General features: G+C 41.6%; 1 protein-coding gene and 1 long non-coding RNA gene across 3 annotated transcripts in view; one reads left to right on the top strand and one right to left on the bottom strand.

Annotated features, from left to right (window-relative positions):
- Nucleotides 1-7,304: 7,304 nt before the first annotated feature.
- On the top strand, nt 7,305-44,085 carry Gspt1 (G1 to S phase transition 1). 2 transcript variants are annotated; one of them, XM_052197325.1, is made up of 15 exons: nt 7,305-8,043; nt 22,444-22,479; nt 22,577-22,618; nt 24,059-24,283; nt 25,544-25,577; nt 27,525-27,602; nt 29,872-30,052; nt 31,487-31,641; nt 31,804-31,944; nt 34,979-35,072; nt 36,312-36,392; nt 39,954-40,127; nt 41,047-41,136; nt 41,607-41,775; nt 43,606-44,085. In XM_052197325.1, the coding sequence occupies exons 1-15, from the start codon at nt 7,701-7,703 to the stop codon at nt 43,656-43,658; spliced, it is 1,896 nt and encodes a 631-aa protein (XP_052053285.1). In that variant the 5' UTR covers nt 7,305-7,700; the 3' UTR covers nt 43,659-44,085. The 2 variants fall into 2 exon arrangements, with proteins under 2 accessions (XP_052053285.1, XP_052053284.1); XM_052197324.1 differs by having other exon boundaries at nt 7,308-8,043; nt 24,056-24,283.
- Nucleotides 44,086-56,805: 12,720 nt separating this feature from the next.
- The window catches only part of LOC127695281 (uncharacterized), an 11,606-nt gene continuing 7,463 nt past the window's right edge, over nt 56,806-60,948 (bottom strand). The window contains exon 2 of the long non-coding RNA XR_007979932.1: nt 56,806-59,353. This is a non-coding gene — a long non-coding RNA (uncharacterized LOC127695281). The remainder of the gene's footprint in view (nt 59,354-60,948) is intronic.

Raw genomic sequence — 60,948 nt, 5'->3', positions numbered from 1 at the left:
TACTATGCTGGCCTTTCCGGTTCCGGCAGGCGCGGAGCTTGCTACCATTCCTATTACCGTCTGCTCTCGTGGATGACTTAAGTGTTTTGTGATCGTTTTTCCTATGGATCGGGCAGGGACGAGACAGGTCACATTCTATAACTCCAACAGTTGCGGAACCTACTATGTAGGCCAAACTTAACACATACCTAAAGCAATCACCGGCTTTTTTGTTTGTTTGTTTTTGAGCCAGGGTTTCTCTGTGTAGCCCTGGCTGTCCTGGAATTTACTCTGTAGACCAGGCTGGCCTCCAACTCAGAAATCTGCCTGCCTCTGCCTCCCAAGTGCTAAGGATTAAAGGCGTGCGCCACCACTGCCCAGCCCAAATGTAGTCTTAAACTCACTATTTTGATTCTTCTGTACCCCTCAAATGCTAGAACTGCAGGCATATGGCTCCATGATGATTGTTTTTTTTTTTTTCAGCCAGACTAAACTGGACATGGTAGAACATGCCTGTGTAACCTGGAAGATCTGCTGCTGAAGACCATGTTCTTCTCTGTAGCAAGTTTGAAGCAAGCTTGGCTCACATGAGACCCTGTCACAGACACACAAAAGTACTGGGTAGATATGGAGAAACTGGAAAATGTGTGCTTTGACAATGGGCATATATAGACAATTACTGTAAAAACAGGTAGTACTCTCTCTCTCTCTCTCTCTCTCTCTGTGTGTGTGTGTGTGTGTGTGTGTGTGTGTAGTAATAAACATTAATTGGGGGTTTCTACCGCACTTTAGACCATTTAATACCCAAATAAAAGACACAAAACCTTTATAATAAGCCCTAAAAGCACTAGAGCTGGGCAGATATGTACCCTCTAAGTTATTCTGCCCACTTTTCTGTCAAATCAAGTCACAGTATAACTTGTCAAATGCTAGCTGGGTCGCCCATGCTTCAAATGGCGACCTTCTAGCTGTGCTTTCCCTGTCTGCTTCCTAGTCCTTCTCCCTCTCCTCATGGTATCTCCTTAGACCCCAAGACCAGGAGCCAACACCCCATCTACCCGTCTTCTGCCCAGATATAGGCATTTTTATTAACCAATAGTGCCCCACCTGTCTGTCTTCTGCCCATATATAGGCATCTTTATTAACCAATAGTTTTAAATTAAGGAGTAAGGTTTGCACAACAAAAGCTGGTAAATGTGCATTATAATAGATAACAACAGATCAAACATCAACATGTATATGTTTTTGGTTTTTTTTTTTTGGATTTGGTTTTTTTGAGACAGGGTTTCTCTGTATAGCCCTGGCTGTCCTGGAGCTCACTCTGTGTAGACCAGGCTGGCCTCGAACTCAGAAATCCTCCTGCCTCTGCCTCCCAGAATGCTGGGAATACAGGCGTGTGCCACCACCGCCCGGCTCATCAATTCTATTTCTACATAGATACTTCAAGAATTGAAAGCAGAGCTGAAGGGATAGTTCATTAAGTTAAGGGTACTTACTGCCCTTTCAGAGAACCAGAGCTCAATTCTCAGTCTCCATGCTGTGTGGTTTATACCACTGTCAGCTCCAGCTCCGAGGGATCCAATGTCTCTAGCCTTTGCAGGCCTTGTACAGACCTGTAGGAGTGGCTCTGATGCTAAGGTCCTGCTCCCCTATTGGTTTGTTCTATCAGTAAAGAAGCCATGGGCCAATTGCTGGGCAGAAGGAATAACCAGGCCTTCTGGGTCCCCACAGGCCAGGCAGGAGATGAAGGGTGAGTTCACCATGCCTTGGAGAGAGAAAAGCCAAGCAGCCATGTGAGATGTCGAGTGGAGTGCCCACAGTCAAGCAGTGGTGAATGTGGGGCTGAGACTAAATGCGCCACCATGTCCACCATGTGGACCAATGAGTTTGATCCCTAAAATCCACTTAAAGACAGGAGAGAACTGACTGCAAAAGGTTGCCTTCTGATATGCACACATACATTTCAGGTATATATGCACTCATGTGTATGCACACAAACACACTAATAATAAAATTAATTTATGTATAAAAAAGATAATACTTTTTAGTAAAGACAAATCTCAAGATGGAGAAATGGCTCATCAGTTAAGAGCACTGACTGGTTTTCTAGAGGACCCAGGTTTGATTCCCAGCACCCACATGATGATTCACAACCACTTGTAATTCCAGTTCCAGGAGATTACATGTATAAAGCCCTGGGTATGAGCCCCACTTTCACATAAAACAAAAACTGAAAAGAGCAATTCAGATAGATGTGTATGTGTACATATGCATAGCAGTATTATTAAAAGTCAAAAGGTACAGCCAGTCAAACGACTGGATAAATAACGTGGTATAAAGACAATGGAATTATCTTTCAAAGGAAAATTCTGACACATCTGACATGTAGATGACCTGAAGGACATCATGATCAGGGAAAGTGAGCCAGTCATAAAGCACAGGTACTCTCTGACTTTACTTTCATGGGATTCCTAGAATAGTCATTTGTATAGGCAGCAAGCTGAAAGGCACTTGCTAGTGCGCTGAGAGAAGGACTATGAGGTATTAGTATCATAAGACACCTTTCAGCAAAGACAGATACAAAGTCCTGCAGAGGGATGGGAGAGAAGGCTGCAGAACTGTGCGAACAGTTGTCAGGGTGTGTGCAGCTTGGTGACAGGCCTGTCCAGCATTGCTTCACTGGGGGGTGGTACACACCTGTAATCCCAACTGCAGGGCACGAGGATTGATGGTCATCTTCCTCTACACTGAGTGTGAACTTAGGTTGGGATCAAAAAGGCAATATAGAAGTGGACTGGAGAGATGGCTCAGCGGTTAAGACCACCAACTGCTCTTCTGAAGGGTCCTGAGTTCAAATCCCAGCACCCACATGATAGCTCAAAACCATCTGTAACAAGATTTGATGCCCTCTTCTGGAGTGTTTGAAGGCAGCTACAGTGTACTTACATATAAATAAATAAATCTTTAAAAAAAAAAATATTAAAAAAATGGCAACCCTGAAATTCCAGGCAAAGTCCGAGCACTTGTGGTTCCCTGTGCTGCTGTTTACTTCTAACTATCTCAAGTGGGGGAGGAAACCTCCCCTTCCTTTCCCTTCGCCAATTCTACTCCTGCCCCAAACAGTTTTCCTTAAGAGAACCAATAAGACCCTTTGGTAAAGACTTGGGAAACCAAGATGAGGTCTACTTTTACAAAACATGTTCTTTTGCTAATATGAAAGTTTTTAACCTTTTCACTTTGTATTTTGAAATACTCATCAGCCATTCTACAGGTGAAACTACTTTAGAACTCCAGTGGACTTACTACCTAGAATCTTGAGAGCTAATATCTGACAAACCAGAGACTTCCAGAACTGGCTCTGGAGGAATGTAGTTAACTAGATCACATTAAACCTTGACTTAGTTTTAAAATTTTCTTTTTTGGTTTTTTGGTTTTTTATTTTTATTTTTTTGTTTTGTTTTGGTTTTGTTTGGTTTTTCAAGATAGGGTTTCCTCTGTGTAGCCCTGGCTGTCCTGGAACTCACTCTGTAGACCAGGCTGGCCTCAACCTCAAAAATCCACCTGCCTTTGCCTCCCAACTGCTGGGATTAAAGGCGTGAGCCACCACTGCCCCATGAAATTTGTATCTTATGGAGAATAAAAAAGACAAAAAGGACTATCGGCATGTAGCTCATTGGTAGAGTGTGTGCCTAGTATGTGCAAGATCCTAGGCTCAATTTTCTAGTATCAAATTGGGAGGGAAAGAATGAAAGAGATTGCTAGCAATGACAGCTGGTAAAATTTGCAGTGGAAAATAGGAATTATTTGTTGTAGTGTGGTTCAAGCCTAAAAGAAGCACAGCTTTGCTAGGGAAAGGAGCTGTCAAACTAACCCATTATACAAACAGCAATACAGCAGTAAGTCTTTGTAAAAACTGGCTCTTAAGCCACCAAGATGGCAGTGGATAAAATACTTGCCATACACGTCTAATGACCTGAGTTTGATCCCCAAACCAGATATTTTAGTCATTGTTCTATTGCTGTGCAGGGACATATACATGATCATGACAACTCTTATAAAGAAAAGCATCTAATTGGGGCTTGCTTACAGTTTCAGAGGTCTAGTCCAGTACCACCCTGCCAGGCACGGCAGCATGCAGGCAGACATGGTGTTGGAGAACACCTGAGAGTTCTACATCTGGACCCACAGGCACCAGGCAGAGTATGACACGGTGCCTGGCTTGAGCTTTTTAAACCTTGAAGCCCATGACCAGTGACGCGCTTTCTCCAACAAAGCCACACCCAGTCATTGTCCAATGCCACTCCCTTAATGCCCAAGCATTCAAACGTGAACTCATGGGGGCCATTCCTAGTCAAACCAACACACCATATGAAAAAAGCTGGATATGGAACTGGAGAGATGACTCAGTGGTTAAAAGCAATGGCTGTTCTTCTAGACAACTGGGGTTCAATTCCCAGTACCTACTTGGTGGCTCACAACATCTGTAGGTCCAATTGCAAAGGACTCAATGCCCTCTTTTGGCCTCTGTGGTGTACACAGACATATAAGCACTCAGAAACACATTAAAAACAGTAACAACAGCTGGGTGGTGGTGGTGCACGCCTGTAATCCCAGCACTCTGGGAGGCAGAGGCAGGTGGATTTCTGAGTTGGAGGCCAGCCTGGTCTACAGAGTGAGTTCCAGGACAGCCAGGGCTATACAAAGAAATCCTGTCTTCAAAAAACCAAATCCAAAAACAAAAACAAAAACCAAAAACCAAAAACCAGTAACAACAACAACAATAAACAAAGCTGGATATGGTGATGTGACTCTATAATCCCAGCATTCCTACATCGAGACATCACAGGAGAACGGCACAGAAGCTTTCCAGGCAGCTAGTCTGGGGGACAGGGCACTGCAAAAACAAGACCTTGCCTTAACAACATGAAAGGTGAGAATAACTCTCAAGTCCTGTGACCTCTATGTGTGTGTTTTCTCTCTCTCTCTCTCTCTCTCTCTCTCTCTCTCTCTCTCTCTCTCTCTGTCACACACACACAGACAGAGATAGAGAGAGAGAGAGAGAGAGAGAGAGAAAATAAATACAATGGGTTATTGCTCTATACCTCAGAAGTCTTGAGTGCTCTGAGTGCTTATAAAGGACTGCAGCATCACTTCCCACTTACTACCTGCATTTACTTGCCTAGCTTCATACTAGGTGGCAGGAACCTACAGTCTTCAAGCTGCTTGCTTTTAGCACAGCAGGGGTGGGTGTAAACAGACTTTCTCATTTTCATGTCGAAGCTTGCTCTGATAGGCCAATGCCTTTGAAAACCAAAGTCAGCATTGAGGTATATCTCTATAATTCCACCGCTGGGGGTTTCAGACATTGATCCCAGGTTAAATAGCAGTTAACCTTGAATTTATAGGGATGCTCCTTGTTTACAGGATTGAACCAATCAACAGCTTTTAGCAATTTTTGACACTGTCTCTAGAAAAAGCACCATGAACAAATAAACTGTTGATTAACTAGCTGTGAAGAGCTAGCACTCTCAGAATGTGAACAAGTGGAGCCTAGAGGTCGGCTGTGGGGTCGGCTATCGATTGGCTGTGGTAGCTACATCAGTCAGCTACATGCAGATGCTGAGTGTCTCTGGAGTGGGCCGGGGCTTGCCGATCCCAGTGAGATATGGACTTACTGGAGACAGACTTAGATGAGAGCCATGGTGCTACTCAGGTTCCAGCACCTTTGATGATCTCGTCCAAGTCACTGTGGTCCACACAAAGGGGATGTCTCAAACACATGCAAGGAAAAAGTCATTTACAAAACACCAGTTTGCCAGGGGCTGTGGTGGTGCACGCTTGTAATCCCAGCACTCTGGGAGGCAGAGGCAATTGGATTTCTGAGTTCGAGGCTAGCCTGGTCTAGAGAGTGAGTTCCAGGACAGCCAGGACTATACAGAGAAACCCTGTCTCGTTAAAAAAAAAAAAAAAAAAAAAAGTCAGAACACCAGTTTAATCTGAGCATGGTGCTGCACATGCAGAGTTCCAGCACTTGGCAAGTGAGGTAAAAAAAAACTGGAGTTCAGGGCCAGCCTGGCCTTCATTTGTCTCTGCTTAATCAATCAACCAACCAACAAAAACCTAACTAACCAGCCATAAAAAGATGAAAAAAAAAAAAAAAAGGCTAGTTTGAAGCCTTGCTTTAAAAAGTAATTGACAACTTCGTGGTTTACCTCTCTTAGGCCAAATTCTCACTTAATGTTTTCATAATACAGATGTTTAAAGTCAGCATTCCAATTTAGGTATCTTAGATCTAGATATTTTAAAAAGAATAACCTTGTTGTTTGAACACTTTTTAACGTGTTATTCTGTAATTTCCAAGTAGGTTAGTTGCATTCTGTCTAGGCTCCTTTCAGAGGAAGTAAATTAACAGTATATTTCCTTTGTCTTCGTCTCCATGGGTGAATTACAGAAGAATTTAACAGGTATTTAGAACAGGTCTTCCTACTTCGTGCAGTAAGAAGGTGAACTTTATTTCTACTTGCTTGTCACTTTCCCCACAGTTTCCTAAAATGCAACTTGCAAGTGTGAGATGCACTCATTATTAAAGAACTGTAAGAATAGCTGACAGATGCGACCTTTCAAAAGAAAACCACTTTACCTAAAGGGCAGCTAAGGAAGTGGAAGCATCAAAATAGCCCCTATTAGGCACCGCTGGGTAAACTGAAAAATATGGCAATCCTGACTAATTTGTAAATCTCCATGCAGGGCGGATGAAAAAAGTTTAGGTGAGGGCTTTTAATGGCTAGTCAAACAGCATGAGTCACTGAAAGTTTCCACTTAAGGATTCCTTTGCCGGACATCCCTGGCCCAGTCAGGCCTTTATGAGCCAAACTCAGTTTCAGCTGTAATATCTTATGGCTTTACTGCCTCTTCCACAAATGAATACATAAAAGGAAAGACGCTTCTCTCACTCGCCTGCTTTGAAATGTAGGGCAAACTCTGGCTGGGGGTGGAGAGAAAAAGAACAAGGTATATAGACTGGGAGACAGAGAAGGCAGAAAAGGCGCTGAAAAGGGAGAAAAATATTTTCCCCTAGGTTAGGCCTGCGGACCGCGTATTCTCACAGGCTGGAGTGGACCTGTCGCCGCGTGCGGAAGGGCTCGGCCCACAGCCCAGCCCTAGCGGAGTAGAGCCTGCCCCTGCCCCCACCCTGCGACAGATGGGCCACCAGACTCCGGCCTCCTCGCGCTGCTTGTCGGGAGCTCCAGCCGCTTCCTGTGACGCTTGATCGCTGAACTCCGACTCCCGTCAGCCCCCGAGAAAACCGCACCGGGTCTACGCGGGTGCTGTCGGAACTTGTAGTTTAGTTATCCGCCGCACTTCGTAGGCGGAAACACGGGCGGACATAGACGAGAACTACGGAGGCGAAGGTACGGGTGGCAGCGAGAGGTCAATTCTCGCCAAACGTGGGGTTGGCGTTGAGGCCGGCGGCGGTAGTTGGCGTTGGGTGGGAGGAGATCCTTTAGCACACACGAGGAAGGTTGAGCCGCTGTCTCCCTGGTCGCGAGTGTACAGTCTGGACTGTAGCTGCTGCCCAGGACGCCGGAGAGTGAGTCGTTGGCTGCCAGCTCCGCAGTCTTGTCGTCCTCCCTGGGTCAGCGCGGCCTGCTCCTCCCCGGTCGGCCGCCCCCGCCTCCATTTCCCGCCCTCTCTTCACCACACACACGGCCCCCCCGATCATGGATCCCAGCAGCGGCGGTGGTGGCGGCGGCGGCGGTGGCGGGAGCAGCAGCAGCAGCGACTCTGCGCCCGACTGCTGGGACCAGACGGATATGGAGGCCCCCGGGCCGGGGCCTTGCGGCGGCGGCGGCTCCATGGCCGCGGTGGCCGAGGCCCAGCGTGAGAACCTCAGCGCGGCTTTCAGCCGGCAACTCAACGTCAACGCCAAGCCCTTCGTCCCCAACGTCCACGCCGCGGAATTCGTGCCGTCTTTCCTGCGGGGTCCGGCCCAGCCGCCGCTATCCTCAGCTGGCGCGGCCGGCGGCGACCACGGAGCAGGCAGCAGCGCGGGAGGCCCTTCGGGTAAATTGCCGGGCTGGATATCCCCAAGGCACGGGCGGCGGGCTGGGGCATGGCTTCCGCGGTAGGGTGGGTGGAGAGGACGCGCGGCCGGGCCGGGCCGGGCCGCACGTGGGGCGCTGACAGCGGCGCCGGCTGGTCTGGGTGGGGCGCCTCCAGTCTGGGAGCTGCCTGGCTTGGGGCGCCTGGGCCGGGAGGCGCAGAGGCCGGGAGACCCGGGCACGATCGCCCCGCCGCGGAAGGCCGCGGTTCATCCCTGGGCATAGGAACCGTATGGGACTCGGCCAGCTCTGGGTCATTCAGTGCCACGAGGCCCAGACGCGGGGACCTATAGGGCTTGAAGTCCGGCAGGAGGACGGTGTGAGAGCCTAGGAGTTGGGGGACAAGACTTGTCTGTAGCGCCTGGCCCAGAGAGCTGCTCCTGCTGCAGTTTCTACTATTGGAACTGTAATTGCGTTTTAAATATCTGTGGCACTAAACCGACCTTAAGGAATCCCAAGATGCATTGCAGCCTTGTGATCCGCCAGAAACTGCTGGCTGTCAATACAAAGACCTTTTTTCACCCTTAACATTTTGAATACTTAAAAAAGTTTTTTGTTTTTTGTTTTTTTAGTATCATAAAGACTCCTCAATAACATATGGTAGTAAACCTCATTGATTTATGTGTGGTTTTAAGCGGGATTTAAGTCTTCTGAGTGGCACTTTTAGGCTTTTAATTGGACCTTATACGAGTTGCTTAGAAAAGCTTAGTAAACGAGTTGCTTAGAAAAGCTTAGTAAACGAGTTAGCTTTGCGTTCATGTATTAGTAGTCCAGTCTGTTACTTGAATACTGATCACTTAATAGTTGTCACATGAAGTAGCTACTATATACACTTTCTGTCGTTTCAAGCTTCAGTCTTTAAACACATTTTTACAAACTGGCTTTATGTTTGGTGGGCTGCTTTCAGGTACAGATTTTGTAGCAATGTTGTTGAGTGAACTTAAGTATTGCCTTCATACTGATGCTTATTTGAGTAAATATGATATTGTTCTAAAAGAAAGAAAGGGAAAAGACTGAGTCTCTGATTATTTAGAGGGGACATTGGTGAACCAGATAATTTAAGCTTATTTCAAGTGAGAGTATATTGTTAATTTTTAGGTTTTAAATTCTGGACTTAGGCCTGGTGTGGTTGCACACTGACTAGTTAATGCCTATAGTCCCAGAACTCTGGAGGCTGAGGCAGGGGAATGCTTGGAGAAAGCAGAGAAAACAAATGCACCACCTGCATCTCCCAGATGAGGTGGCGCATTGCCTGCACCCTGGAACTCAGGAAGTAAGGGCGGCCAGATCTTTAGGTGAAGTCTACTGGGACTGTCTGGCAAAATCCTGTCCCACAAATGAAACAAAACAAGCAAACAAATAAATAAATAAATTCTTGGCATTTATTTTCTTGGGAAACTTGCTTCGCTTTGCTTTTTAGAGTGAGGGTGTTAGAGTGTTTAGGGAAATGATTTTGTGAGGAACATTTGTAAACACAGTTTGTATTAGTGTGTTGGGGGAGCAGTGAATTTGGGGCTTTTACTGTGCAGGAGGGATTTGACATACTGACCTGCCCTCCTCCAGACCTGGGGATTTTACTGTTTGATTAACTGGCATTTCTTTTATTTCTGTGTGGTTGATATTTTTCTTTTCAAACAAGGAAATTCAGCTTTTAATTCTTTTAGACATTCAGCTATTTGTTAGCTTCCTTACAAATTGCTAAAGTACTTGTTTCCACCTTATCTTAGAGCTTCCACAGCAGCTTCTCCTGCTTTTCTTCCTTGGATCTCCTTCCGTCCTCTGGAACTACCAGCTTTGAGCAGACTGGAGGTCGCATGTATAGGCACGAACTAGATTTTAAAGGCCATGGTTTGCAGTGGTCACTTGGAGTGACTAGGCATGGAGTTTTTCTTTATCTGTTACTTGCTAATTTGTGGTTTTACTAAGTGTAGGGATATGTTTGTCAGAAAGCTCCTAAATTATAGTATGTAATAAAATCAAAAATGTTTCTACATTTTTCTACAATCAATTGTTTCTACAAAAATGTTTATATATATTTATTTATTTATGTAATTTTTTTTTATTAATTTTTTTCCCCAGTCAGGGTCTCATGATGTAGCTCTGGCTGTTCTGGAACTCACACTCACAAGAGATCCACTGGACTGTGTCTCCACAATTCTGGGATTAAGGGTGTGTGCCACTACCACTCAGCTTAAATTTTGTGTGATTAAAACAGTTGAGCAACTGAGGTCAGCATGGGCTAGAGTAAGAACCCATATCCACTGAGAAGAATGCTGTACTGTAGGCATTCTGTATGTCATATCTGGATGGTGCCTGAGTAGAAGTCCAGAGCTGTGTGGGACACGCTTGGGAGCTTTGGGTCCATACATGCTGCCATCATTCCTACTAGGGGAAAGCAGAAAACGAGAATGGCAGGAGCACCTAGCCTGTAACTCACTAAGGGGAATCCAGATGTTTTGATGGTGAGGAAATGGTCCATAAGATAGATGACTATCCATCCAGTCTGGTGGAGAGCTCTAGCAGTCTGTGGTAAGTGGGGCTCTGGACTAACCTTTAAGAGAGTGTGGCTAGACACTTGCAGTGACTTGCTTTTTGTTTTGTGTTGTTTCTCTTTGAAATACAGTACTGCTTAGAGCACCCCGCAAAGGAGGGGGCTTTGGTGTGCGTCTTCACAGATATGCTATGTCCCGCCATCTCAAGTCAGAACTGGGGAACTGGTGCTGACCTTGTTCCCTTTGAAAATGTAAAAACACTATATTCCAAACTGAGTAAACCGAGCTCTTTTTAGTGTAACTAAGCATAATTCATTTAATTTCAACTTTCTATAGAGCCAAGTAAATTGCGCTAGTGGTTATCAGTGAAAATAGAAGTCTTAAAAATGACTGGAAATGTTTCACTTAAGTTTTAGTAAATTCTCAAAGGTTAAGCAACCATTATCACTTGATTGACTTATTTTCTATTTTTTTTGAAGACAAGATCACATTGCCTGGGCTGGTCTCCCCATTGCTACAAGACTTTTTATTTTTTTTTACAAGACAAGACTTTTCTGAGTCTCTTCCCTGCCTCTACCTCCCAAGTACTGAAATTACAGGCTGCCTCACCATAGACAGTTTACATGCTGTGTATGACGCTGGGACTGGAAGCCAAGTATTTGTGCATGCTAGGCATACAATCTTACCAACTGAGCCATATCTGGAGTCTTGTGTTTTGGACCTTTGTTTGGATTTAGTTTTTTCGAGACAGGGTTTCTCTGTATAGCCCTGACTTTCCTGGAACTCACTCTGTAGACCAGGCTGGCCTCGAATTCAGAAATCCGCCTGCCTCAGCCTCCCAGAATGCTATGAACAGTCGTTGATGCTTGCCTATGCCTGACTAGTTTTCTGGTCACTGAATAGTTTTGGAAGTTACTTCTTTAGGGCTAGAAAGAAGATTGGAGGCTATCCAAAATCAAAGTTAAAGTTATTTGTGTAGGAATTTTTATACTTTATTTATGTTAACCAGTTCCTGTTGAAGAATAAATAGATGGTCTTTTATTTTTAATGGTTCTGATAGTGAAACCCTGAACCTCTTAAACATGCTAGGTAAGGATTCTACCATCTAACTACATTCATCCTCCCCTAGACTAAGGTGTGTGCACGCACTTTATTACTCTCTGCCTTGTGCTCCCTAAAGATAGAATCTTTTATGAGCCTAGAGCTAGCTGGCAGTCATAAAACCCCAGCAATGGTCTTGCCTCTGTACCCTACAACACAGAGATTACATGCTCCTGTGCTTCTGTGTCCATAGGACACACTACCTCTTTTTTTGTTGTTTTTTGTTTTTTCCAGACAGGGTTTCTTTGTGTAGGCCTGACTGTCCTGGAACTCATTCTGTAGACCAGGCTGGCCTTGAACTCAGAAATCCACCTACCTCTGCCTCCCAGGTGCTGGGATTAAAGGCGAGTGCCACCACACACTACATTTTTAAAGTGAATGCTAGGCATTAGAACTCTGTTTTGTTTGTTTTCTGTTTTTCAGGACAGCTCAGGCTGTCCTGGAACTCACCCTGTAGACCAGGCTGGCTTCAAACTCAAGAGATCCATCTACATTGCCTCCCAAGTGCTGGGACTAAAGGTGTGCACTATTACTGCGGGACTGGAACTGAGGTCTTCTACAGCAAACCTTCCAATACACCTACACGGAGCCATCTGCTTGCCCAGCCTCCCTACCGGTGTTTTTCATTTGGGTTTTGTTTTACAATTTAAATGCCTGCAGGAATAAATATGTAAAGACTCTCATAGGCCTCATTGGAATACTAAGTAGAGGACACTAGGAGAGACCTGTGGTGAGAGTGCCACAGGATGAGTGTTAGATATCGGTGCTCAGGTTGTGCTTTCACACATGGGCAACCTAAGTGTAAGGATTTAGGGAGCACTACCTAGTATTAGGATGAGCAGCTGTTTAAACTTAGAAATTCTGACTGGAAAGGAACCTTTGGAGGATGTAATATTAATATACAGTTTATAGTATTGCTGTGTTCTTTATATTTCATCTTTTTGAAATTGTAGTACATGGACAGAACAGGCAATGGCTTAGTAGGTAAAAGAACTTGCTAGGCATGCCTGCTAGCCTGAGTTTGATTCCTTGAAACCATACAGATAGGAGGAAAAAGAGAGAAACAACTCCATAGAATTGTCCTGTAATCTTCACACACAAGCTGTGGTATACACACATAATAATGGTAATAAACAATTTTGAAAGTAAAGTCTTGCCAGTCAGTGGTGGCGCACACCTTTAATCCCAGCACTTGGGAGGCAGAGGCAGGTGGATTTCTGAGTTTGAGGCCAGCCTGGTCTACAAAGTGAGTTCCAGGACAGCCGGGGCTATACAGAGAAACCCTGTCTTGAACCCTCCCCCCCCCCAAAAAAAAGGAAAGAAAGAAAGTAAAATCTTGTTTGGTAAGCAAAAGGCCCTGAGTTAGATTTAGATCCTTGGCACTGTAAATAGACCGTATCCAAAATTTCTCCAGACAGGGAAATACTGTGGAAAACAAATGCAAGCCTTGATTTGCTTTTGTTTGTCATGGAAGAAATATCTCGTTTAAAAATTGAATTATCTTTCTGGTTGAAGAGAAAGAAATGAAAAAAAAACTTTAAACTTTTGGGGTGAGTTTAACAAATTAGAATGGAATTTTTTGAAGTGGAATGTTCTGTTCACATATCCATTCTAGATGTGTACAGGCATTTCCTGTCTTCTGAACGGAGGATGCTGTGCTAGGCACTAAAAGGCTCTCATAGGAGCCTCAGTGTAATGAATTACAGTCTTTGAAAGAGTCTAAAAGAAGCCAAGTAGGTTTGCAGCAGTGCAGACTGCAGATGTGCAAAGACACGCGAAGGATGTGGAGGCAAAAGATGGGTAGAGTCAGGATCCCAAAGTCCCTCCAGTCATTAAACTAAATTCAACCAGATGTCTGGTTTCTGCCAGGTGCCCTTCATGAATACCTTGCTTTTGTTTGTTCTGAGGCCGGGTGTTGCTGCATTTCCCAGGCTAGACTAGACTTCACCCATCCTTGCCTCTGCCTCCTGTGCTGGGACTACTTGTAATTTTCCCAGGAATTTGGCAAAGTAGAACATTCGCCTTCTTACTTCTACTTGGTTCACTCTTAACCAAACATCAGGGGGTTTGGGTACCTATAAGGTTTGTCTTTGTTTTCTGTAGATTTTAACAAAGTTAGTAGCTTGAGAGAGTTTGTATATTCATAAATAGCTTTGTTATAAAGAGAACTTGTTACTGTTCCCATTGTAATTCTTCTTTTAATAGGAAAGAAACAGTAAGAATTGTCTAAGTAATTTTTATTACTGTAGCTTAGGAGTAGTTATGTGTGCTTCTCAAATAGGTCCCAACTAGACGGTTGTCCTTTTACTTGGAGAGAAGAAAAGAAGCAAGTGTGTGTCACTGAGCAGTCTGTATCTGTCTTTCGGTAATTTATTCTGGTGATAAGGCAATATCTTCTCTTTTTGTATTTTATTGACACTATCTGAAATGGCTTTATGTGTTTTAATATACTTGTGTTTTTGAAGTAAATGAGACATAAATTGTAAGTACAACCTTAGAATTACATAAAATGTAGTTTTTGTTATGCTACAGAAAACCGTATCGGGTTGATATGTGGTGTTGCTTTAATGATATAATAAATAGGTTCTTTGAATGTTACAGCTAGAAATGACTCCAGCAAAAAGACAGCCTCCATTTCAGATAAAGAAACTGAAGCGTAAGCATGCTAAGTGATTGTGTGAAATCATTCCCAGAGTGATTGAAACAGTTGGATCTGGAGTCCTGATTTGCCAATTGATAGTTTAGGTCTCTTTCTGCTAACCATGCTTAGTAATAGTGGAAGAAGGGAATGTCTATAGTTTCTATAGCCAGTATGGATTTTCTGACAAGAGTACCCTGGAATTTTTCTATCTAACGTCTTCCTTCCTAAAGGATTCTGTAATAAGTACAGGACTCTGAAATGCTTGTTGTAAGTTTATGGAGCGGTTTCTGCAGCTGACCACTTAGCCTTCATAGCACGTCTTAGATGCTTGGGTACTACTAACCCATTTTACAGATGCAAAAATTGCAGGTCAGAAAATCCAAATATTTTAGTAAGATTATGCCCATGACTAACTGGAGGAATAGGCTCTGGTTTCAAAGCTTATTTTAATGACAGTAACTCCTAACCGCCAGGAAAGATCCTGCAATGTAATCTTTTTTTTAATATTTATTTATTTATTATATGTAAGTACACTGTAGCTGTCTTCAGACACTCCAGAAGAGGGTATCAGATCTCATTACGGATGATTGTAAGCTACCATGTGGTTGCTGGGATTTGAACTCAGGACTGTTGGAAGAACAGTCAGTGCTCTTAACCCCTGAGCCATCTTTCCAGCTCTTTTTTGTTTGTTTCGAGATAGGGTGTCTCTGTGTAGCCCTGGTTGTCCTGGAACTCACTTTGTAGACCAGGCTAGCCTCGAACTCAACAGTCTTCCTGCCTCTGCCTCCCAAGTGTTGAGATTAAAGGCTGCGGCACCACCACTGCCACCTGGCTCTGTAATGTTATCTTAACAATCTCTTTGAGACGCTTTTCTAAAACTGGCCCACGGATTTTATCATCTGTCTCAGAAGCAGCAGGATTGTGCCGGCACTGCTCTAGTTTCCAGAGCTGCCTCTTCCTGGTATAGAGAGATGGCTTTGAGCCGTTCCTTGCCTTTGTACCTTTGCTCTCTCCACTCTTCCCTACACCTCTTTCATCACTGCCCGAGTCTTTCCCTGTTGCCAGGCGAGCCTTAAGCTCTTGGGCTTAAGTGATCCTTGTTCGTCCACATGCTGTGAGTACCTGGGGTCCAGGTCTTCAGATTGCATTGCCTTGTCTACAGGTTCTTTGTGGTAGCCCGTGCTGCCTTGACCTCACCAGGAATCCCAGACTGGCCTCTAGTTCATGATCCTCCTCTGGAGTGAGTACAAACCTCACGCAGTGTCTGCCTGCCTGCATTTTCATGTCTAGAACATTTGACATGTTTAAGACATTGGCATTTATTTTTATGCCTTCAGCGGCAGACTTTCTTCTGTTGTCTTCTTACACTGTTTTCCAGTACTGCCTGTGGGAGAAAGAGATTGCAACGTGCAATTTTGGTGAGATAGTTTGGTCTCCTGGGTGCTAGAGATGTTTAGTTCAAAACCTCCTGAGTTAGGTCTTTCAAAAACCTCACTTAAGAAAGCTGGCACATTCAAAATGGTTTTTACTGTATTCAATCGTAGTAAAAATTCAGTGAATCCATGGCGTGGGGTAAGAAAAGTGAAGAGAACCTAAGTGAAGCTAGGTCTGGAGGCACATATTCCAGGCTGGAAGATTGCCAGTTCAAAGCTAGCCTGGGCTACATTATCAGTTCAAGGCCAGTCTGAACTCCAAAGTGAGACCCTGGTTTTTTTTGTTTTTTGTTTTTTGTTTTTTTTTATTTTAAAGTGGGCCAAGTGTGACCTCAGCTCAGTAGATCTAAACAAAATAAAGTACTTGCCACATAAACCTGAGTTTGGTTTCTAGAACCAATGTTGAAAATCCAGATGTGGTGCTGTGTATATGTAATCCCAACATTCCAATGAGAAAATGAGACGCCAAGACAGGAGAATCACCCCAAAACTCATGTGCCAGGACAGCTTGGGGTACATAGTGCAACACATGCAAGAGACCCTGCCTCCAATAACATGTAAGGTTAGAATCAACTCTTAAAAACAGGGTTCTTTGGTCTGCATGCATATTGCCACTAATTCATTCTCTCTCTCTCTCTCTCTCTCTCTCTCTCTCTCTCTCTCTCTCTCTCTCTCACACACACACACACACACACACACACACACACACACAAACACAAACACACTCAACCAATTAATACATACATATAGGCAGATAGATTTCTGTGAATTCAAGGTCAGACAGTTAAGAGAGGTGGGGGAGGACTGTTGAAATTTAATTCATTAAAGATTTATTTATTTAATGTAAGCATACTATAGCTGTTTTCAGATACCCCAGAAGAAGGCATCAGATCTCATTACGGATGGTTGTGAGCCATCATGTGATTGCTAGGATTTGAACTCAGGACCTTCGGAAGAGCAGTCAGTGTTCTTAACTGCTGAGCCATCTTTTCAGCCCCAAATTAATTTATTAAAGATTAACTATTCTGGGCTGGAGAGATGGCTCAGTGGTAAGAGCACTGACTGCTCTTCCAGAGGTCCTGAGTTCAATTCCCAGCAACTACATAGTGGCTCACAACTATCCATAATGGGATCTGATGCTCTTTTCTGGTGTGTTTGAAAACAGCTACAGTGTACCTTAAATAAACAAAATACATTAAATAAATAAGTCTTTTAAAAAATATTAAATCTTCTGGCCAGTGGTGGTGTACACCTTTAATTCCAGCACTCAGGAGGCAAAGGTAGGCAGATCTCTGATCTGAAAGGCACCCAGAAACCCTGTCTCAAAAAAAAAAAAAAAAATCCAAACAAAAAAAGTATACCAAAGCAGTACAAATTTAAATAGATAATTCATTACCTATATGGACTGAGCTTTAGTGCAGTGTACTCACTGAGACGCTCACACTGGCCCTTTCGGCTGTGATTTTGGGGGTGGTGTGTAACTAGCACTGTCTAATTGTAGACCATGTTCACCACCTGGAAGGAAACCTGTATTCCTTAAGTAGGAAGCACTGCTTGCCATCCTGCTTTTCCAGTCTATAGTTTGATCAGTTCTGAGTAGTTCAGGCTAATGAAGTAATACAATATGTAACCCCTTTGGATTGTTTTGTTTTCAAGACACTTTTCCTGTGTAGCCGCAGCTGTTCTCTGTGGACCATGCTATCCTTGAACTCAGAGATCCATCTGCCTCTGCCTCCCAAATGCTGGGATTAAAGGCCACCCTTCTCTGGTGGTTTTTAAATATGGCTTATTTTCTATGTTAAGTCTTAGACAATATCTTTTAAAAGTCTTGTAAAATGCTGCTCTGGTATTTGCATGTGTATATAAGTGTTTGCCTCCATGTATGTATCTGTACTATGTACATGCCTGGTGACTCTGAAGACCAGAAAAGGGTATTGGATCCCTAGAGCCACAGTTCTAAGTGGTTGTGAGCCACCATGTGGGTGCTGGAAACTGAACTTAGGTTCTCTGTAAAGTAATTGAACAGATACCACTTTTCATTCAATACAAAATACCAACAGTTCAAATCTGTCTATTACAGACAGACGGGGACCAAAGCACTCAGTGATTCATAAAATTTTATAATAGGAGTGGTGGTAATTTAATGTCTTTGTGTTTTTGGTTTTGTTTTTTGTTTTTTTTGTTTTTTAAAGGCAGAGTCTCATTAAGTAGCCCTGGCCAAGCTGAAACTCCTATCAGGCTGACCTGGAACTCACAGTGATCCTCTAGCCTCTTGTCTCCCAAGTGTTGATTATAAGCAGGCACTACTGGTTTTTACTCAGTTTTTATATATTGATTTTTATATTGTTTTAAACTTTCAAAAAGTCCTGTTACATTGATACAATAATTGCCACCTAATACACAGGCACAGCAGGATTAACAGTGTTCTTTTTTTAAGTTATATAAGTGCCATCTTGTCCTTTTTCAAATAGCCCTGCTGAAAATCTCTTGTAATGGTAAACTAAGCATATTGCATATTACATATACATATTACAATGAATAGAATTTGTTAGACAGGAAAAAAAATGAGATGGCTAGAAGAATCACACTGAGCTAGCCCAAACAGTAACGGGGTGTTTCAGAGTCCAGCAGTACGTGCACCTGAGCACCCAGGTTCTAGCACTCTGTTTACACTTACAGTACGGAGAGAAGACTGAAGAGGACTTCCTGGAGAAAGTCCTTCTTGAGACCACATTCATGGGTGAATGATAAGTGCAGCATAACAGTCTTTATATCCTTTTATTTATTTACATAGATTTATTTTTATTTTACCCTATAATTTACGACATTTAAGACCACGAGGTTTACAGAGGGCAAGAGAACATGCAGTGATGAAATCAAAGAACTCAAAAGCAAGTTAACCATAGCTTCCCACTGTTTTCCATGACACATTTGATCACACAGCCTAGCAGCAAGGCTGGTGAAATGTGTGTGTAAACCAGATGTTGGGACGAACAGGGAATGGTCTTTAAACTAAGCATATTTATACCCAGTTGTCACAAATGCACAAGAAATCCTTGATCATTCATTCTTCTCTGATATTCATAATGCACGCGATACATAGATTTACTGGCTACTATAAACTTGGGCTTACAATTTTTCTAGATTCAGACTCCATTTGTTGGTTCAGTGGTTATATGACCACTAGAACTTGCTTTCTTAAATCTTGCATAGTGCAAATGTATTAATTACATCCTAAGGAATCATCCTAAGGAATGAGGATATGGTTTCCAGTAGTGACTCCACTTTCAGAAACATACCTTTATGAAGTATTTTAGATGGAATAATTCTGTCTGGGGAATAGCTCAGTCAGTAAAGTGCTTGCCTTGTAAGGTCAAGGACCCAAGTTAACCTTCCACAAACATAAAATTGCCAAGCATGGGGAGATGTAAGGAGAGAGCCTGAGGGCTCACTGGACAGCTCCATGCCAATGAGCAACTACCTCATAGGAAATCGATGGTTTTCGTGAGAATGACAGCTGAGGTGTCCTCTAGCTTCCACACCCACCCTCTGCATACCTGCTCACCTACTCGAATACATCTGGAAACATACTTGCATTTATTTGAAAGATGAAATAATTCTATGTGGGGGAAATTGTTGGAGTGTACCAGTAAATACAACTGTGTCCTAAATTAGAATGATTCTCCTGGGTCTAGGGATACGGCTCTCAGTCTGAAAAACACTTGCTGCTCAAGTATGAGGACCTAAAACCAACCTCATATGCACATGTAGAAAACCCAATGTAGTGGCGCATGCTTATAAATCCCAACCAGGGGAATGGCAGAAATGGGCTTGGTGGCTTAGCAAGTCGAGTCTAATCAGCGAGGCGAGCCCCAGGTTCTCAAAAAAGAGGAGGCTGGAGAGATGGCTCAGTGGTTAAGAGCACTTGTTGCAGAGGACCCGGGTTTGATTCCCAGCAGCCGTTTGCTGGCTTACAATGTTCTGTAACCCCAGCTCCAGGGGATCCAACAGTCACACATGTGGTGCACTTAGGGAACCTCGAAGTCAGCTCAAGACACCCCAAGACCAAGTTCTTAGCACAAAAAAGATATATTGCACCAGAGGGATAGTGTGGGGATAAAGGACAGGAGACAGAGGTAAGAGGGAAAGGAACAGGATGAGAGGGAAGGAGTATTTCTCTTATAGAGTAGGCAGAGGTGGCCCATAGAAAAATGTTAGTTTATAAAGGTAAAATGGGAACCTCATGTTAGGATGAGGTTTGAACTTTAACTGGGCACGTTAATTAGGTGAGCCAAAGGGACTTTTGATTGCTGGACTTCAATACTTTTAGCTAAACCTTGGTGGTCAGCCTCAGGAGGAAGAAGTGGCCAAATAAAGGAATGGACCTTGGTAGCTAGCTTTAGGAAAGTGATCTAACTGAGAGAGAAGGACAAGGCCTGTCAGAGCATGCTAGCCATGCTCCAGCTAGCAGAGCCCCTTCAGTGCACATCCATATATGCTACACATGAGGAGTTATCAAGCTCTAGGTCTCGGGTGTGCTCTCTAGAGCTGACAAACAACAGCAGCTGTAGTGATAATAATAAACTTGACTGCTCTTTATCAGGACAGGAATCAAACTTTTCTGTTTGGTTTGTTTTGTTTTGTCTTGAGACGGGGTTTCTCTGTATAGTTCTAGTTGTCCTAGAACTAACTTACCCTGTAGACCAGGCTGGCCTTGAACTCAGAAATACACCTGTATCTGGCTCCCAAGTGCTGGGATTAAAGGCATGTGCCACCACTGCCCGGCAACATTTTGATGGTATTGAAAATGTATTTTTTTGTTTTTGTTTTGTTTTGTTTTGTTTTATTTGGTTTTTTTGAGGCAGGGTTTCTCTGAGTAGCCCTGGCTGTCCTGGAACTCACTCTGTAGACCAGGCTGGCCTCGAACTCAGAAATCCACCTGCCTCTGCCTCCCAGAGTGCTGGGATTACAGGCGTGTGCCACCACCACCCGGCCTATTTTTTTGTTTTTTACCCAAGTACAATCTCATATAACTAGGCTAGCTTTAGATTTGCTTATTAGCTGAACTGATCCTTTTGCTTCTAGGATTACAGGCCTGTGCTGCCACACCCATTTCACTGTGTTGATTCTTGTAGGTGTTAAAGATGAAATTTGTAAGTTACAGATTCTCTATGTTGTTAATGTCATATGACTTCAAATTCTTTGGAGTGTTTCTGCATCTTGGAAAAACTTTAGCAGTGTCATCTGTGCTTTCGGGGATAAAGAAATCAAACCTACATATTTGGATACAGAATGTATATCTCCTACAGCTCTACAGGGATGCCCTAATCAGATCTGTAGTTTGATCTTTGAGTTCTAGAATAGGACCATACTGGCTTCATCAGAATCACTTTTTAAAAAATAATAATTTTGAGACAGGGTTTCTCTGTGTAGCTCTGGCTGTCCTGAACATTGCTATGTTAGTCTTAAACCTAGAGGCCAGCCTGCCTCTGCCTTCTGAGTACTGGGATCAAATCCCAGCAAGAATCACCTTTTCTGAATATGTTAATATATGTTCCAGAGGCTTCACACAGTTGTCCTTTATGTTAGTATCGAGTTACCTGGGTTTGCTACCTTGACAGTCGCAACCTTCTTGGGTTGGATTATCCAAAGAGGAGTAGAAAAGATGTGTAAGTTCAATTCAATTCACTTGTGTTACATTTTTAATATCTGTGAAGGAAAGATTTGAAAAAACATTTTTAAAACATTTATTTCCATTATTGAAAGCTGGCTGTTGTCTGTGGAGTTTTTTAATTAACCACTTTGTGTAAGTGCAGTGCAGGTATGAATATACTATGGCATATGTGTTGTGGAATTGGTTCTCTCATTCCACCCTTTTTGAATGCCGGATTTTTTTTTTTAAACAGGGCTGAGGACCGAACCCAGGGCCTTGTGCTTGCTAGGCAAGCGCTCTACCACTGAGCTAAATCCCCAACCCCTGAATGCCAGTATTAAAGAAGCATCACTGCAGCCTGGCTTCTTCCACAGTTCTGTGGCTCAAGCATTGAACTCAAGTTGTCGGGTTTGTGTGGTTGGTGCTACCTGCTGAACCATCTTGCTGGTGCCCAGATTTCTTTTAGTTGTCTGCAGTTGGTAGAGTTCTTAAAAGTAGGCTAAACAGAATTCCAGTTTGAAACTCAGCCATTGTTCTGAGTTGCTGAGACCTGTGACATCACTGAACGTCTGCTTTTATTATGTTAAAAGATAAGCTAAGGGGCTGGAGAGATGGCTCTGCAGTTAAGAACACTGCTCTTCTGAAGGTCCTGAGTTCAAATCCCAGCAACCACATGGTGGCTCATAACCATCCGTAACAAGATCTGACGCCCTCTTATGGAGTGTCTGAAGACAGCTACAGTGTACTTACATATAATAAATAAATCTTTAAAAAACAAGAACAAAAGAAAAACTTGCTTCTTGCCGGGCGGTGGTGGCGCACACCTGTAATCCTAGCACCCTGAGAGGCAGAGGCAGGCGGACTTCTGAGTTTGAGACCAGCCTGGTCTACAGAGTGAGTTCCAGGACAGTCAGGACTATACAGAGAAACCCTGTCTTGGGGAAAACAAAAAACAAAAAAAAAACCCAAATCCAAAAAAACAAAAAAGATAAGCAAAGAAGATACAGCTTCATTTTTAATAACTCTCATTTTTCTTAACCAGAACCTGTGGAGTCCTCTCAAGAACAGTCATGTGAAGGTAAGTTTTTAAATGTCTAAGAAAACATGAAGTTGTTTATGATATGTAAAATTAGATATTGTTTTATTAATATGTATTGTTTCAATTTTTTCTCTAGGTTCAAATTCTACAGTTAGCATGGAACTTTCAGAACCTGTTGGTAAGAATCTCTGACCATATTAATATAGTAATATGGAACTCTCTCGCTCTCCAGATTTAAGATTCAAGTGTAAGTGTTCTAATGACTGAAACGCCTGTGCTTAAGCCACAGTGAATATTTTGCTATTAGAATCTAAAAGGTGTAGCAAATTGAGCATTAATGTGGCCTTGACTGTGCTGTGACTGCTAATGGAACTGAGCAGAGGAGTTCTGGAAAAGACTCTACTCGATCCTTTGACTTTTTTTGTTTCTTTCTTGTGGGGAAGGGGTATTTTTTCCAGATACGTAGAACTCCCTCGATAGACCAGGCTGGCCTGGAACTCACAGAGTGCTGGAATTAAATGTGTGCACCACCATGCCCAGTTTCTTCTTTGTTGTTTCCTGAAACTGGCAAACTTGGCAAGATGGCCTTGAACCACTGAACCTGTTGCTTCTACTTTGAGAATACTGGGATTAAAGACACCCCCCAATATGCATAGCTCTAACATTTCATCAAACATTTTCATTCTTTTAAAAACAAGTTTATTACTCTTAAATGTTTCCAATTTCAAAGGTGACTATTAAAGCCTAAGAGTTATTATTTACATAGAAAATTGATCTCTTAAATTCTTCCACACTTTATTCTTCATTTTTCTCCCTATCTGTCAGGACTTTTTTTTGTTGTTTTTTTTTTTGGTTTTTTGAGACAGGGTTTCTCTGTATAGCTCCGGCTGTCCTGGAACTCACCAGGAGCCACCAGCTCCTTGGGTTGGTTGGTTTGGTTTGGTTTGGTTTGGTTTTTTTTTTTTTTTTCCCAGACAGGGTTTCTCTGTGTAGCCCTGGCTGTCCTGGAACTCACTCTGTAGACCAGGCTGGCCTCGAACTCAGAAATCCGCCTGCCTCTGCCTCCCAAGTGCTGGGATTACAGGCGTGCGCCACCACTGCCCGGCTCTGTCAGGACATCTTGACACTAGAATAGCTTGTGTTGGTAGTGACGGGTGTCTTGTTTACATGTAGTCTACTCTTAGGAAATGACACTATACTAGGATAACACAGTATGTCATGGTGTCAGTTCTGGTATATGGCTATATATGGCTATACTGTCAGCACCAAGACCATCTTGAAAACCTACCCATCTCTGCCTGTGTTATGGGTATCAGGAGAGGAACCTAAGTGACTTCTGTTTGCTGCTTTAAAGTCTGTGGTTAAAATGCTGAGAGGTCTTTTTCAAGATAATGAATTAAGGGTTGGAGAGATGGCTCAGGGGTTAAGAGCACTGACTGAGCTCTTCCAGAGGCCCTGAGTTCAATTTTCAGCAACCACTTGGTGGCTCCCAACCATCTGTAATGAGATCGGATGCACTCTTCTGATGTGTTTCTGAAGACAGTGACAGTGTACTCACATAAATAAAAATAAATCTTTTTAAAAAAAGATAATGAATTAAAATACCTTTCTTCAGTAGAAAATGGAGAGACAGAAATGTCCCCAGAAGAATCATGGGAGCACAAAGAAGAAATAAGTGACGCAGAGCCAGGGGGTGGTTCCTCAGGAGATGGAAGGCCACCAGAGGAAAGTACCCAAGAAATGATGGAGGAGGAGGAAGAAATACCAAAACCTAAGTCAGTGGTGGCACCACCAGGAGCTCCTAAGAAAGAACATGTAAATGTAGTATTCATCGGGCATGTCGGTAAGTTGTCCTCAGAGAAACTAGAGCAATGACCAGAGTTATGGAGACTTAAAGTGTAGGGCATCTTTCTTATTTAGCTACTTGGGGATGACTGTGAGTTGACTATAGTAAAGTGCTGTGTGTGTCTGTGTATTTATTCGATAGGGTTTCTCTGTGTAGCCCCGGCTGTCCTGGAACTAGATCTGTAGACGGGGCTGGCCTCAAGCTCACGGATCTGCCTGCCTCTGCCTCTGCCTCTGCCTCTGCCTCTGCCTCTGCCTCTGCCTCTGCCTCTGCCTCTGCCTCTGGGTTGCTGGGATTAAAGGTGTGTTACACTACTACCTGGTTATTTTTTTGTTATGTTTGTTTTTGAAGTTTAGGTAGATGAACTACCTACCTTGTAATGGCATAGAAGTTGGAAGAAAATAAGCTTCAGAATGTATATATAGTGAGCACTTAGTCTGTGGACTAAGTAATGGTTTGCCATACTGTGATATCTCTTAATTAGTATCCAAGAAATGTACATATTTTTGTTTTATCTTTAATTGATATGTTCCTTTTAATGGGGTTAACATTATTACTATTCAGCTTAATTTTATATGAAATGAGAAATTCTTAGAGTGCTTGTCAAATAACTGATTTAGCCAAAGAAACAAGACCTTATTTTATGTTTTTTGACTTTTCAAGTTGTAAGAAAAAAATAGTGAATTCTGTATTATCCCTGTATCTTGAGACTGGGACTCACCATATAGCAATCCAGGCTGGCCTTAACCCAGGCTCTTCCCGTGCTCAGCCTTCTGAGTAGGAGGGTTGCAGGTATGCCTCACAGACTGGACTCACCTCCCTTTACAGAAGACTAACTGAAATCTGAAGGAATGTCCTAAAGTGAAAGGACCACTGACACGGCCTGCCATGGAAATGCATGCCTGTGGTCTTGGCATTCAGGAGACTGAAGCAGGAGAGTCAGGTTCAGGTTAACCTGCACTGTTAACATAAGTTCTTCAGCATCTTTTGCTGTATTCTAAGGCAATGTGTATTCTCTGATACAGTGCTGCTAGCTAAAGGTCCACAGCAATCTTTTTTAAAAATTATTTCTTCTTTATCAGGTAAGTATTTCTCAGTCATCGTTGATAGGGAATCATAGGCAATCAGCCTCGTTTATTGTACATGGGAGAGGGTCTCTAGAATTTAATCCTGAAATTCTATTACAGGTTCATTTGCTTTTGCAAGATTGGTTGTTGTTTTTAACCTATGTTCCAATATTTTTGCTGTTCCTTTTAGATGCAGGCAAGTCAACCATTGGAGGTCAAATAATGTAAGTCTCTCTTTCATCTAATAATAGAGTTAATTTTGATTGGATACATTTCAAACATTGCTTTAAGTGTTCATGTTGCCGTGCACTTGTGATAAAATTAGTTACCAGCTCAAGTTAGAAACTTTAAGACAGATGGTAATATTTTGTCGTCACTGAGTTTTTCATCACTGACAGACTCACGGAACACTTGTGTTTCTGAAACAAAACAAAAAGTGATGTGTGTGTGTGTGTGCACGTGCATGCGCATGCATATCTTGGCAATGCTTGCATATGAGTATTGGTGCACACATCTATGTGCCCATACATGTAAAGACTGTAACGGAACATCGTGTGTCTTGCTGTTGCTGTCTCTGCTATATTGCCTTGAAATGGGTCTCTGACTAAACTGGAGAGTTCCAGGTTTAAGGTATGGCCACCTACCTAGCTTTTGGAATCTCTCTATCCCATCTCACCCCCTCAGTGCTGAGCTTCTAGCTACAGGAACTTGTGCCCAGCTGGATGTTTGTTTGCTTGTTTATTTTGAGTCAGGGCTGTGTGCCACCAAATCCATCTTCATGCACAGCTTTATGGACATGCTAGGAGTTTGACCATGTTCCTCGTGCTTGTAGAACAGCAGCTCTTAATGGCACATGATCTTCCCATTCCCGCTTTTTAAAAAATGGTTTTTTTTTCCCTCTTTCCTTTTGAAATTTTATTTCATGTACGTTGGTGTTTTGCCTGCTGTATGTATATGAGGATTCCATTCCCTGGAACTGGAGTTGCAGACGTGAGCTGCCATGTCAGTGGTGGGAATTGAAGCTAGACCCTCTGGAAGAACAGCCAGTGCTTTTAATTATTGAGCCATTTTGGGGGGCAGGTTGGGGGCTTAGGCATGGCATAGTGCCACATACCTTTCGATCCTAGCACTTGGCAGACAGAAGCTTGTCGTTACAGGCAGTAGTGAGTTCCCGCATAGGTGTTGGGTCCTTGGTAAACACTCTTGAGTGCTGAGTCTTTCCAGTCCCTCCTTTTTAAAAATGGGGGTGGGAGGAGTATTGGCTCTCCTGGAGTGGGAATTACAGGTGATTGTGAGCTGCCTGAGGAGAGTGCTGGGAACTGAGCTCATATCTTCCACAAGCACAGCAAACTGCTGAGCATCTCTCCAGACCCTGACTTTAGTCACTGAAAGAATTTGAACTGGTTACTTCATGTTTTGCAGTTTGGATATGACTGATACTTTATCGTATTAAGAATATCACAGAAGTTGGGCAGTGGTGACACACACCTTTGATTCTAGCACTTGGGAGGCAGAGGCAGGCAGGTCTCTGAGTTCCAGAACAGCCAGAGCTGCACAGAGAAACCCTGTCTTGAAAAACTAAAAGAATTAAAAAAAAAAAAAAGAAGAAAAGAAATAGTCCATTTTGTATCCTGTGGGGAACTGTGCTATCAGCCATGTTTTACATCCTCAGTATAAAACACTGTCAAGGTGAGCTGAGGGTGCCTGACAAGGGACAAACTGTCAGTTGTCGTTATGAAGTGCTTTCGTTTTTATCTAATAATTTGAAATGATATAAATATTTGTTTAATATTTAAGCTATCTCAATGGATGGTCCATTTACTTTAAAAGAGCCAGGGGTTTTGGCTAGTGAGATGGCCTAGTGGGCAAGGTCACCAAAGCTGACGACCTGAACTTAATCCCTGGGACCCACATGGTAGATGAGGAAGACTGGCAGCTGCAGACTGTCCTGGCTGCCACCCACGTGGGCACCATGCTTGTATACATACAAAAGAAGCTGTTCAGGGCAGGGTCCCTTCAAGTGTGCTAGCACCTTCCTTCCTTCCTTCCTTCCTTCCTTCCTTCCTTCCTTCCTTCCTTCCTTCCTTCCTTCCTTCCTTCCTTCCTTCCTTCCTTCTTCCTTCCTTCCTTCGTAGTTAACCATGCTCTTTTCTGTCTTTAACCATTTTCAGGTATTTGACAGGAATGGTCGACAAAAGGACACTTGAGAAATATGAACGAGAAGCTAAAGAAAAAAACAGAGAAACTTGGTATAGTAAACTTTTATGATTCTATGAGTTAATTTTTAGGAAACACCGTACCCTTAGTGTTCTTATAATCTGTTCAAATATGTATTTCCAGCCAAGCTCAGTGCTGAATGCCTGTGGTCCCATTACTCTGGATGCTTGTGGCCAGGAGTTTGAGGCCAACCTGGGTAACAACAGTGAGGCCCTATCACAATAAAATGATTTTAAACAAATTTTTCTGTTCAAAATACTGAGCCAGGCTGTGGTATCGCATGCCTGTAATCCCAGCACTCTGGGAGGCAGAGGCAGGCGGATTTCTGAGTTCAAGGCCAGCCTGGTCTACAGAGTGAGTTCCAGAACAGCCAGGGCTATACAGAGAAACCCTATCTCGGGGGGAAAAAAAATCCAAAATACTGTATAGTAAAGGTAGAATTTTTTTTTTCACATCGTTCATAGAGACCTGCTCCTGATTCTATTAATTTATACAAAGGAAATTTGGGAGTCATCTAAGCATCTAGTAGTGAGTATAAGTCATCCATTTAATTGAATAACTATATAACCATTAAAAACTTACATTTATATTGCTAGGAATGAATGCCCATGCCTTTTATTCCAGCACCTTAGGAGGCAGAGGCAGGCAGATGATCTCTTGTGAATTCCAGGACAGCCAGGTCTACCCAGAAAGATCCTGTCTGGAAAAACCAAAGGGGGAAAATAGATTATATTTATAAAATTTATAATAAGCAAGAATGGAACTTAATGTTGCGGTGGCATTTGGAGAGAAAAGAAATATAATTGTACATAGGATTTGTTATCATAATATATAATGTAAATAAGTACTGGAAGGAAAGGGGGAATTATTGAGAGTTATTATCTTTCAGTAGCAAAGAAAACAGTGTGTGTGTAAGCTCTGCAACCTTACTTACTCTGCCTTTAAACCTTATGGACCTGGGAGCACAGGTCCCTGGTAGAGCTGAGCGAAGTGAGAAGCTCAGGTCCAGGGCGTAGCGCTTGAGGAGGGAGAAGGCTGCAGCCTTCCTTCCCTGGGGTCCCCATGGTCCTTTTCGGGAAGGACCACATTTCTCTCTTTGATTATTTGATTATTATTGTTATTGAGTCAAAAGTCTATTTCACTCTAGTTGGCCTGGAACTCACTATATAAAGCAGACTAGCTTTGAATTCAGAGATCTACCTGTCTCTGTTTCCCAAGTGTTGGGATTGAAGGGGTGTGCTACCACAACTGGCAAATGGAACAAGCCTTAATTAGTATTAGACTAAAAAGATTATAAGCTATTACCATGAGTGTTTTGAAATAATTTATGTAGAATTATATAATTCTTACACTGTGAAATAATATCAGTAATTTTAATTAGTAACCACTGTTCCAACATGATGTGAATGGTGGTCTTGTGGGGGAAAAATATGCTTTTTTGAAATGAGTTCTCATTCTGTAGCCTAGGTTGGCCTCAAGTTTATTCCTTAGTAGTCTATAAATGGTTACAGTATTGGGATATAAATAAGAATCACTCTGCCTGGCTTTAGTACCCTTGATTTTGCAACAATTGTATTCTGCCATATTAGTTAGAAAAGTGAAGAAAGGGTAGTTTATCTTACTCTGTGATGTTGGATTTTGGAATTAGTTGTATTAGTTATTTTTCTCTTGCTTTGACCATAACCAGAAGCAACTTATTAAAGGAAAAATTATTTGGGCTATGGTTCTAGAGGGATAGGAATCCATTTTGGCTGGGAGGCTGGAGAGCAGGTAACCATTGAGGCCAGAACGGCAAGCTGAGTACAAACCAGCAGTAGTATAAAGCTTTAAATTCTCCAAGCCAGTCTCCAGTGACATTTTTATTCTGACATGGCCATACCCTCTAAGCCTCCCTAAATAACACTACTGTGGACTAAATACTCCATGCCCAAGACTGAGGGAGGGAAACGGTTCGTTCACAGCACAGTGTCAGCACTGTGACTCATTTTTGTTTTTCCTTTTTTCTGTCACCTTTCTTAGAGATTTTGATATGTAGTCCAGGATGGTCTCAAACATGTTATATACTTTTGCCTCGGTCTCCCTGATACTGGAATTAGTCACTCCCAACACTTTTACCTTTATGAGTAATGTTTGCTTATAGACTACAGAAATTCTCTGACTCATATTGAATTCTCTCTTTTTATTTTACTAGTATTATGACACAAATGAATAGTGGACTTGAAACTGGTTATCACATTTAATTACATGTTTAATGGTAGAAGAATATTTTTAAAAATAATATATTCTTTAAAATCTTTCTAGGTACTTGTCTTGGGCATTAGACACAAATCAGGAAGAACGAGACAAGGGTAAAACAGTGGAGGTGGGCCGTGCCTATTTTGAAACAGAAAAGAAGCATTTTACAATTCTAGATGCTCCTGGTCATAAGAGTTTCGTCCCAAATATGATTGGTGGTGCCTCTCAAGCTGACTTGGCTGTACTGGTAAGAAAGAGATTTCTATTCTGTACATATTTATTAATAACCCAGGTTATATCTTTTCCATTGAAAAAGTTTGAACCAAGGTCTTCGAATATTGCTATGTAAGTTGTCTATCACTGATTTGTGACAAGAGTCTCACCATGTTCCTCTGGCTGGCCTGGTCAGATATCTGCTTGTCTCTAATTGAAGGTGTACAACACTAACTTTAATATTCTAATCCCTCTCTAAAAGTTGTAGTGCATTATGACATATACATTAGTCATTTCTGTCACTCTTACCTGCCCAGGAACTGTTTATAATTTACTTGTTAAAAATACATTAAACATTTTCTTGTTGCTGTTATCCATGTGTCCAAATTTAGTGTTTTCTTGAATGCTAACCCCAGTCTTTTCCTTTCTCCTTTCCTCTTCCCTTTCCCTCCTTCTTAGTGGTACATGCTCTCGGCAAACTCATTATCCACTTGCCTCAGACTCCCAAATGCTAGGATTACAAGTATGCACAGCATACACTCTTATTTGAGTTTTTGTTTTATTTTGTTTGTAGTATTGGGGATGGAGAGATGGCTCTTGCAGAGGACCTGAGTTTGATTCTCAGCATCCACAATGAGTGGTTCACAGTTGCCTGTAACTTGGGATTCAGGGGTGTCTGATGCTTATGGCCTTAGCAGGAGCCTACTAGAGATTGGACTCAGGTCCCTGAAATTGCTAAATACATATTTTTTTTTTATCACATTCTTAGCCTGAAACATTTGAAGTAAATGCACATGTATCCTAGATTTAGGGAATTTAAAGGGTTAGAAAAAGCATCCATGGGGCTGGAGAGATGGCTCAGCGGTTAAGAGCACCGACTGCTCTTCCAAAGGTCCTGAGTTCAAATCCCAGCAACCACATGGTGGCTTACAACCATCCGCAATGAGATCTGATGCCCTCTTCTGGTGTGTCTGAAGACAGCTACAGAGTACTCACATATAACAATAAATAAATCTTAAAAAAAGAAAGAAAAAGAAAAAGCATCCATATTTATTTGTTTTGATATTTTAACACAGCACATGGAAATAACTCTAACAATGAGCCATACTCACTCATCCATAATCCGCCTTGTTTTGGGACTGGGTTTTTCTGTGTAGTCCTAGTTGTTCTGGAAATCAATCAGTTGACCAGGCTGGCCTCAGACTCAGAGATCTGCCTCCTGTTGCCTCCCAAGAACCGGGATTAAAGGTGCTTGCTGTCACTACCACCACAGCCACCACATTAAATCCTCAAATCTCTGAGCCATTGACACCGAATGATTGGATATGTTCATTGTAACACATATACTCTCAGTTCCTTGGAAAGCCTTCTTATAGAAGTTATAGTGTAGATGTTTTACTGCTAGATTTGGTGGGGGCTGGACATAACCTGAATGTCCAAGAATTAATTACTTGGTTTTTTGGAATAGGTAATCTCAGCCAGGAAAGGAGAGTTTGAAACTGGATTTGAAAAAGGAGGACAGACAAGAGAACATGCAATGTTGGCAAAGACAGCCGGTGTCAAGCACTTAATTGTGCTTATTAATAAGATGGATGATCCAACAGTGAACTGGAGCAGCGAGAGGTAAGCTGTGCTGTGCGGCTGCTTTGTCTCCACGGAATGTCAGTGAAGACTGGTTTTGTTATTGTTTGAATTGTTCCCTTTTTTTTAAAGCTTTATTTTGTTTACTGATGAAAGCAGAGTTTGTCTAGTTGGCGTAATTGATTTATTTCTAAATATTCATAGATATGAAGAATGTAAAGAGAAACTAGTACCATTTTTGAAAAAAGTTGGCTTTAATCCCAAAAAGGACATTCATTTCATGCCCTGCTCAGGACTGACGGGAGCAAATCTCAAGGAGCAATCAGATTTCTGTCCTTGGTACATGTGAGTAACCATTCTGACTTTGGTTTTAAAGGAAGGATGGATATCTATCTCAATAGTAATTGAAAAGAGATTCTGGCTGTAGTCTTGGTTTTAAAAGAGCTGTGACCTTTGTCTTCTAAAACTTTGGGATGGATGGGTGGGTGGGTGGGTGGATGGATGGATGGATGGATGGATGGATGGATGGATGGATGATGGATTTGGTATATGCTTAGGTGTGTGATGTGAAGCTGCTTGCCCATATTTGTGTTTGTACAACCGAGAGGTTGACAGCAGGAGTTTTGAGACAGTTTTTCACTGAGCATAAAACTGATTGGGCTCGGGGGCTGGAGAGATGGCTCAGTGGTTAAGAGCACCGACTGCTCTTCTGAAGGTCCTGAGTTCAAATCCCAGCAACCACATGGTGGCTCACAACCATCTGTAACAAGATCTGACACACTCTTCTGGTGTGTGTAAAGACAGCTACAGTGTACTTACATATAATAAATAAATAAATCTTAAAAAAAAAAAAAACTGATTGGGCTCGAATGACTAGCTAGTGAGCCTGTGTCCATCTCTCCTCCCCAGTGCTGGAATTACAGAGGAATACTACCACCTGGCTTTTATGTGGGTGTTGGGGTCCAAACTATAGCCTTGTGGAGGCATAGCAGGCACATCACTAACTGAGCCACCTCCCCAGCCGTGTGTAGTCTTTTTAGGGTGATAGAAATTCTTTATGGGGCTTTGGCCTATATTAGTAGGCTACTTGCCTTATAAACATGAGGTCCCTGTGGCTCAATTTCCCAAATCCTCTTATTCAAGCACACAAAAACCCAAAAAGTTTTCTTATTAGTCCCTTACTAGATAAATGATGAGTACTTAGCAAATATTTTTGCATTCTATATTCCTTCATAGCTTCCCTTTCTTTGTATTTATTTTGGGTAGAATCTAGAGCCTTGCTCATACTGAGTGTGTTCAGTGTCACTTGAGCTAGTCTCCCTTAACCCTCCTAATTTTCATTGTGCTTGTGAATGCAGATACACATGTGCTACAGGGCCTAGGTGGAGGTCAGAGACCTCAGCACAGGTTGGCTCTCTCTCCCCTTCCTGCTTAGCCTCTCACTTCTCCCACAGCTGTCCGTGTGATCCTCCCATCTCTGCCTCCCAACTTCTCTTAGCAGTCCGCAAATCCATGTTTTGTTTTTAAAATATATCTCGGGAGATGGTTCAGCATATTATGGTGTCTGCTGCCAAGCCTGTTGACTTCCTGGTAGAAAAAGAAAACAAACTTGTGCACAGAGGCATGCACACTGAATGAATGAATGAATGAATGAATGAATGAATGAATGAATGAATGATCGATCGATCAATCAATCCAAGGACACAAAGATATAGCTCTACAGAAGAGGGCAAGGCCAATCTAGTTTCTAAAGTAATTAAATGTTAAGATTTTAGTTCTTCAGGGCTGGAGAGAAGGCTCAACAGTTAAGAGCACTTGTTGCTCTTACACATGACCTGGAAATTGGTTCCTAGCACCCACGTGGCAGCTCACAACCATCTGTAACTTCAGTGCCAGGGGATCTGATGCTCTTTTACCTCCTCAGAGAGTAGGCATGCACACGAGGCACAGACAGACAGACAGACAGAGCACTAAATACACATAAGAGAGAATATGAGACATCTATATTTAACAAAAGACCTTTTTCTCTTTTATATTTAGTTCTCAGTTCATTTTTGTGTAAGGTTTATGGTCTTTACCTAGCTAAGTTCATTTTGTTTGATATATGGGTATCCAATTATTCTGGTACAATTTCTCTGTAATTCTCACCCTTATTACAATTCAAATGACCATAAATGTTTAGTGTTTTTTCTTTCTCAGTTCTCTTCTGTTCAACTGTTTGTCTTAGTTCTGTACAGTTTTGCTTACTGTAGAACTTGAAAATTGGTTAAAATTTTGCTTTCATTTTTGTACTTCTTTAAAAAAATATTATTTTATGTATATGAGTACGCTGTAGCTGTCTTCAGACACACACCAAGAGAGGGCATCAGATCTCATTATAGATGGTTGTAAGCCACCGTGTGGTTGTTGGGAATTGAACTCAGGACCTCTGGAAGAGCAATCGGTGCTCTTAAACTCTGAGCGAGCCATCTCTCCTGCCCTCAACCCTTTTCCCTCCCTCTTCCCCCCCCCCCCCCATATTGTGAGTCTCTTGAATTTCCACACATATTTTAAGATTAGTTTGTAATTACTCTAAAGCAGACAGCTTTGTTAGACACTGTTGCCTCACAGAGGAGAAGTTGTTTATGAAACCCTGATTTTAAATTTTACAATGCATGAAATTTGGGACTTGAAAGTAGAAATAGATTATAGGCATTTGGTACGTGCTTATAATCCCAAAGCAGAAGCAGGAGGATTGAGCTTGAGGCAGGTCTAGAAGACGGCAAAACCTTGTGTTCCTTGTCCTTATGAAGTTAATATTACAATGTAGGCTGTTGCAGAACATTTCTAACTTACGGGGAAACTGGGCCAGGACAGCTCAGCTGGGCAAGGTGCTTGCTGCCAAGCTTGATGGCTTTAGTTCTTGCCCTAGGGTCCAGACCATTAAAGGAGAGAACTGATTCTTGCAAACTGTCCTCCGACCCCATATGCACATGTACCAGGGACACACACAGACACAGCAAGTCAATTAGTAAGCATCTAGAGAAGTTCTAGGTATGTTTTGTAGCTTTTGTTTTGTTGTATTCTATTTTGAGACAATAATCTCACTATGTAGCCCGGGTTAGCCTAGAATTTATTAACCTCTTAGCTAAGTGCCCCAAGTGCTGTGATTACAGGGTTGTATCATCATTACACCTGGCCTAGGGAGCATTTTAAACATAAGGTATTTTGTTTTGTTTTAGTTTTTTAAGGTATAAGTTTCATGAAATGAAATATATGAAATGAAAAAAAACATACATGGGAAAAATGTGATTTTTTTTGTTTAAATTATAATAATGTAACTTCTTAGATAATTAAAAATTCTGTTTACTTTCTTTAATTGATGTTGTTCTATTCTCAGTGGCTTACCATTTATTCCATATCTGGATAATTTGCCAAACTTCAATAGATCAGTTGATGGACCAATCAGGCTGCCAATTGTGGATAAGTACAAGGTACCTCAGATATTAAAGTTACTATATTTCAGGGGAGAGGAAATCATTGTGCTTTGTTATAAGTTGTAGAAAAAATTATTAATAACATTTATTATCCTTTTGAATGTTTGTGGAAGTCCATGATTTTCAGCTTAACTTGGATGTTTTCAATGAATCATTTTTTAGCTGTAATAATACAATGAAAAAGCTGTTCTGAAAGATTTTTCACGTTAAAAGTGGTAGCTATTAACAAGTAGCCTTGCAAGAAGAGTGCATTTAGTTATAATAGTACCAATACATGAGGGCTTTTTTGTCAGAGTGCAGTGCATTGGGTGTGGAAGTGCATCATTTAATTTCAGCACTTGGAGGCAGAGACAGAGACAGGTGGATCTTTTAACTCAAGGCCAGCCTGGTCTGCATAGCAAATTCTAGCCTAGCTGGGGCCACAACTATGAGACCCTGTCTGCACAAAAACAATTCCACACTTCTCAAACACCTACAAAAAAATTTGGCTTCCTTGGTTTCAATTGGAACAAATTGAAATTGGTTTCAATTGGTTTCAGTTGTTCCTTAGGTTCTCTGTCTTGCAGTACAAAGGCTTGAGGAAGTAGCACGTCAGGCAAACTGTCTGCACTGAGCTACTTCTCAGCCCCAGCCCAGTCTTTAGATTGTGACAGGAACAATTCATATCATGGTTTACTTACTTTTAAGTCTTTTATTTTTTGTTTAACTCATCTTACATTTACAAATAAGTAGTTTTTCTAAATTTGTACAAATCAGATTTTCCAACATAAAATTCTATGTTGTTTTCTGCACGAAGCTTAAGCATTCTTTGTTAATCTAATAAAAGTGTACTCAGGCCAAAGATACAAATTATTGTGGAGTATTTGTTACCTTCTCTGTGTTTAAGAATAATCAAAGCCGGGTGGTGGTGGCGCACGCCTGTAATCCCAGCACTCTGGGAGGCAGAGGCAGGTGGATCTCTGAGTTCGAGGCCAGCCTGGTCTACAGAGTGTGTTCCAGGACAGCCAGGGCTACCCAGAGAAACCCTGTCTCGGAAAAAAAAAATTCCAAAAAACTAAAAAAAAAAAAAAAGAATAATCAAGCATTCTGTCACTTACTAAGCTAAATATTTTTCCTTGATAGATAATTCCCATAGAATTTCACTTTGGGTTATTCACCTGCTATAATCAGCAATAAAAGTCTTCTAAGTTTTTCCTTTTTTGTTTTTTTTTTTTCTTTTACCCTAAATTTGAATAGGATATGGGGACTGTGGTCCTGGGAAAGCTGGAATCTGGATCTATTCTTAAAGGCCAGCAGCTAGTGATGATGCCAAACAAGGTAAGCGCTTAGTCGTGTTGTCTTACTTTAGGCTCCAAAATGTTCACAGGCTCCAGACTTTTTAAAGACTTAGGAATTTCCACTAAAACAAACAGGTTTTATGAGTAATAATTATTTTATTAATCTTAGGTGAAATTAAAGAACATAGAGGCTGGGCAGTGGTGGTACACCTTTAATCCCAGCATTTGGGAGGCAGAGGCAGGGGGATCTCTTGAGTTTGAGAACGGCTTAATCTGTAAAGTTCCACGACAGCCAAAAATCATCTAAAAAAATTAACAAAAATTTTTTAATCTAACAAAGGGTTAGCTGACCCTCTTAGAAGGTACAACATGGGGCTAGAGAGATGGCTCAGTGGTTAAGAGCATCGATTGCTCTTCCAGAGGTCCTGAGTTCAAGTCCCAGCAACCACATGGTTGCTCACAGCCATCTGTAATGGGATCTGATGCTTTCTTCTGGTGTGTCTGAAGACAGGAACAGTGTACATATGATAAATCTTTTTTTCTTTTCTTTTTTTAAAAGAAGAAGGTACAACATAAAGGTTTGAAACTATCAACCTGGGAGGCAGAGGCAGGAGGATTTCTGAGTTTGAGGCCAGCCTGGTCTACAGAGTGAGTTCCAGGACAGCCAGGGATATACAGAGAAACCCTGTCTCGAAAAAAAACAAACAAAAAAAACCACTATCAACCTGTAAGGACAACGTTAGATATCGTTTGTGTTTATATTTGTGGTGCTGGAAGTTGAACCCAAGGGCTTGTGTATGCTAAGCAGGCATTCTGCCGCAGTGTTATAGTCCCAGCCCTATAAAGGACTACATGATTTAGTAGTTCCTAAAAATGAACTTTGGGCAGCTTACAAATCTCTTTGTCTCTGGTTGCATAATGCTTTCTGGACTTTCTGGGCACCTGTACTCATTTGGTTCCTAGAAATAATGGTGAAGTACTTAGAGATAATACATTACTGTTATGTGTATGACTGTGTGTAATTTCACATTTGCAGCGTGAGAAGACTCCAGTTCTGAATTGCTTAGCAGTTCGATTGCTTAGCACTGTTAGCTTCACCTGTTCATTCATGAACTTGCTCCTACTATGCTTAAAGATAGTAAATTTTAGGGGCTCAAGAGTTGGTTGGTAATTATGTGCTGCTGTTGCAGAATACCAGAATTTATTTCAAGCACTTTGGGCAGCTTACAAATCTCTTTGTCTCTGGTTGCATAATGCTTTCTGGACTTTCTGGGCACCTGTACTCATTCGGTATACACATCAATATGAACAAAGCTTTTTTTAAAATGTAGTTTACAATTAAGTATTTCAAAGGTGGATATAGAAGTGCAAATCTAATCTCAGCACTTGGGAGGTATAGGGATTCAGGAGTTCAAGGTCATAATAGGTTTTATAGGGCTTTGAGGTACCTTAGGTAATTTTAAAAATTAACATAAAAAATTAAGTCAGAGGTGGTGGCACATGCCTTTAATCCTAGCACTTAATCCTAGCCAGAGTGAGTTCTGGGGCTATACAGAGAAACCCTATCTCCAAACCAAAAAGAAATTTAAGGGCCGGAATGTGGCCCTTATATAAAAAATATAAAAAGACTTGACCCTTTGGCACCCAGACAGAACCCATGTAAAGGAAAAAGGAAACACTCCACAAAGTTGTTCTCTGACCTCTTTGCCTTGTGTACCATGCACACCAACACCCACCCAAACCCAAGCCAGAGCAGCATTGAAAATGTAAGTCTCATTAGTGGGGTTAAAGCTCGATTCGATAATTTTTACTTTGAGGTATTATAAAATTATACCAAGAAACAAATTGATACTTTTAGTGCTTTCTAGATAAATCTCTTTTGTTAATACACGTGATGTTGTGGTCGCATTGTCTGTATCACTCCTCCATCCTTCCCATGTGGGACCATGGCCTGTTGGTGACACAGAAGAGAAAGTGATATCAGTAACGATACTGTGCTGACCATAGCAGCCCATGAGTGTCCACTTCTTACTTTGTATATATGAATTATCTATGTACGCCTGGTGCCCACAGCACCGTGGAGCGTTGGCTTTCCTGGAAGTGGAAGTAGTTGTGAGCTACCATTTGGGTGCTGGGAATTGATAATGGGTCCTCTGGAAGAACAGCAAATGCACTTCACACTGTGTCATCTTTCCAGCCTACACAATACAGTTTTAAAATTTACCTGTTAAAATAACTTTCAGAAATACATGTTTGATTTTTTTTGTTTGGTTTGTTTTGTTTTGTTAGACAGGGTTTCTCTATATAGCCCTGGCTGTCCTGACACCCTGTAGGCCAGGCTGGTCTCGAACTCAAAAATTTGCCTGCCTCTGCCTCCCAAGTGCTAGGATTAAAGGCATGCATGTGTCACCACTGCTTGGCCAATACATGCTTAATTGAAGTTTGGCCTGCTGTGGGGAAATAATTACTGAATTCTGAAATTTACATTTAAAAGAGTTGAAAAATCCATTAATAAATTTGATGTTTGTCTTAGTTTCCTATGGTTGATAAAATACCCTGAGAAAAGCAACTTAAGGAAGGGGCTGGAGAGGTGACTCAGCTCTTAAAGAGAACTTGATTCATCAGCAGCTCAAGATGGATTCCTAATTCCAGCTCCAGGAGATCTGTGCTCTCTTTTGGCCTCCATAGGCATTGTATATGCAGGATTCTACACACCGACGAGCACACACCTAAATATAAAGGAAAGTAATTTTCTAAAACCAAATCAGTGAGGTTGGAGAGACGGCTTAGTGGATAAGGAGCACTTGGTACTCTTGCTGATGGCCTGGGTTCAGTTCCCAACAGTGACACAGTGGTTCCCAATAAAACAACTCCAGTTCCAGGACATGTGATGTTGTCACTTCTGACCTTTTAGGGCACCAGGCACACGTGGGACACATATATACATTGAGGTTTAAGCATGCAGCATAAAATAAATAGTTTTGTGGAGCTGATGGAAGCAACTCAGCGTATCTAGGCTTTATTTCACCTCTTAAAGTGCACAGTCGCGGCCACGGCAGTTTGAAGACAATGCATTTGCAATCAGAGAAATAGACTAGTGCTCAGCTCGCTTTCCATGTAGTATAGGTCCCCAGCTCAGAGGGTGACCCCAGCCACAGGGAACATGGCTCTTCCACATCAGTTAACTTAAGGGAGTTCTGTTCAAGCATGCCCAGGGCTCACCCCTCACAGGCATGCCTGACATTTGCCTCCTAGTGATTCTAGATCTTGTCAGGTTGGCAGTACTAAGTAAGCATCACAATGTTTTCATTTTGAAAATGAGGTTCTGTATTCTATTTAGAAGTTGCTAGAATGTGATGTGTAAAAATAACAAGTTGTGACATTTGCAGCCGTTCCGCAGATGACAGTGTCGTCAGACCAGCACAAGCCACTGAGATCAGTCCCCTCTGTTTTCCTCAAAAGGTTTATTTTTGGCTAAAATATTTTATTTTTATTTTGACTTATGGATTTGTAGCTTCTTAACAAATGAATATCAAGGTCATTTTATATCTTATAAAGTGTACATGTCTCAGAAAACCTCCAACTTTGGTTTCTTCTTAAGCACAACGTGGAAGTTCTTGGAATACTTTCTGATGATGTAGAAACGGATTCTGTAGCTCCAGGTGAAAACCTCAAAATCAGACTGAAAGGAATTGAAGAGGAAGAGATTCTTCCAGGATTCATCCTCTGTGATCTTAATAATCTTTGTCATTCTGGACGCACATTTGATGCCCAGGTAAAGAACAATCATCTTCATGACTGTTAAAACTTAATTTCAGTGCCTCTGTCCTGAGTATTTGTAACATGTCACAAGACCAGTATCAAAGGAACTCATTTGTACGGCTATAGTATCTTACAGTTTCAAGAACTCACCAGGTAGTATTTTTTGTAAATTTCATTTTATTTTTTGTTTGTTGGTAAAAATTAAGTAATGTTCACTTTGTAAAAGCAGACTGTGATATATCATCAATAAATATTTAGCTTAAAATTTCCTTGATTTGACTACAGCATACTTTGCTCATCCAGAGCCAGTATGTTTTTAGACTTGGGTCTCACTTATATTTAACCTGACCACCAGAATAAGAACCAATGACTGATAGGTACTGGTAACAGAACTTTTTGAGTACTGTTAAACTGGAGCTAGAAAGATGGCTCAGTGGCTGAGTTCTTGCTGCTCTCACAGAGGTTTCCAGGTACCTGCAGCATAGAACTGCCTATAATTCCAGTTCCATGGGATCCAGCACCTTTTCTGGCCTTCTCGAGCATAGGTGTGCAGGTGGTGCACAGACAAAACATGCAGGCAAGGCTGATACACATAAACTCCAATCTTAACCCTTCCATCAAAAAGTATGACTAAGTTTTTGTTTGTTTGCTTTCTAATGCCAAATACATTCTCTTGTTTACTGTCTGTGCCTTGAGTATTGAGAAATGGATAACCCTATAGGAGGTCTAGGTAATGTGTTCCTTTATTCCTTGGGTGATAACACTGTGAAGGCTTCTTAGAAGGAATCTGCCTGTTGAACTGACACCAACCTGGCACTTGCCCGTTTCCATACAGGGCATGGTAGAGCCTAGGTTGCACAACTTGAATTATCCTATCATCAAAATAACAAGGTAAAGTTCTAAGGATTTTTGTTTTGTTTTTAATTTTACAGATAGTGATTATCGAGCACAAGTCCATCATCTGCCCAGGGTATAATGCGGTGCTGCATATTCATACCTGTATCGAGGAAGTCGAAATAACAGTGAGTTTGGTTTTTAGGATAGCACGTTTGTTTATTTATTTGGGTTTTAAGAATGTTGTGTCCTGATAACTTCTGACTAGCCATACTGATAGTACTGATAGTTATTTTTTTTCCACGCTGGGAGAAGGGTGTGTGGTGGTTCATGTGTAAAGGTCAGAGGACAACTTGTTGAAGTCATTTGTCTTTTTCTACTTTGAGGACCAACTCAGGTCAAGAGACTTATGTGCAAGTGGTTTTCCCTGCAAAGCTAGCGTGCTGTTCGTCTTCTGTTTCTGTTACTCTGAGACAGGACCCCACCCCATAGCTCAGGCTGGCTGGGAGCCCAGCCTCCTCCTGCTTTGGCTTCTCCAGCAGTAAGATCACAGGTGTCAGTACCATTACAGGTCACCAGCTTACCGTTATTTATATTTGTAGAGTTACTTATATTTAACATTTTAATTTTCTTTTTCTTATGCTCTTTTCTTGGCTAGGCCTTAATCTGCTTGGTAGACAAAAAATCAGGAGAGAAAAGTAAGACTCGACCTCGTTTTGTAAAACAAGATCAAGTATGCATTGCTCGTTTAAGGACAGCAGGAACCATCTGCCTGGAGACCTTTAAGGACTTTCCTCAGATGGGACGTTTTACCTTAAGAGATGAGGGTAAGAGTTTTTCAGTGTCTCTGATGCCCGGCTTTAGTAATCAACATTATGTAAGTACTGTTCTTACAGGAGATTCAAAGAAACCCCAGATTTATGTTCTGTTCTTGAATCAAAACAGAATTATCATACACTACCAGTAATGCTCTATGTAGAATAGTTTAAGCCAGGCAGTGGCGGTGCACGCTTGGAATCCCAGCACTTGGGAGGCAGAGGCAGGTGGATTTCTGAGTTTGAGGATAGCCAGGGCTACACAGAGAAACCCTGTCTCAAAAAACCAAAAAAAAAAAAAAAAAAAACCAGTTTAAATATTTGTAATAGTGCAGGTAGAAAAAAATTAAATTTACTAAGACATTTCTTTCATTCTTTTTGATTTTTGGATGATTTTGGTTTTTTCGAGACAGGGTTTCTCTGTCCCTGGCTGTCCTGGAACTCACTCTGTAAACCAGCCTGGCCTCGAACTCAGAAATCCACCTGGCTACTAAAACATTTCTATAATGAAGACTTCTATAGTAAATATGAAGAATACAAGGGTTATGTGACTTGATTTTTTTTTTAAATTTATTTAATATGTACTTCACATTCTGGAGGGCATCCATTTCTACACTACCTTTGATTGATACAGAATAGCTTTAATTTTCTTCTAATGGTCCAAAAATTCTTTGATATGAAAATGGAATGATTTTTCTGGAACATTTCCTTGTTATTTAATGTCTCTAAAACTTTGGTTTTTGTTTGTTTTGGGGTTGTTGTCTTTTAAATGAGGTCTCAAATAGTCCAAGTTGTCCTCAGACTTACTGCACTTCCGATTCTCCTGCTTCTGCTTTGCAAGTGCTGGAAGCCTTACAAGCCCCGCAGCGCTCCACACCGCATCCCCAGCACCGTGTGCTGCTGAGGCTATGTCTCAGTGGAGCCTGTGCTGGCCTCCAAATCATTGCAGTCCTGCTGCCTTGGTTTCCTGAGTGCTGGGATTACAAATCCCTATGTCTGGCAACTAGAAAACTCTGTAAAGCTCTGTAGTTAAACAGAAAATACAGATAACCATTTCACATGGTACTTTCCAGTATTAAACCATGGTAAAGAATATAGTATAAAACTCTTGGTTATTTTTTCCCCCAAAAGCTTGGCTAGGTCATGCTTCACTTTAAACACTTTATCTTCCAGATTTGTCGAGAGTGACATTTTTATACTTAATAGTTTAGTAGAGTTTTGCTTGTTTGCTTGTTTTGAGGCATCCTTTCTATGTAAGGCCCAGCTAGCCTTAAACTCAAAATTCCAAGTGCTAGAATTACAGGTATTTTCCCTGTGCCTAGTTCTAAATAATTTTGCCCTGTACCCATAGAACCTGATAGAATCTAACAGAAGAAAGGAAGGAAGGGTGCAGGAAGATGACAGTATTTAGGCTTTTCATGAGTCCTGAGTCATGAATCCTGAATGTGAGGTTGGACTTGTATACCCCGCAGTCCACAGGCTGCCCCACTGAGCCACATGCTATGTCTGATAATCACTTAGGGATAGGTCTCCTTTTTAGTTGCTATACAGATATATGTGACCCTTTTTCTTTTGTTTTATTTAGCAGATTCTTTTACATTTAGCCGTGTTGTTGAGTATGCTGCAATTTATTACTTTTATCATTGAGTGGTGTTCTGTTGTGGTAGGCTACTTCCCAGCAAGATTCATTAATACCATGGTTTAGGTAAACAAAGGTATTAAATCAGGGATTTGCACAATGACAGAATTTTCTTTTGGTTAATAATCTTAATGCATTACATAAACTAGCTGTTAACTACTGAAAGACCTTTTTTTTTTCCCCCCTCAAAATTTCATTTCTAGGTAAGACCATTGCCATTGGAAAAGTTCTGAAACTGGTTCCAGAGAAAGACTAAGCCTTTCCTTGATGACCCTGCACAATACTGTGAGGAAAATTGACTGCAAAGCCTACTTCACACCGCCTTCTCTTACTTTCTGCCCATTGGCAAGCCTCTCCCCATCCTTTGCAAAGAAAATTCACAGCAAAAGTCCACATCATGTCAGCTTTCTCATATTGAGAGCTCTGCTATGCCACTGGTGAATTTTCCCAAGATTTTGCCCCTTTCAAACTTCGCTTCCTTGGACAGATTTGGCAATAGCTTTGTAAGTGATGTGGACATAATTGCCTACAATAATGAAAACCTAGAAGAATTTTTTTTATTTTTCAATTTCCTCTTAGGCATAGTTAGTCTTTTTCCCCCAGTCAGATCATTCGGAGTGTGCGAGTGTGTGTGCACATGTTAAAAAGACAACTACCATGTTAATAAAATATTCAATTTGAAACCCTTTCGGTATTTGAATTGCTTTTGAATACTGTTTTTTATCTTAATATAACATTGTTGCATTAGCTTTTTAACTGCCAAGTAATTGAATACATTTTATTACTTGGATTTTTCTAAACTCTTCCTACCCACTCACTTTAAATGGAGTATTTACAAACACTGCTCAAGTCTGTATTAAAGGAAAGATTTTGTTTGACCCCTTATAGTGATGGTTAATGCACACATAAGCAACTTTATGTAACTGTAACACTGCTTTACTAACTAGGTCTAGTGGTTATTTTCTGCCAATTAATATTTTAGTATGATTTCTTAAACACAGTAAGTTGTTTGGAAATTAAAAAGCAACATTACTGTCACCTTTGTGGGTAAAGCTTAATGAAATTATATGTCCTACAGACAGCTCCATTAGCTTAATGGAATTCACAGTCAAAGCATGTTGAAACTGGCAAGCATCCTTTGATGTCTAAGAGCTGCATGCATTTAGTATGAAACCCTGCCAGTTCCACAGGCTCCTCATATTGTCTGTACCATTAAAGGATCAAGAGCCTTGCTGCCTGTGCCATCTCAGTCCAGTGACTGAATGGACCAACTTAGTCATCACCAGCTGCTCACATAGATACAGGAGGACATAGAAGCCAGCACAGAGTAGGTTGTATCTGTTCTTACCTGTAAGCTGTAAGTTTCTAACCATGATTTGGATGAAACACAGGGCAGCATTGTGGTGTGGTGGTTTCAGCTCGAAGGGTAATTTTCTGCTATAGCTACCATGCCTGAAAATGTTCATGAGAATGAATGGGAAGTGGAAGAGGTTTTCCAGAGGCCTCTCTTGTGTAGGATGTGTACTTCCATTTGTGACATTTGGCCTCTTTTACATTATGGTTCCTAAAACATGGTCTAACACTGTTTAATGGTATGGCCCTTCCCTTTAATCTTGTCTGCAGAAAAGAAAAGCCTAGCCAACTGAATTTCTGGTCACAAAACAAAAAAGAAAAGTGAAATGCCAACTGCAAAGATGAATGCGTTGGCGTCTCTCAAGGACAGGGCGCAGGTAGTGCCTACAGCTTCTCTGACCTACACATTTGGCTATTAAATTGCATGAAATTCAAATTTTATGATGTCTGCAAATATCTGGGCTTTTATTTTTCTGTGATATATGGAAGCTCTAATGAGAACAAAATACTTTATATATTTCCATGCTAATAAGGAAAATATTAGCAAATGCTGGGGTCTTAATGAATCTTTAGAACCATTGAGTCACTGAAATTATTCTGAAGTATTTCCTTTTTAAAATTAAACACTGCCCGACTTAAACATATTTTTAAAAATAAGTCTGTCTGATATTAAAACACTTAGACTTTTAAGAATGTTGTGTGCATGTTGCCAAGATTCTTAAGTGACCTGACTTAGCCACCACCTGTGAAAGGCCTACCTCTACAAGGTAATAGGAGGACAAAGGTAATTCTAAAAACACCGTGCATTTTAGGGACTTTGAAGTTTGAAGAGTATGCATCTCCATTTAGACCCATCCATTTTCAAATAGTAGTTATATATCAGATTGTCATTTCAATAAGGAGATAAAATGTCTGAAGTAAACATGAAACGGGTGCAGATGTTGGATTTTTTTTAAAGAGCAATACAGTTTTGTGCTATAATTCTGCCTTTTGCAAGTGTAAACTTATGTGGTTGATAGTGCAAAAGGATAACTACACATTTTGGGTTCTAAAGATCTGCTTTTCAGCTATACTTAACATAAACATGTTAACATCATGATTTGCTTTGCCCCATTTTACATTAATGATCATCATATGACTTTTATGCTAATTTATTTAATCTTTCAAGTGAATATATTGAATTTTAACAGATGGTATTTAATAACATAATTGTCATCTTTTTCTTACTGTGGAAGAGGAAATACAGAATTTTGTTATTGTTTATACATAATTTGCTATCCAGTGGGGGGGGTGGTATATAAAACCAAACCATAAGTTGAACTGAGTGTATATTGCTTGGAATTTAATAACAAAGCAACTTGTTTATAAATGATTAAACACATTTTCTCCTTGTTTTTAATCACTAAACAACTTGAAATACATGGTAATTCCGTGTAGAAAGAAAAACTTTAAATTGATGTACAAGCTATTCTCTGTAACAAGATAATTCATGCTTGTCTGCGATTTCTGAAACCACTATATCTACTTTTACAATGTGGGACTTTGAAAGTTTAATTGGACAATTCCTGTCATCAGTTGAAGTGCGGCAAATATTTTGACTTATACTTGCAACCAGATGCAGCTTTACAACTTAGGGATCCATGATGAATGAACATTTGGGGAAAAAAGTCACCCAAACTCCTTTGGCCATCTCCAGGAATACTAGTAATTCCTCCATGGTCTTGGATGACTGTTGACACATGACAGCACTCTAGCACCTTTGCTCACTGACTCCTGCTTCATTGAATGACGACTTCATTACTTTGGGTAGAGATTTAGGTAGTCAAGGGACAAAGTGGCAGCTTTTAATGTTAGGCATCTTCCAACTTTTAGAACACTTGTGAAAATTCCAGTTACAGTACTATAACTGACTGTAGAATTATTAGATGTTATATTCATTGTTGGCCTACCTTACTAGAATAAACTGTTCAATTAATCCTCTCACAGATCTATTATGTAAAGTAGATAGATAGCAGTCAACTGTATTTTGGGGATTATCTCCAAATACTGTGTTTATTTCTTCCACCTAATTTTTCAGTGATTGTAACAGATGCCATCTAATTATTCATGATCATGTTTCTTAAGAGATCTTGCCGTGGCAGCAACTTGGTAAATAATATAATTACATATGTTCAACTTGTAACTTAATAGGTTTAAATTTAGCAATTGATAAAATTAGATTTTGTAGTATGCGGAATAGAAAGGGTTATTTTCTAGTAGTAATTTAGTCAGTTGGATTTGAACCAATTTATTGCCAGAATTCAGATAGGGTAGATTTGATACTTGATGGTTTTGTTCTGGGATATTCTTAATTCTTAGAATCCTAGACCTTAATGAGTCTTCCCTTCAATAAATATGCTTCTCACATACCTCTAATCCTATGCTTCCATGAAACAATAATACGCTAGCCAAGTTGTGCACTAAGGATTATTATGAGGGCATGGAGGTACTGGGAGGGGTGAAGATTGAAAGCTTGATCTCCAGGAAAAGGGAAAGGAAATAAATAGGCACTACGCTTGAACAGGCAGGAAACACGGATTTCCTTTTCTTTTTTTTTTTCTTTTTTTTTCTTTCTTTTTTGTTTTTTTTTTGGGGGGGGGTGTTGGGGGGGTTGTTGTTTTTTGGGGGGGTGTTTTTTTGCTTTTTTTCTCTGCCTCCCAGAGTGCTGTGATTACAGGCGTGTGTCACCACCGCCCTGCTACGGATTTCTTAAGTAGCCCCAAACAGTATTGCTTTTTCCATCTTCACATGCGCCACTGTGCCCTTTAACTCTTGACCTGGAAACCTCAGGTTTGTGGACTGCACAGGTGGATGGCATTCTGAGTTTCCTGGAGCTCCCTCTGCTCGGAACGTTAGCCTAGTCCTTCAGTTGTCAGCCTGAGCGCTTGCTACCTCCGTTTGCTGCCCGGGACATTTGTGCTGGAGCTGGAATGAGCTCTGGCCCTCCATGTGTGGTCTGCACCTCCATTTCTTCCACATGCACTAGGTGAACACGTGAGCCCGCAAGTCTGCATTTTAAGGGACCTGTGTTGGGATCTCAGAAATATAAAATGTGGACCTCTCAGGCCAGGCTTTAGTGACTAGTTTTTCTTACCTGGTTAATACCTAGAGCCCATTTTAAAAGAAAACAAGATTGATGAGAACTGGCTAGGTTTGCTATGTTTTTAGCCTAATTCCAAAGCATGGAATGAGTGTTCTAGGTAGGAAAGAACCGCTTTTCCTATGGTCTGTAGCTACCTACTGTGCCTGACTTGGTGCCTGTGTGAGGATTAAGCCCTTAGTCTGCTCTTGCATTTACTCAAATGACTGAAGTTTAAATTTTTTGTTTTGTAACAATAAAAATTGTCATCTTTCCTTTTGATGTGCTTGTCTGTTTATAATCACATTGCTGTATTCTATAATACTTTATAATATTTTTGTATCAGGTATTGGAAATATCTAACAGACTTGTTTGATGGACCTAACAGGCTGTTACCTCAGAATTTAACACATGTTTGCTTGGTGTGTGAGGCTTTTGTAAGGTTTTATAATGACCTTACAGAACAGAACCCTCCAGGGAAGGTTATAAGGGATAACTTGATAACATCACAGTATGGTTTTCTGTGAACAGTAGAATTGGAGAGATTAATGGTTATTCTGTCCAAGCTATGAACCTCAAATAATCAAAATTTTTAATAAAGATCAAGAGACCAAATGGCATGTGCCCCCCTTTTTTTATTGTGTAAGGGTGAGTGTAGAACTAGTATATACAGTAGTTAACTGAATAACAGCAGTGTGTTTCTTGTTCACTCATCTTTGGTGAAGGAAGGTTGAGACAGAATCTCCTTGTGTAGGAGACATAAGCCTCAAACTTGTAGCAATCTTTTTTATTGCTGGGATGAAAGGTATGTACCACCACAGTCTAACTTGCACACACAGTTCATATCTTGAAACAGTGACTTGCTGCTTCAGCTGTGAAAGGCCAGAATTTTATCTTAAACCACTCTTAGCTTAAACAAAATTTGTATGCAAGACTGATAAAGCAGAGCTCCTAAAAGTTCTAAATAAGGGCCAGAGGGATGCTCATCAACTAAGAGCACTTAAAGGACCCAGAGGTTTTTTTCCACCAAATCAGACATCTCACAATGACCTTTAACTCCAGCTAGAGGTGATCTGACACCTCTGGACTCCTCAGACACCCAAAAGCATGTGGCATATACATACACATTAAGTTATTAGAACATTCTTAAAAAATAATGTGACATTTTCTAGGAATTACATTTTTGTTTTGGGAGCAGGTCTTACTATGTATCCCTATCTGGAATGGAACTTGCTATGGAGATCAGGCTGTTCTTGAACTCACATTTGTCTAGCTCAGCTTCCCAAGCAACAGGATTTTAAAAACAACAAACAAGCCAGGGCTGAAGAGATGGCTTAGAGCTTAAGAGCACCGACTGCTCTTCTAGAGGTCTTTAGTTCAATTCCCAGCACCCACATGGTGGCTCACAGCCATCTGTAATTGGAATTCAATCCCCTCTTCTGGTGTGTCTGAAGAGAGTATACATAAAATAAAACCCCACGATGTCATCTGTTCTGGCCTGGCCTTGAATTTTAAATCCTCCTGCCTCTACTTCCTAAACACTGGGATAACAAGCTTGTACGACTGGTATTCAGATAAAACTCTACCACTACTCTGCCAGCTGAACTGTGGCTTTGTTTCACCTTGTGCTTGTCTAGCAACACATCAGAACATAGAACTCACTCCTTGTTAGCAATTCTCTTAATGTCATTAAATTTTTGTCCTTTGGATACTGTATGCAGTGGGTACAAGACTCAGATTGGAGTTTTGTAGCAAGTGGCATATAGTACCTATTTTAGACAAATTCAAAGCAGAAAAATAGCATCAGTTGTCTTAGACATTGTTTTATAGTAAAGGGTTAGGGATCTCCCAAACTAGAACAAATGATGACCAAACAAAAGAAATTGTTAGTTTAGGGAATTTTAAAAGCATTTTAAAAGTAATGTTATCAGTTTATCATCTAGTTATGTGAAAAAAGTCTCAAAAAGTTTTGATTTGCCCTCCAGATTTTTTTACTTCTTTTTTGATCATTTTAATGATGTATGAGGAAATTTACATGTTGTATTGACATCCTTTCTTTCCTTTTTTTTTGGGGGGGGATTTTTTTTGTCTTTTGGTTTTTTTTTGTTTGTTTGTTTGTTTTTGAGACAGGGTTTCTCTGTATAGCCCTGGCTGTCCTGGAACTCACTCTGTAGATCAGGCTGGCCTCGAACTCGGAAATCCGCCTGCCTCTGCCTTCCAGAGTGCTGGGATTACAGGTGTGGGCCACCACCACCCGGCATCCTTTTTTTTCTTACATGCAATCTGTAGAACAACATGCTAATCTTAAATGTGGAGAATTTATTATTGTAGATATAGCTTTTGATATTCTGATGACTACATTTGCATGAATTATTCATCTAGAAATAAGATATGACCCGAAACAAGAAAACATCCTGTAGCTGATTACTTTGTTTTTAAATTACATTTAATATTTGTGTATATATGTGTGCAGCTGTGAGCCATGGCATGTATGTACGATTAATAGTGGATTCTCTCCTACCATGTGGGAAAACATCTCAGAAAACAAGCAATCAAGTTTGCTTGTTTTGTGAGCTTGCTGTGTGAGGCTTTTGTATGGTTATATAATGTATGGTTTTCTGTGAACAGTAGAATTGGAGAGATTCCAAGCAACCAACCACCTGACTTAGTTATAAGTCTGTTGCTGTGAAGGGACACCATAGTCAAGGCAGCCAATAAAAGAAAGCCTTTAATTGGGGGGGGCTGAAGGTTGGTTGCTCAGTTTCAGAGCGTGGGTTCATTATGCCGGGGAGTGTGGCAGTAGGCAGGCATAGTTTTGGAGTAGTAGCTGAAAGCTTACACCTCATCTTCAAGATGAAAGCAGAGAACCAGCTAGGATGGGGCTGGCAGTCTACCCCCATGACACACTCCTCCAACAAGGCAACACCTAATCCTTAGCAATATACCAGCCAAGAACCAAACATTCAAATATGAGCTTCTTGGGGCCATTTTGCCACGGTACTTTTATCCATCGTGCTGCCTCACTGGCTCCAAGAGTACTTTCTGTAATTTGAGATATTCTGCTAAAAAATTAGGATTGGGACTGAAAAAGTGGCTCAGCGCTTCTGAGAACCACTCACAGCACAATCACCTGACCTCCAGGGGCATGTGAACACAGGTGCGTGTGCACATATTTTTTGAAATTAAGCTAAAATTTCTATTCAAAAGCATCGAATAAAATTTAACAGCCATATGCATTATTTTTTATGTGTATTAGTTTTTGGCTGTATGTTTTTGTGTGCACCATGTACATGCCTGGTGCTTACAAGGGTCAGAAGAGGACTCCAGATCCCCTGAAACTGAAGTTAATAGGTATTTATGAACTTTCAAGTGGGTGCTGGTTATCAAACCCAGGTCCTCTGACTCCTTTTTATTCAAGTCAGTGACCAAGAGCAAGTTTCCATCACAAAGAACTATTGGCTGTAGGATTTATAAAGCCAAAAACCAGCCAGGCGGTGGTGGCACAGGCCTGTAATCTCAGCACTCTGGGAGGCAGAAGCAGGCGGATTTCTGAGTTGGAGGCCAGCCTGGTCTAGAGAGTGAGCTCCAGGACAGCCAGGGCTACACAGAGAAATCCTGTCTCGATAAAACCAAATCCAAAAACAAAAAATAATAAAGCCAAAAACCACAAGTACATAATTCCAGGGGTGTAGGCTAGGGATCTCTCTCAATGTATAAATGGTTGTTTTGCCTGTATTATGTTTATATGTATGTGCCCTGTGTATGCCTAGTCCTCATGGAGAGAGCATTGAATCTCAGAATTATCGGAATTACAGACAATTGTGAACATGTGGATGCCGGGAATTGAACCTGGGTCCTGTGAACGAGCAACAAATGCCCTTAACTGCAGAGCTATCAGTACAGCCTTGGCTTTTTGCTGTTGTTGTTTTATAAGCATCATTTCAAGGAAAGAAGAACACTTTGATCTGTTAATCATTTTACAAACATTTCTCACAAAGGAACACCCTTGGGTTCTGCAAAGCAAAATATGGTTCCAGTGGAGAAGTGTGGGGTTAGGATAACCTGACTTCTGGACCACTTCATTCCCCCACTTCATTCTAGTTACTTCCAAGTCTGTGATTTTTATTAAAGGAACAGTAATGGACCCTTAGGATCATTGGCTTAACTGAGGTACCCTTTACTTCACAGAACTTGTACAGCAGTTGATTTTGTAAGGTCTCACTCTGAGCCCTGTGAAGAGAAGCAGCAGTGATCCTGCAAGGCTAATGAGTAGGGTTGTGAGCCTGAGATTCCAATCAAACATTTTATGGTACCAGAAACTATTGAACTCATATTCTTTTTGTCTTTGGTCCAAATTGTCTCTAAATTGTGTAGGGTTTACTAGTTTTTTCATTATTTTTCCCTCCCCCCCATTTAAAAAAATTTTTTTTTAAGATTTATTTCATGTATGTGAGTACACTCACTGTTTTCAGACATTCCAGAAGGGGGCATTGGATTCCCATTACAGATGGTTTAAGCCACCACGTGGTTGCTGGGAATTGAACTCAGGACCTCTAGAAGAGCAGTCAATGCTCTTCACCACTGAACCATCTCTCCAGCCTCTTTTATTAGTTTTTTAAAAAGGTTTGTTTTTATGTACATTAGTTGTCTGTCTGTGTGTGTGTGTGTGTGTGTGCAAGAATGCCAATTCCTCTGCAACTTTATTTGTGAGCTGCCATGTGGGTACTGGGGATTGAACTCTGTCTTCTGGAAGAGCATCCAGTGCTCTTAATCCTTAAGTCATCTCTCTAGCCCCAGGTTTCTTTTCTAATACCTGATTAATTAGCATAGAAACAACAGGACCCTCCCAGAGCCACATATAGATCTTGAGAAATAAAAACTGGGTCTAGACCTTATTGGTTTGGGAGAAGCATTTCTGTAAGGGGTTCCACTTGGGCATGGATGTCTTTGGGGAGCTGGAGCTGTTTGACTGTGTTGACTCATCTATAACAAGCCTGTCCTTTAACGAGGCGGTGTTTAGAACTGCAAATCCTACCCTGCTCATTTGGTGGTGGGGTGGCCTAAGAGGAAGACATAAGACAGGTTCCCTCTGGGCCTGTGCACACACACACCTGTGTGCAAGAACATGAATAATCAGACATACTACTGGGAGCTATATGAATTCTCTGGTAGGTGGACTGCCTTTATTCCCAGAAAAAAGGCAGGTGTATCTGAGATGGGGGCCAACCTGGGCCACATAGTTCCAGGTTAGCCGGGGCTATTCAAAAAAACCCTGTCTCAAAAAAACCCAAATTAATTCTGAGTGGGTAAGAACATTATCTGAGTCAATGGCAGATGCATCTAAATTAACAACTTGACTACCATCAGGGCAGTTACTTCCTAAGTGTAGCAAAGCTTTTACTCATCCTGAAAAGATTTCTGCAAATACCCATAGACATTTATATCCTATGTGAGGATGCTTCATCTCAGTGAAGTCAACCTCTCATCTCTCTCTCCAGGGGCTGATCCCTTCAAGTGGACCTGAGGTACCTTTCATTCCATATTGGATTCCAACTTGACATAAGCTGCAGTCATCTGAGCAGAGGGAACCCCAACTAAATAAAGGCCTCCAGTGTATTCCTTTAATCTCAGCACTAAGGAGGCAGAGGTAGGCATATCTCTGAGTCTGAGCCTTGTCTACAGACTGAGCTCTAAGACACCCATGGCTACACACAGAGAGAAATCCTACCTCAAAAAAAAAAAAAAAAAAAAAAAAAAAAAAAGAGCCGGGCGGTGGTGGCGCACACCTGTAATCCCAGCAACACTTGGGAGGCAGAGGCAGGCGGATTTCTGAGTTCGAGGCCAGCCTAGTCTACAGAGTGAGTTCCAGGACAGCCAGGGCTACACAGACAAACCCTGTCTCGAAAGACCAAAAAAAAAAAAAAAAAAAACCTGCCTCTGCTCCATGTTTTTTTCATCTTTAATACTGTGACAAGATCAGTGTCTGCCTTGGCAAGGGACAATCCTGGAAGTCTGGGCAGCTGGCCTGGTAAAAACCATTAGGTCCTTGTAGTCAGGGAGACAGACTATAGGATCATCAGGCATCAGTGTTGCTGAGTTGAGGCTCCAAATGGTAGTAAATGTGCAGTGTAGCTGGCACAGCAGCAGGCTTGATATATTGATAGAGGCCTTTGGACTGTGTCATCTGTAGGCCACTTTCTCCAGGAGGGTCTCTGCAGCATTATGGGGCCATCAAGGTCGGATCTTGGTGAAAGGTAAGCTTGTTGGCCTCTCTTACCAACATAAAAGTTGTGCTTGTGATGGTTTAAATAGGTACTGGACCCCACAGACTGTTTCTGAATGTGTGACCCATGGGGAGCAGCACTAAGGGGTGTGACCTCGCTGGAGGAAGTGTGTCATTGCTGGGGTGGGCTCTGCCCAATGTGGCAGTGTCCTGCTGCTGCCTGCAAATCTCTCAGTGGCTCCCACCATGTCTGCCTGCTGCCACCAGGCTTCCTGCCATGACTGTAATGGGGACTGAACCTCTCAACTATGAGCCAGCCCCAATGAAACGTCCTTCATAAGAGTTGCTGTGATTACGGTGTCATCTCTTTACAGCAATAAAACCCTAAGACATGGCTATAGCACACAAGGAGGCTACTGTGAGGTCACTGGGTCCAGGCCCTTGGCTAGGTATGCCATGGGTCTCCACCAGGATTCAGTGTCTGAGTCAAGATACTTTTTCAGTAGGTTTCAAAGATGAAAAAGTGGAATGGTTTAATGGCATCAGGTCAAGCCAAAGCTTGGGGTTAGGGCCCACATTAAGTTTTAGAAAACCTGTTCCTCCACCTTTGTCTAATTGAAGAGCTGGAACCCATCATGGTTGAATGGGCTATTTTAGCAAATCCTGGAATTCATAGCTGGCAGTATCTTTCTGCTCCCAAGAATTCACATACTTCTTCATGGTCTGAGATGTGGCAATCCAGAGGATAGCTGCTTATTGAGAGGCAATGAAGGTTCTTTTTACCTTTGGTGAGCTCATAACTCTCCATTTTACAAAGTTGAGGCTGTTCCTTTGAGACATATTCCAGTGAGTAGGTCCTTGGTGTCTTCAAGCAGCTAGTGGAGTCAGAGGTCAGCTGAAGGTCATCCACATATTGGAGCAAGGTCGATTTAGGAACAGATACCCAGAAGTTAGTGGTTCTCAACCCGTGGGTCACAACCGCTGGGGGGTGAGTAGGATGATCCTTTCACAGGGATTGTATATCAAATATTCTGAATATCAAATATTAACATTACAATGCAGAACAGTAGTGAACAGTAGTGAAGTTATAGTTATGAAGTAGCAACAAAAATAATTTTATGGTTGGGGGGGTGTCACCACAACATGAGGTTTGCAGCATTAGGAAAGTGAAGACCACTACATTAAGTCCTTTTAGAGGACTTCTCCTAATACCATTGAATTTCTAAACCCTTGGCATAATCATGTCCAGGCTAACTAGCTCATCTGGCCAGACACTGGATCTGCCTACTCAAAGGCAAATATGAGCTGGCTCACTGCTGCCAGGGTAATGGAGAAGGTGGTGGTTTCCTTTAGGTGCAGGACCTGATGGTCTGCTGGGAGGAAGCTAAGCAGTGTACAGGTTAGGGAGAGTTGAAAGGTCTCAGTCTGATTACATTTGTACTAGAGATCCTGGATCAGCAGCTAATTTGGGGTCTCTGGCTTGTGGACTGACAGGAAGGATGTGTTCCAGGCCAACTAGTATGGGAATGAGGGTGTCTGGTTCTAACTACTTTGATATGAAGAGTCTGCCTTTGACTCATAAAATACTGTCAGCCTTAATCCAATGGTTGTGGCTACAGCCAAGAGGCTTACCATGACAAGTAGGTGGTGGGCTCCCAAGCTCAAAGGGTTTGTTCCTTCCTATAAACTTTACAGACCTGTTGTAGATCCTAGAGCAAGCTCTTGGGATCAGGGGTTGCATCCACTATGGGATCTAGAAAGGCTAGGAAATATTTTTCAGACATTGGACAGTTGAGTTCATAAGCAGATACAAATGAGATTTAAGTCTCTAGAGGTGTAAAGGTGATGTTGTCATCTAAGTATGGACAAAGCACCACAGGACTTCTATGAAGGAGTAGGTCAAATGTCTGTGAAGCATATTGTCTTCTCTAGTGACAGTCCTTGACCACACTAGTGACCACCCTGAACTGGCATTTTTGTTTGCAACTGGACTCAATTGAGTTCTTAAAACAGACATCTACTCTAGTAACCACCAGAAACTAGTAGGTGGCCTCCCACTAAGGCTGTGACCTTAGTTCTCAAAGGCCTAAGAGAGTAGAGACCAATTCTGTAATTTTGATTCAATGTTAATTTTCCCTGCAGCCCATAAGAATCTCCTTTGGTTTAGAGCCTCTAGGAAATTTACTTCTCCAATATTTCTTTTATTTACAGTAAGCATACTGGTCCTTTTCTAATGGAGGCCTCTCAATGTTCATCACTTTTTACATTACAGCCTTGACATGGTCAGTTGAAGGGTCAGGTCTAGCTGATGAGTGTGGCCATCATGTTATTGGCCTGTCAGTGAGTGGCTTAGTTGGTCGAAGCACTTTAAAATTCTGGGCATCTATTCTCGTCTTCACATGTATCAATTATTAAAGACCTTTTGGGCGACTTCTAGGAGCCATAAAATACTCATGCCTGCAAAGCACTTGAGTCTTGGAACTTTTTTCTAATGTCCGGAGCATATTCAAGTTCTGAACCAGCTAGGTTCTGACCCTGTCTTAACAACTGTGACTCCAAAACAAAAATAAAACCATACTGTGAGGGGCTAGGAAAAACTGAAATCATTTTCAAGAATTTTACAATAGAAAGACTTGCCACACAAGGGTTAAGACCTTGCTGGGCTGTTATGAAGTTTGAGATCACCAGGAAAGGACCACAGACTCAATCCAGATTATTAGATAAATTTATTAAAACTGCTAGCTGGTTGTCAGTCTCAAAGTCAAATCAAAGGAATACCACCTAGGAGGGGCTGAGGAAAAGATTTTTAAAGGTAAAACTGACAATTACTTAATTTTTCTGTGGAATTTGCAGCTATATGAGAAACTCCCTCCTTATGCATACTGCTATAAGCAAGTTACAAAAGCCTGAGCCAGCAGCTAATCATTTCACCAGTTGCACCATTTTGGGGAGGGAGACAGGCTTTCAAGAATTTAAGTCAGAGGCAAAGCCTACTAAAATTGGTACAAAATGGAGTTTCCTTAGCATCACATTCCCTGCTGGCTCTTGATCTCATGAATTCAATCACTGAGTCGAGCTGAAGTACAGATTGTTACCCAGCCTGCAAGGCTCTTGTTTTAGCAGAGCTGGTTCTACTTTTAATGTACATCAGTCACCAATTTAAAATGTGGGAGCGCATTGGGATACCAAGAAAAAGTAAAAGACTGGGCCCAGCTGTGGTTGCTATAAGGGTGGTAAGCCATGGGGACCAAGAAAAAAAGAGACTGGTTCCAAGCAGATTCGCCTCAGCTCACTCCTTTGCCCTTACAGCTTAAGTTTTTCTGAGTCATATCTAATGTTTCCCATTAACTCTTGAGTTATTGGCATTTAAACATTTTTCACCCGAGGCAGCACAACAAATGTCCTTCCTTCACAATTAAAATCTAGTCCTCAATGGTTTTGTAAAACCATTTCTGCTAGGGAAACTACTTGTTTTTCAAGTTGCTGGATAGAGTCCTTTAGGTGCTGTATGTCTTGTTCTACTTTATTACTAAGCACTTTAAAATTCTGGTCTTGAATAACTAGAGCTAACACTCCCAAGGCACCCATAGCAGTGATTCTTGCTTTCAGGAGGAGGGTTTAACTATATAGCTGAGATTGCTATTCTCTTTTTTCTAACAAACCCTGCTGGGCCTCACAATGGGAATTATCCTTCATATGTAGGCAAAAGTTTTCTACCTTTCTCTCCAGTATACATGTCTACTTGAGAGAGGATATATAGGCTATAATAGAGAGATTTCTTTCCTTGGGCCAAAATTCAAAGTATGCAGATGTTACATACCCAGCAAGCTCAAACACACAGGTCTACCATGTCCTTCATAGGCATTAGAGATATGCTCAGACCAGTTGATGTACAAACGGGTATGCAGGTTTTGCTATAATGGGAAGCTGGATAATTACAAATTGAAGAGATTAACCTTTTCCTTAGAAATCTCCCAGGGTGAGTCTAGTTTCTTTGTTCTACCATTTAAATTTTCTGGTTGGGATAATAGAGAGATTGACCCCTATCTCTACATAAAAGAGAGGCCTGGGACCTTGACAAAGCCAATAATCTTCTTCAAGGGCTGGGGTGTGTGTGATTTATCCAATTATGTAATAACTTCAAGTCTTGAGCTCAGGGGAATCACTAGGGAACAAAACTTTAAGTGAGTTCTAGAGAAGGGTTGAAGGTATCTATTCCTGTCGCCCCTTGACCATGACTGTGGAGAGATTCACTACCATGGGTGAAATGGCCTGAGGGGTGAGGAGAGAGAAAGGATACAGCCTGATCCCTGGTTGAGGCAACCAGCTCCTTTGCAGACCTACAGGATTGGCTCTGTAGTGTGGAACGTATTTCTGTATAGTGAATTCTACACCAGGACTGTTTCCATAATTCTTAAATTTAAGTACAAATCCCCAGGTCCGGCCTGTAAGCCAGTATTTGGCACTCAATTCATTCCAAGACACAATCTTTAAAGTAAAGGGATTACAGGTCCCAGGTTTGCAATCCCGGGAAGGATATACCCGTTGAATGGAGATGTATGGGTCTTTATGTCCGCCCTGGTCAGACTCAGTCTCGCAGCCTGGGGTAGAGCAATGATAATCTTTTTCCCATCTGTGACAGTGTGTAGGCCCATCAGCTGGGCATGCATAAAATGGCGAAGACCAGAGGGATATTTCCTGCATTTTGGTCCCACACCCTGGGTGAACTGGACTATAAATTCCCCATTCAGCCATAAGTTCATTGTCATCAAAAAAATCGCACAGGTCAAATTTAAACACAGGTTGGGAATTGATACTCTGGAAAACACCTATTGGTTTCCTATCTGAGGTTCGATACAGCTCCCAATCCCAGGCTTCAACATTTTCAACTTGCTGGGAGTGACCTATCAAGATTCCCAAAATTAGTGCCAGTCTGAGTTCAAGGTGTATATGAGCCACACCTTTAGAGGGCATTGGGGACATTGCATTACCCTCCATCTGTCACCTATCTGGCTGGTTGTGTCTGCCTTTAGGTGGAGGTGGTAGATCCAAGCTGCGGTCCCTGCTACCTTGATGGCCCTTGGTGTTGTCAGGATCACAGGATATGGTCCCTTCCAGGAAGGTTCCAGAGTCTTGTTAGGTAAGCGGCAAGTCTCCGAGTTGAGACCTGTGTGCTGTTCAGCCGAGGGTAGCACAGGTGGTGGGCGTAACAGATGACTCTGGATTCTCTAGCTGTCTGCTGCTGTGCCTGTAACGACTTGAAGGAATGATTAGACATTTCAATAATCTGTGGCCTTCCCTTGACTAGAATGAGTGAATGTGGTTAGCCAAACATTTCAAATGGTATCAACTTGTCCTGGTAAGGGGAGCACCTGATCCTAAAAAGAATGACAATTTTGCCACTTTTGGCCCAGAATTTAATTAATGTTTAACAATCTGTTAGTTCTCTCTACCTGCTCTGAACTCTGCAACCTAAGGTACAGTGTAATCTCGAACATGTTCCTAAAGTTTTAGCTAAGCAAGGAGACATTTTGGCCATGAAGGCCAGATCTGTTTGACCCCCAAAAAGGAAGAGATATCAAACTGGGTAATGATCTCTATTACTAACTTCTTAGGAATGAAATTAGTTTTTTCTGACTTGGTGAGAAAGGCTTCTACCCATCCTGAAAAACTATCTATAAACACTAGCAGATACTGGTAAGTGCCAAACCTTGTTGGAGCAGCTTCAGAAAAGGTCAGTTCCCAGTGTTTACCAGGTTAAGCCCTCTTTTGCAAACACCCATAGGTGCTGGTTTTTCTCCTCTGAGATCCACCTGGGTGCAGACATCACAGTGTTCAGCCCTTTCATCAGGCAATGTAGAAAGTACTTGTCGCTAACTAACCTTTAATTGGGTCAATCAGAGGTATGTACTAGATGAATTAGTGAGAAGAGATGGTCCCAGGGCTCCTGGCAGGATGGGGCATCCTTCTGGAAGAACTTACCAGTCCTCTGTCTTAGTGGGCCCTTGTTGTCTGGTCCAATTTTCTTGCTCTATAGTATACATAGGATATTCTAGCAGGTTTGGCTCAGGAAGGAGGGCGAGAGTTGAGAGAGGATCTGATATTTGTAGTGGTCCCACTGGCTCTGTGGCCACTTTTGTCGAGGATCAACACACCTATTGCTTCATGCTCCAGGTGATTTCCCATTCAGGTATACTGGACAATGACAGTAGCATGCTTTCCCAGCAGCCAGACAGCAATTAGAAGAGCTGAGAGCAGAAATTGGATCCTGGGGGCATCTAAGGAGAGAGCTTAACGATGGGTGAGGCGTATGATTGACACCCAGTCCTGAGAGGCTTCCTGAAGGAAGTAGTGAGTAGTACTGACAACCAACTCCTGCCCTGTGGTCAGTTCATTAGTTTCCTGTAGCAATAATGTTGTGGCATCAATGGCCTGGATGCAAGATGGCCATCCTGCTGCAACCAGGTCTAGATATTTACACAAATAGGGCACAGGCCTTCTCCATGGTTCCAAAGTTTGAATCAATACACCTTTCACCACTCAATTACATTTATCCAGAAACAAGTAGAAAGATTTAGCAGCATCAGATAGCCTGAGCACAGAAGCTACATCAGAGATTCCTTAAGCCTTAGGAAAGCCTCCTTTTCCTTGCTTCCAGCTCAAGGGGCTATTTCCTTTTAAGCTCTGGTGCAATGGTTTTGCTATTTCTGCAAAGTTAGTAGTGTCCATAGTCCACACTGAGGAATTATCTCACCTATCTTTTATCCTGTGGCTCAGGAATACTCAAGATAGCTTGGATTCTGCTGGAGGACAGGGTCCAGATGCCTCTCTTCAAGCAGTGTCTCATGTAAG

Source organism: Apodemus sylvaticus, chromosome 10 (assembly GCF_947179515.1).
Source record: "Apodemus sylvaticus chromosome 10, mApoSyl1.1, whole genome shotgun sequence".
Taxonomy (NCBI): domain Eukaryota; kingdom Metazoa; phylum Chordata; class Mammalia; order Rodentia; family Muridae; genus Apodemus; species Apodemus sylvaticus.
Note: the sequence above shows the minus strand (reverse complement) of the source record. Positions and strands in the feature narration are given on the sequence as shown.

Coding starts and splice junctions, on each gene's coding strand:
- Gspt1 (XM_052197324.1), top strand. CDS start 7,701: ATGGATCCCAGCAGCGGCGGTGGTGGCGGCGGCGGCGGTGGCGGGAGC. Junction 24,284..25,543: donor AGTATTCATCGGGCATGTCG/GTAAGTTGTCCT, acceptor TGTTCCTTTTAG/ATGCAGGCAAGTCAACCATT. Junction 27,603..29,871: donor GAAAAAAACAGAGAAACTTG/GTATAGTAAACT, acceptor AAATCTTTCTAG/GTACTTGTCTTGGGCATTAG.